General features: G+C 47.1%; 2 protein-coding genes and 1 long non-coding RNA gene across 12 annotated transcripts in view; all 3 read left to right on the top strand.

The window, feature by feature from the left end:
* The window catches only part of DNPEP (aspartyl aminopeptidase), a 26,726-nt gene extending 2,901 nt beyond the window's left edge, over positions 1-23,825 (top strand). Inside the window, exons 1-15 of one of the 8 annotated variants that reach the window (XM_031651124.1) lie at positions 8,566-8,765; positions 9,359-9,452; positions 9,542-9,630; positions 9,745-9,858; positions 10,106-10,231; positions 10,414-10,544; positions 10,805-10,880; positions 10,968-11,075; positions 12,061-12,138; positions 13,725-13,808; positions 14,981-15,141; positions 15,533-15,572; positions 15,682-15,783; positions 22,998-23,165; positions 23,677-23,825. In XM_031651124.1, coding sequence (XP_031506984.1) covers positions 8,730-8,765; positions 9,359-9,452; positions 9,542-9,630; positions 9,745-9,858; positions 10,106-10,231; positions 10,414-10,544; positions 10,805-10,880; positions 10,968-11,075; positions 12,061-12,138; positions 13,725-13,808; positions 14,981-15,141; positions 15,533-15,572; positions 15,682-15,783; positions 22,998-23,165; positions 23,677-23,727 — 1,458 coding nt within the window. In that variant the 5' untranslated portion in view covers positions 8,566-8,729 and the 3' untranslated portion in view covers positions 23,728-23,825. The other 7 variants (XM_031651128.1, XM_031651126.1, XM_031651129.1 and 4 more) reach the window with 7 other exon arrangements.
* A 20,182-nt stretch (positions 23,826-44,007) lies between these two features.
* Positions 44,008-48,059, top strand: LOC103876545. 2 transcript variants are annotated; one of them, XR_635813.3, is made up of 3 exons: positions 44,008-47,328; positions 47,535-47,604; positions 47,865-48,059. It is a non-coding gene; the product is annotated as an uncharacterized LOC103876545 (long non-coding RNA). The 2 variants fall into 2 exon arrangements; XR_635812.3 differs by lacking the exon at positions 44,008-47,328 and having other exon boundaries at positions 47,336-47,604.
* Positions 48,060-61,009: 12,950 nt separating this feature from the next.
* On the top strand, positions 61,010-66,472 carry RESP18 (regulated endocrine specific protein 18). Of its 2 annotated transcripts, XM_009183134.4 has the most exons (6): positions 61,010-61,261; positions 62,927-63,031; positions 64,040-64,167; positions 64,563-64,652; positions 64,807-66,233; positions 66,316-66,472. In XM_009183134.4, the coding sequence occupies exons 1-5, from the start codon at positions 61,156-61,158 to the stop codon at positions 64,900-64,902; spliced, it is 525 nt and encodes a 174-aa protein (XP_009181398.1). In that variant the 5' UTR covers positions 61,010-61,155; the 3' UTR covers positions 64,903-66,233; positions 66,316-66,472. The 2 variants fall into 2 exon arrangements, with proteins under 2 accessions (XP_009181398.1, XP_017802497.1); XM_017947008.2 differs by lacking the exons at positions 64,807-66,233; positions 66,316-66,472 and having other exon boundaries at positions 61,056-61,261; positions 64,040-64,441; positions 64,563-64,624.
* The last annotated feature ends 3,880 nt before the right edge of the window (positions 66,473-70,352 follow it).

The raw sequence follows: 70,352 nt of genomic DNA, 5'->3' as shown, positions 1-70,352 counted from the left end.
CAGTTTTACAGTATTCCATAAAGCATGCAGAGTTAGTAACCAGCACTTTCCTATACCTCTTTGTTTTCATCACTAACAGGAGCAGTTGGTTTTCCTTTGAGGGCCATTCTAAAAACCTTTTTATTTGGAAATAATTTTACCTTCCCAAGAGGTTGCAGAAATTGTACACAGAGGTCTGTGTGCCCGCCACTCAGTTTGCCCAGATGGTTACATCTTAGATAAGCACAGCACAGTATTACACTCAGGAAAGTGACATAGGTAAAATGCGTGTGCATAGGGTTCAATGCCATTTTTTTCCAGGTTTGCCAGATTTAGCAAATGAAAATACAGGAAACTCAGTTAAATTTTGTTTTTAGTATAAGCATATCCTACGCAATATTTGAGACATACTTATACTGAAAAGATTATTCCTTTTTTTTTTTTTTTTGAGACGGAGTCTCACTCTGTTGCCCAAGCTAGAGTGTAGTGGCGCGATCTCAGCTCATTTCAACCTCCACCTCCCAGGTTCATGTGATTCTCCTGCCTCAGCCTCCCAAGTAGCTGGGATCATAGGTGCCCACTACCATACCAGGCTAATTTTTGTGTTTTTAGTAGAGATGGGGTTTTACCATGTTGGTCAGGCTGGTCTCGAACTCCTGACCTCAAGTGATCAACCTGCCTTGGCCTCCCAAAGTGCTGGGATTACAGGCATAAGCCACCACACCTGACCCTTGTTTTTCTTAAGTTCAAATAAATTGGGCATTCTGTATTTCATTTGGCAACCCTAATTTTATCACGGGTAGAGTCATAACCACCACTATAATCAAGACATATAACTATCCATCACCATTAAGATGTTCCTGAGCTACCCCTTCATAGTCACACACATCCCTCCCCAGCCCTGAGCAATCACTAATCTGTTCTCCATCTCTATAATTTTGTCATTTTTTTCACTCAGCGTAAGGCACCTGAGATCCAGCCATGGTATTGCATTTAGCAACCACTTGTTCCTTTCTATTGCTGAGTATTATCCCATGAGGGTCCTTTTTCACAAAGAACAATTATTTTTCAAAATTTCTTTAATTCAGTAAGTGTTTATTGTATATCCACTACCTGCCAGGCACCGAGGATTGCAGCAGCAAAGTAAAATTGATTACACGTCACAGGCCAGCAGGTTACTTCCAGTTGACAGAGACTTCTTCCTGTGGATTCTAAGATAGGAGATGACACTGGCGCTAGGAGGGGAGGACTGGCCTCCCTGAGCACTTCCCTCTGGAGATGCTAGGGAAGGCTTTGTGAAGGAGCTCGGGAGGCAGGGTTTGCTGATGGATCTGACATGGGGTGCAAGAGAAAGAGATGCACCAAGGCTAACACCAAGAGTTATGACCTGAAATTGGAAGGACAGAGTTGCCATTTACTGAATGTATGGCAGACACATCTGACAGCAATAACCGAAGCACATCCTGAAAATGACCCTGAATGGCAGATATACTTGATATGTGTTTGGAGTTCTGAGCTGAGAAATCCTGGAGTGGGCAGCCTAGAGATCCTCATCTATGAGGAACCTCTGAGCCCCCTTCCCATCCTGTGGAACAAGGGGATCGAAGCCCTTTATTTTGGGTTAAATGAAGGTTGCCAGGTGGAGGTTGTTATGGAGCGGGTGTTGAGTGAAAATGCATGCTTTCTGCAGGTGACAGCGGTTCTACTGTCCCGCTCACCACCACTGGACCATCTTATATGTAAGTTCTCCTCAATAGACCCCATGTCAGCCAGGCCCAGTGGCTCACCCCTGTGATCCCAGCACTTTGAGAGGCTGAGGCGGGCAGATTGCTTGAGGTCAGGAGTTCGAGACCAGCCTGGCCAACATAGCGAAACCCCGTCTCTACTAAAAATATAAAAATTAGCTGGGCGTGGTTGTGCATGTCTGTAATCCTGAGGAGGCTGAGGCAGGAGAATCGCTTGAACTCAGGAGGTGGAGGTTGCAGTGAGCTAAGATCGCACCACTGCACTCCAGCCTGGGCGACAGAGTGAGACTCCCTCTCAAAAAAAAATCTTGTCTTGTTTGCTGGCTCTGGGTCTCTTCTTTGGCCTCTTGAACCTGGGGCCTTCCCTATTGGAGTGGACAGGGGTTCAGCACAACACTGAGATGGGAAGAATGTGGATGGAATAGGTTTGGGGAACAAGGAGTTCAGATTAAGACATATTACACTGGAGATTCCTATTAGGCACACACATGGAAACTGTGCAAAAACAATTGGATATATGAGAATATATATAGTTCAGAAGAGATATATGGGCTAGGGATATGTAAATTTGACAATTGTCAGGGTATAGATGCTATTTAAAGTCATGAGATTGGAGATTAGCAAGGGAGTGAGGGTAGAGAGAATTCTAAGCACTGAGCCCTGAGGCCTTCCATTTAAAGATGGGAGATGAGGCCAGGCACAGTGGCTCATGCCTGTAATCCCAGCAATTTGGGAGCCCCAGGTAAGAGTATCACTTGAGGTCGGAGTTGGAGACCAGCCTGGCCAACATAGTGAGACCTCATCTCTATTTTAAAAACATGAAAATAATAAAATAATAATAACATTAGCGATGGAAGATGAGGAGGAGCCAGAAGAGACCCAAAGGAGTGGTGGTGAGGGTAGTAAGTGTCTAGGAGGCCAAGTGAAGAGAGTGCTCCCAGGAGAGCAAGCAGCTATGTCAAATAGGACCCATGGGTCAAGGACAATGAGGACTGAAAATTGACCATTGGGTTCAGCATTGTGGAGGTTGTTTTTGACCTTGACAAGAAAAGTTGTAGTGGGATGATGGTGGTAAAACCTCATTCTAGAGGGTTTACAAGAGAAAGAGAGAAGAGGAATCGGGAAAAAGTCAGTCTAGATAGCTCTTTTTAAAAGAGATTTACATAAAGAGGAGAAGGAAAATGAGGCCACTGCTGGAGGGAGACTGGGGGTTAAGAGAGGATTATTTTTTCATGGGAGAAATTATAGCACATGTATATGTTAATCAGCTTGACCCACCAGAACTGTGGAGATTGATAATGCAGGAGAAAGGGAAGAACTGTTGACATGGTGCCCTTACGTAAGCAAGACGGGTGGAATCTTGTGCACAAGTGGAGAGGGTGGCCTTGGATAGGAGCACAGATGGTTCACCCACAGAAATGAGGACAGCAGAATATGGAGCTCAGATCCTGGTAGGAGCCTAGGCGTTGCAGCTTAAAACTTGCGGAAATTCTCTTTTGAAGGCTTCTATTTTCACAGTAAAATGGGAACAATGGTCCTCAGCTGAGGGTGGGGATGGAGGAGGACACTGGATGAAACTGTCCTCCAGGAGAGCAAAGCAGCAAATGGTCCAGGAGATGCAATAGGACCTCTGGGCAGTACAAAGAACACACTTAGGTTAGTGATTGAGTTTAAAGCAAGCCTGTCTGGCTGGGTACAGTGGCTCACACCTGTAATCCCAGCACTTTGGGAGGCCAAGGCAGATAGATCACTTGAGGTCAGGAGTTCAAGACCAGCCTGGCCAACATGGTGAAACCCCATCTCAACTAAAAATACAGAAATCAGCCTGGCTTGGTGGCTCATGCTTGTGAGCTGCTTGAGATGCTGAGGCAGAAGAATCGCTTGAATCCAGGAGGCAGAGGTTGCGCTGAGCTGAGATCATGCCACTGCACTCCAGCCTGGGCAACAGAGTGATACTCTTTCTCAAAAAATAAAAAATAAAAATAAAAAAATTTTTTTTAAAAAAAGGGCAAGCTTGTCCAACCCACCGCCCATGGACCGCATGCAGCCCAGGACAGCTTTCAATACAGCCCAACACGTATTTGTAAACTTTCTTAAAACATTATGAGATATTTTTGAAATGTTTTCAGCTCATCAGTTATTGTTAATGCTATTATTAGACCAATTAGCTATTGTTTGCGGCCAGTTCAAGACCAGCCTGGCCAACACAGTGAAACCCTGTCTCTACTAAAAATACAAAAAATTAGCCAGGCATGGTGATGCGTGCTTGTAATCCCAGCTACTCAGGAGGCTGAAGCAAGAGAATCACTGGAACCCAGGAGATGGAGGTTGCAGTAAGCCAAAATGGCGCCACTGCACTCCAACCTAGGCAACAGAGTGAGACCCCATCTTAAAAAAAAAAAAAAAAATTAACTGGGTGTGGTGGCGGGTGCCTATAATCCCAGCTACTTGGGAGGCTGAGGCAGGAGAATCACTTGAACCCAGGAGGCAGAGATTGCAGTGAGCTGAGATGGCACCACTGCACTCTAGCTTGGGCGACAGAGTGAGTCTCCATCTCAAAAAAAAGAAAAAAAGACAAGACAAGACATATGTATCCTATCAACTCACAATGAAGTGTATGTAATGACTGCTATGTTCACACAAAAGTATTTGCACTTTAATATGTGTTAAACCAAAAAGATGAATGAATAATGGTAGCATTGTAAACATCAGCTAAGATCTGCCGGGGAAGATTTTCTCAGAAGGCCAAGGGCAAGAATGATTCTCAGAAACTTTTTATTTCTTGATCTCTAGTCATCCCATGACTTTCCCACCTGAACTCCAAATCCATTACCATTCCCTTACCCAGAGGTGACCATTATCCTTCCAAACCTGTTTCTATCCATTTACATATGTATTTATATAACGTCTAGAAATATAAATTTAGCTCATTGTGTGAGTTTTATCTAAATGTCCTCACCTTACATTCTAGAAATTGCTTTTTTTTTTTCACTCAACAGTATATTTGGAATTCTTTTCTGTAACAGTTCCTAAAGATTGACCTCCTTTTTTGAAATTTTTATTAACTGCTACACAGCACTTTAAAATACTGTGTCTCAAGCATTCAAATCATCTAGGAATCTTGTTAACATGCAGATGCTGCTTCAATAACTCTGGGGTAAGCCCTGAGGTTCTGCATTTCTAAAAAGCTCCCAGATGTTATCGATGTTGCTGGTCAACAGATCACACATTTAGTAGCAAAGATGTACAGTATGAGTGGAGTAGTGTGCTGGGGCCAACTTGGACAAGCTCATGAGAACTGATTGTCAAATTTCCAGGAATTTGGTGAGTTTGTTGTTAAACACAGCAATCATTAAAAAAAAAACTAAATTATATACACTTACAATTAAATACATTATATTACAGATAATAAAAACCAAAAATCCATCACTTTTCCAAACATTTTACTGCCTTCTTAAATCTATGCTGTTGATGTTACCGTCTATCTATTGTGTCTGCATGGTGGAAATCTATATAATGGCATGCTTCTGCACAGCTCTTCCCAACTCCATTCAGTGACATCATCTCGACAGCTTGAAATCGGCCAAGGGGAACATTTACACCATAGAAATGTGGGTATAAAGGTCTTCTGGGGTGAGCAGGTCTATGCAAACCTACCCCCAAAGTTCAGGGAAGCTGAAAAGTCGAAGAAAGAGGCTGACATATCCAGTCTCTCAGAAAGAAACATTTCATAGGGACTTATGAATAGAGGCCATACTTTCAGAGATGAAATGGTAGATTACCCTGCAAACCCAGGGCTCCATAGGGAAAGAGTGTGTTGAATAATTGAAGTTGATCCCTCAGGCAAAGTCATGAATGCTATGTGAATCTGCCTAATGGCAGGATTTATGGTAATAGTAGATAAAGTAGAAAACTTAGAGTCATTCCTGGAACAGAGGTTGTTGAAAAGTCAACATGGCCGGGCGCGGTGGCTCAAGCCTGTAATCCCAGCACTTTGGGAGGCCGAGACGGGCGGATCATGAGGTCAGGAGATCGAGACCATCCTGGCTAACCCAGTGAAACCCCGTCTCTACTAAAAAATACAAAAAATTAGCCGGGCGAGGTGGCGGGCGCCTGTAGTCCCAGCTACTTGGGAGGCTGAGGCAGGAGAATGGTGTGAACCTGGGAGGCGGACGTTGAGAGAGGCGAGAACCCGGCCCTATTCCCCCCGCCGGGGCAAAGAGAGACACCCTCTCTCAAAAAAAAAAAAAAAAAAAAGAAAAGTCAACATAGCAGATTAGCTTCCCAGATGGAGTTGCTTTAGCCTCCAGAAAACGCTTGCATTACCCCAAGCCTTCTCCAACACTTGATATTACCCATCTTTTCCATTTTTGTTAATCTGCTAAATAAAAAGAAAGGTATCTCATTTTTATTTATTTTTTGAGATGGAGTCTTGCACTTGTCGCCTGGGCTGGAGTGCAATGGCATGATGTTGGCTCACTGCAACCTCCGCCTACAGTCTCCGCCTACAGACAGAGACAGTCTTGCTCTGTCGCCCAGGCTAGAGTGCAACTGCGCAATCTCTGCTCACTGCAAGCTTTGCCTTCCGGGTTCACACCATTCTCCTGCCTCAGCCTCCCGAGTAGCTGGGATTGTAGGCGCCCACCACCACACCCGGCTAATTTTTTTTTTTTTGTATCTTTAGTAGAAACGGGGTTTCACCATGTTAGCCAGGATGGTCTCGATCTCCTGACCTCGTGATCCGCCCGTCTCGGCCTCCCAAAGTGCTGGGGTTACAGGCGTGAACCGCCGCGCCTGGCTCACTTTCTAAGTTATGCATTTTGGTGATGTTTGAATCTATTACACAAGCATGTACTCTTTTCTGTGACCAGAAAGAACATTAAAAGTGGTTCCTTATTCAGGTTGTCTCCTTCCCTTATACATTGTAGCCTTATTTCAGCCCTTTCACTGTCCTCCTTGAATGTGTCCCCTCCCCAGGAGGTGGAGGACAAGAACGTTCTCTCCATGTCCTGCTCAGCATTGAGCTTAATACATAATGGTATGTATGTATGTATGTATGTATGTATGTATGTATGTATGTAGAGACAGAGTCTCACGCTGTCGCCCAGGCTGGAGTGCAGTGGCACGATCTTGGCTCACTGCAACCTCCGCCTCCCGGGTTCAAGCGATTCTCTTGCCTCTGCCTCCCGGGTAGCCGCTGGGATTACAGGCACGCGCCACCACGCCCGTCTAATTTTTGTATTTTTAGTATAGACAGGGTTTCACCATGCTGGCCAGACTGCTCACGAACTCCTGACCTCAAGTGATCTACCCACCTCGGCCTCCCAAAGTGCTGGGATTATAGGCGTGAGCCACTGCACCAGACCCATAACGGTATTTCAACAAACGGTTAGGGAATGCCATGAATTTCAGCCAGCATCTAGTGCGTGAATTCTTGAAAACTCCCCTGCCATATCTACTAGTTTGAAGTGAGGGCTGCAGGACCTTTCCAGCCTCTCCCTATCCCACCCTGTCACTCCCGACCCCACGTATATAGACGGCAGGTTGCTCCATAAACCTGTGATGTCTGGAATTTTGATTGGACCCCTAGTAGCTGGGCCCTGTTTGGGATCTAGAGGCCACCAAGAGTCCTGATCAGTTCCTGCATCTAGGAAGGTGCATAGGGTTTAAAACTGCTACTCACTACTCCTGACATGGGAATACTGGAAATGCCAGTAATATGGAATTTTTTTTTCTGTTGTTTTAACAAATGGAAAGGGCACAGACATCAGAGTCAAATTCACCCAAACAGATTCACCCAAACAGCTATGTGATCTTGGGCAAGTCAAATTCTGTGTCCCTTGTGGACCTCCCATGTAACATAATACTTATCAAAGTGTATAGAAAAAGGTCCAGAAAAGATCTGAGAGAAGCCTGTAGGGTTGTTCAAAGCCTCTGCAATCAAACTGATGGAGGTCAAACCCCACCTGTGCCGTTTATTACTCGATGGATCACTCGTCTCCGTATCTCAGCTTTCCTTATCCATGCATAAACTGGGGACAGTAAGAGTACATAGTTGATGGGCCAGTTGTAAAGATTAAACGAGGTAACAAGCCAAGCTTTATCATAAAGCTAAAGCTCACCGTGAGCTCCCCATGGACATTAGCCTTATTGCTTTGTCACAAGGGCGGCTGTGGCGAGAGACAGCACTTTGTACCGTACCCTTTGGACCCGGTGAGCTGGAAGGGGCGAGTTTTTTATTGGCCTCGCTGCACGGGGCACGGGGAAGGGGGCCGTCCGCGGCTGTCCTAGCACCTCCGCGGCGGCAGAGGGCCCTGGCGGCAGCGGGCCCTGGCGGCAGCTGCGGGTCGCGCGGCAAAAAGGATCTGAACCGGAAACAACAAGGCAAAGGCAAATTAAAACTGGAAGCCGCAACAGAAGGATGGGGCAAACAAGACAGACAACAAAGGCAGACGGACAAGCAATGATAAAGGAGCAGAGCAATGCGCCTGTAAAGGGCGCAAAGTGGAAATGCGACCTCCAACAGGGCAGGAAAGCAAGGGAGAGGCGAAGGGCAGAGACGGGCACAGCCAGACAAAGACAGGTAAAGACGGGGAACAGAACGAAATTGGTGCAGAATTCGCGAAGACCAAAAGCAGTGAGGCAGGAACAAAAGCAGGAGGCAGTGCAATAGCGAAACCGAGGGCGGACGAGGAAGCTTGACTAGGGGCACGGCGGGCCGTGCTGCCTGGCGAGGGGCGGGGCGGACGGGGCGGCCAAGCTAGGGGCGGAGCAAGGGCGGGTGCAAGGCAGGTGGTGGGGGCCCAGTTAGGGGCGGAGCGCATAGGGTAAGCCCGCCGAGGGGCGGGGCGGCCCGGCCTGGGGCGGGGCGGGGCTGGGCGGCCGGGGAAGCCTGATGATGGCCTGCGCGTGCGGCTCGGCCTGAAGGGGCACGCGGAGGACTTGCAGGGCTGGTGAGGGGCGGGGCAGGCGGCGCGGTGGGGGCGGGCCGAGCCCGGGGGCCGGATGAGCGGACACGGCCCGACGCGCGGAGCCATGCAAGTAGGTGGCTCCCGACGGCCCCGCTTGAATTTCGATCCCAAACCGGGTCCGGCGCCCTCCCGGGCCCCAGCTTAGCGCGGTGCTGCAGTGGGGCCGCCCGACCCAAAGCGAAACCGAAAGCCTCGCGGAGGGTGACCTGACGACGTTCCTGGGACTGGAAGGGGGAGTCCTGCGAGAGACTAGGTGGATGGGGAGGAGTCAGGGTGTTCCTTGGAGTACAGGGCTTTGGCTCCGGGCTGGAGACGTGCACGTGATGCAGGCCGCCTCAGAGTATAGGGCCCGCTTGGGATCCCGGAGTTTGGGAGCAGAACAGGATTTCCTAGCTGGGCAGGAACATGGGGGTGGGTCTTAGGGAGTCGGGCTAAAGTTCGGATTAAGGGGCGGGCCCGGGTCGTGATCCTGGGCCGGCGGGCTGAAGGTTTCAACGGAGAGTTTCAGCCCTGGGTTTGGGTCTGTCGGTGGGGACGGGCGTAAGCAGAGGTTTGTGCCTTGGAGTGGTCACTTCTGGGGGTGGGGATGGGAGAATCCTCGGAACCTGGGTGAAAGGTCAGGGGTCCCAGACCTCGTAAAAGTCTGAGCGCACCCTCCCCTAGGTGGCCATGAACGGTAAGGCCCGCCAAGAGGCGGTGCAGACTGCGGCCAAGGAACTCCTCAAGTTCGTGAACCGGAGTCCCTCTCCTTTCCACGGTAAGTGGTGGCCAGGGCAAGGGAGAAGGGTGGAGGCTGATGTGTCCCTCACCAGCCTCCATCGCTGTGAGAGGGTGCTTTTCCCACAGCTGTGGCTGAATGCCGCAACCGCCTTCTCCAGGCTGGCTTCAGTGAACTCAAGGAGACTGAGAAATGGAATATTAAGCCGGAGAGCAAGGTACTGGGGGTGGGGTGGGGATGGAAAGGCGGGTCCCTAGGCTGGGTCTCAAAGCCCTGTGTGCCAGATGGCTAATGCAACTCACACCCCTGTCTTTCCTCCCCTTCTCCTCAGTACTTCATGACTAGGAACTCCTCTACCATCATAGCTTTTGCTGTAGGGGGCCAGTATGTTCCTGGCAATGGCTTCAGCCTCATCGGGGCCCACACGGACAGCCCCTGCCTCCGGGTAAGGAAATGGGACGGTGTTGGGGTGGGAGGAGATGTCAGGGGGAGTACAGGGCAAAAGAGAACCAGGAGGTACAAACTGGAGCCTCTATCCCCTGGAGTAAGGGAGAATGTAAACTTTTTGGCCTCTTCCTCCACACTTTGAGTCTTTCATGTGACACTAATATCCGCTGTCTGTGTAGCTGAAGTCTCATCTCCACATCTCGTCATGAAGCCTTCTCTGATTTCTTCCCCATCTTTACACTCAGGTGAAACGTCGGTCTCGCCGCAGCCAGGTGGGCTTCCAGCAAGTCGGTGTGGAGACCTATGGTGGCGGGATCTGGAGCACCTGGTTTGACCGTGACCTGACTCTGGCTGGACGCGTCATTGTCAAGGTGGGAACCGAGGTTGGGAATGGCAGAGCCTCCTCGGAAGACTGACTGCCACACTCCTCAGGGTACCCGTGGGGAAGAGGGGTGGAGGCAATCTGGTCAGAGGACCATCCTGCTTAGTCTGAGTGAAGACTGACCACTGGGGTAGGAGGCACCCTGGGCTGACTTGGTCTGGCTGGCCACAGTGCCCTACCTCAGGTCGGCTGGAGCAGCGGCTGGTGCATGTGGAACGGCCTATTCTTCGCATCCCACACCTGGCCATCCATCTGCAGCAAAACGTCAACGAGAACTTTGGGCCTAACACAGAGATGCACCTGTGAGACTGGGGTGGGGCTGCGGTGGCTGGGAGGGGTGGAGAATGATATCAGGTGATTATTACCTAATGGTAGCCACAGTCACATTTTACTCTTGGGACCCAGTTAATTTCTAAGGGTCCTCACAGCCTTGCCATTTGGGGAGTGGGCTGGGAATTGAAGGGCAGGGGCAGTTGCCCATCAGGAGGCACCTGAACTTACCAGATGCCCCACTCTGCTGTGCCCTCCTCACAATCCCCCCCCAACCCACGTCTCCCCACAGAGTCCCCATTCTTGCCACAGCCATCCAGGAGGAGCTGGAGAAGGGGACTCCTGAGCCAGGGCCTCTCAGTGCTGCGGTAAGAGTCCCCTGATCATGGGGAGTCCCCTGAGAAGAGGGGAGGAGAGGAGGAATGGACTCTTCCCAGCGTCTTTCTGCTCTGCAGGAGGAGCGGCACCATTCGGTCCTCATGTCTCTGCTCTGTGCCCATCTGGAGCTGAGCCCCAAGGACATAGTGGAGATGGAGCTCTGCCTTGCAGACACCCAGCCTGCGGTGAGGACTGGCTGTAGGAACCTGTGGGTGGAGGGCCTCCAGGATCCCAGCCACCCGTAGCCAGTCTTGCTGAAGCACCCTTCACCTCCACCAAGCCCTCAGTGACTCTCATCCCCATTCTTCCCAGTAGACACATCCCTCACTGTTTCTAGGTGGTGATTCTCAAAAAGACAAGTTCTCCACCCCAGACCTGCCTGCTAGGACTGTCTTGGAATTGGCCCTTTTTACAGATTCCACAGGAGTTTCTTCTATAGGTGGGCCCTGTCTGCTTTGACCCACACTGACACTGAACTGCTTAGGGAAAGAGGTCTGGATGTGGCCATCTGTTCTCTGTCTCGCTGTTGCTGATGGTCAGAGATTGCTAAATCTTTGGATGCTCTGTACTGCTTGAACATGTACTGAGTTTCTGTTTCTGTTTTTTGACTGGTTTCCTCTGTTTACTTCTTTGGGCTTTTTGGTAACAATTCAGCCCTTCCTCTTCTTGACCCACAGAAAGAGGTCAAGAGCTATTGGCCTCCACCCTTCTGTTCCTCAGCGCCAGCCCAGCCCCCTTCTCCAGTCTCTGCTCAGTCCTGCCCAGCAAGGAATCCCAACACTTTGGGAGGCCGAGGCGGGAGGAATCACATAAGGTCAGGAGTTCAAGACTAGCCTGACCGACATGGTGAAACCCCGTCTCTAATAAAAATACAAAAATGAGCTGGGCCTGGTGGTGCGTGCCTGTAATCCCAGCTACTCAGGAGGCTGAGGCACGAGAATCCTTGGAACCCAGGAGGCAGAAGTTGCAGTGAGCTGAGATCAAGCCATTGCACTTCAGACTGGGCAACAAGAGCGAACCTTCATCTCAAAAAAAAGAAAAAAGAAAATAGTGCACTAAGCCCGGGGTCAGGGAGAGGTTGCGCAAGAAACCAAGGAGGCCCTTGGGAGCAAAAGAAAGGTGAGTGAGGGTGGAGGGTTGAAGGTCGGGCTGACTGTCTTATCTCTCTAGGTCTTGGGTGGTGCCTATGATGAGTTCATCTTTGCTCCTCGGCTGGACAATCTGCACAGTTGCTTCTGTGCCCTGCAGGTGAGGAGCTGGGGCACCCTAGGCAGTACATACCACCAGCAGAGATGGCATGTTTGGGGTCGGAAGAGCTGCCTAAAGCCCCAGCAGGTTGTGAGAGAGGGCCATTGTCTACCTGCTCAGTCTGCTGGTGCTGGATGGACCAGGAGGGGGCCCTAAATGCTGCAGCCTCAGCATCACTACCTTTGGACCCTGTCCTTGCACTGTCAGGGGGTTGAGGCAAGAGGAAGGCTGACAAGTTGATTAGAGCACCACGGTGTCTTATCCTAGCCTTGCTCCTGCTGCTTCTCCTGAAGTTAACCTCTGCCTCAGGGAAAGGCCTTATCATCCCACAAGGCAGTATCATCCACCTCCTTCTGCTTCCTACTCCACCCCTCAGGCTTAAGCCCCAGCCTTCTCCCTGTTTCTTGGGATCTCAGTCAGGTAGCCTGTCTTCCTAGTCACCTTGCTATTCCCCACCTTCTCTCCACCCTAGTCAATTCCCTTTCTTTCTCTGCTATTGCCCTTGATCTCCCTCTGCCTTTTTCTGCCTTTCCTTCCCTGTAATCCTGTGGCTGGAGATAGGCTTTGAGCTGTAACTGAGACCAGAGCCGGACCTGGGACCTGCATCCATTTCTGCAGGCAGCCAGCCAGTCATGTCACCTTGATGGAGTCTGTCACCTCTTTGAACGTTAGTCTTTTCCCTGAGGCCAATCAGTTTATGTGATCTGTGTAGCCTTTTGACTTTCCAGGACTCTCAGCTCTTCCTCTCTTCTTCCTCCACATCTTCCTACTGGCTTTTGCATGGGAAGGTAGAGAACACCCAAAGGATGGTGCCTCCTGTCCCAGTTGAAAAGGTTTCTACCTAGCTATTGATTTGGCAACAAAAGGAAGAAAAGGAAGGAGTGAGGGGGGAGGGAGGGAAGGAAGGAAGGAAGGAGGAAGGAAGGAAGGAAGGAAGAAGGAAGGAAGGAAGGAAGGAAGAAGTAAGGAAGGAAAGAAGGAAGGAAGGAAGTCGGTCTCTACCACACCCTAAAGGTTTCTACCTATGTAGCTATTGATTTGGCAAAAAAAAAAAAAAAAAAAAAAAAAGGAAAAGGAAAGAAAAGAAGGCTGGGCACGGTGGCTCACGCCTGTAATCCCAGCACTTTGGGAGGCCGAGACGAGCGGATCACGAGGTCAGGAGATTGAGACCATCCTGGCTAACACGGTGAAACCCCATCTCTACTAAAAATACAAAAAAAAAATTAGCCTGGTGTGGTGGTGGGCGCATATAGTCCCAGCTACTCGGGAGGCTGAGGCAGGAGAATGGCGTGAACCCTGGAGGCGGGGCTTGCAGTGAGCCGAGATCGCACCATCGCACTCCAGCCTGGGCGACAGAGCAAGACTCTGTCTCAACAAAAAAAAAGAAAGAAAAGAAAGGTCCCTACCACACCCTCTGCCAGGCAGGGCCCTAATTGATAAAAGCCATGGCCACGGAAGGCAGACAGGGGAACATGTACACCCAAGGTGCTGGTGGACGGGGAAGTGTGCACACCCAAAGTGCTGGTGGGCTGAGTTCCAGCAGAAGGAAGTTGGAGATGATGCTCTCATTTCCTTCCCTGAACCAGGCCTTGATAGATTCCTGTGCAGGCCCTGGCTCCCTGGCCACGGAGCCTCATGTGCGCATGATCACACTGTATGACAACGAAGAGGTACGTGGAGGGTTCTGGGGAGGGTCCCCTCTGCAGAGTCTTCCACAGCCAACTTGTGCCAGGCATCCACCATGAGCCAGGGCTCTTCTGGGGGCCCCAAAGACAGGGGAGATGCCACCTGGGCCTTCTTAGCACTTGGTGTCTCCTCTGACTCAACATACATCTGCTTATTCGAGGGTGACCGTCTTTCCTGTATCTCTCTTTGTGCCACATGGTGAGCTTCTTCCTTTAGGACAGGGACCCTACCCAGTCCATCCTCGTAGCCCCAGGGCTCAGCACAGAGTAGGTCCTCATGATGCCTGTGTGTGTGAGGCTACAGTCTCAGCTGCATAAGAGCTGGAACAGATAGTGCTCTCTCATGTAACAACCCAGGTCAGACTTAACAGTTTAGTAGGGGTCCCTGCCATCCTGAACACATGACTTCCATTTCAGGATTCAGGGTGGCCGTTCCAGCTCTGGCCATCATGTCTGCCCTGAGTTAGTAGGAAAGGCAATTTGAATTTGGCAAAAAAAAAAAAAAAAGAAAAGAAAAGAAGGCTGGGCGTGGCTCACGCCTGTAATCCTAGCACTTTGGGAGACTGAGACAGGCAGATCACGAGGTCAGGAGATCGAGACCATCCTGGCTAACACGGTGAAACCCCGTCTCTACTAAAAATACAAAAGGGGCAGTAGACACCCCCTGGCTTTAAGGGTGTAATCCAGAAATGACATTCATCACTGCTTACATTCCACAGAACTTAGCTGCAGGGGAGCCTGGGAATGTCATCTCTAGCTAGGTAGTTAAGTGCTCAACTACAACTTGGGTGTTCTGTTATAAAAGATATCATGGACAGTTAGCAGTCTCTGTCATATGCATAAAAGAAAATTAACCAGTGTGGTGGGGCACCTCTGCTGAGGGTCACAGGATGACCCTGTCATCCTGTGATGTGAGGGTCACAGGAGGAGGAAGGGGAGTAGTGCAGGAAACCCATCAGTACTGTTAAGACTGCAAGTTAGTTTGGCCTCAGCCCACTGTCCAGTGTTCAGTGATGACCCCAGGTTAGGGGTGTTGCTAAGAACACCCAGTGACTCAGTGGGGTTTTGGGCTAGTTGGGCAGTGGATCCCTCCCACTGGCTTCCAAGATCAGGCCCCTGAGCCCAGATTCCCAGAGTCAGGACTCTGCTGTCGCCAGGTGGGGTCTGAGAGTGCACAGGGAGCACAGTCACTGCTGACAGAGCTGGTGCTGCGGCGGATCTCAGCCTCGTGCCAGCACCCGACGGCCTTTGAGGAAGCCATACCCAAGTCCTTCATGATCAGCGCAGACATGGCCCATGCTGTGCATCCCAACTACCTGTGAGTCTCTAGTGCCAGTCACAGTCTTCACATAACTGGGGACCCAAGCGTAGCCTGCCTCAAGGCTCTGCCCTGGCCCCAGCCTCTTCCTTTCTCCTTTCTTCATTCTGCTGGGAGGTTCAGGGGCACTTCCTTTTCACTACTCCGAGACCAACTCGATCAAAGTCATGCAATGCCTAACCCAGGTGTGTGGAATAGCCTTTGTCTACAAACTTGTTTCCATCTATTACTAGAGGCTGCCCGGAACCCTGTGTATGGAATGACTCTAAAGTCCCACTGGGCTGGGCGGGAAAGAGTGGTGATCTATTAGTGATGTCTGCCATGGGAGGGTGGTGAGTGTTGACAGGCCTCCTCCTGTTTGCTATGCCTGGCCCTTACCTGTCTCTTACAGGGACAAGCATGAGGAGAACCACCGGCCCTTATTCCACAAGGTGAGATGTGCCATTTCTCCCTGGGGACTTGGAGGCCTGGCTGTTCTGGGACCCCACTCATTCCCTTTGGGCCTGTCATTACCTCTGCCTCACCCTTGACTCTCCCCAGGGCCCCGTGATCAAGGTGAACAGCAAGCAACGCTATGCCTCAAACGCAGTGTCAGAGGCCCTGATCCGAGAGGTGGCCAACAAAGTCAAGGTCCCCCTGCAGGTGAGGGCGGGCCCTGCCTGGGAAGGTGTGATGGAGGGAGCTTGGTGGGGACACAAACAGATGAGTCCCCCATGAACGGGGAACCTGGTAGATGGCCTTCAGTGGAGGGGGTCCCAGTAGAGTGAGAAAAGTAGGGATTTTGGATATAGCTGGATTCCATGCTGGCTCTGCTGCGGTGCTAGCTGTGTGACCTTGGACTAGTCTCCTAGCCTTTCTAAGTCTCAGTTTCCACATCTGTAGAATAGTGATAGTGATGCCTACTTTGCTGGATTTCTATGAAGACTGAAGGTACAGTGTGCTCCTGGCACACGGTAGGCCTGTCTTTCCCTGCAGCACCCCCACTTTCCTGTGTCTCGTACACACCCTAGGGGCTTCCACAGGGAAAGTTCAGGGCTGGGGAGTATGGAACCCCAGCTGCTCATTTTCTCTCTTGCCTGAGAAATCAGCCATCTAGTCCTTTCTCCTCAGTGTGTTTGTGTGTGTTTGTGTACATATATATGTTGTATACATATATGTATGTAACAGTATTGTATATACACATATATACACACATATACTGTCATGCATCGCTTAACAATAGGGATATGTTCTAGGAAATGGCATCATTAGGCAATTTGGTTGTTGTGTGAGCATCATGGAGTGTACATACACAAACCTAGACGGACAGCCTGCTGTGCACCCAGGCTGTGTGGTGTAGCCCATTGCTCCTAGGCTGCAAACCTGTATGGCTTCTTACTATGCTGAAAACTGTAGGTAATTGTAACAAAATGGTAAGTATATCTAAACATAGAAAAGGTACAGGAGGCCAGGCACGTTGGCTCACACCTGTAATCCCAGCACTTTGGGAGGCTAAGACAGGCAGATCACTTGAGGTCAGGAGTTCAAAACCACCCTGGCCAACATGGTGAAACCCCATCCTACCAAAAAATACAAAAATTAGCCAGGCGTGGTGGTGCATGCCTGTAGTCCCAGCTACTTGGGAGGCTTTCCCTACTTGGGAAGGATCTCTTGAGCCCGGGAGGTGGAGGTTGCAGTGAGCTGAGATCTTGCCATTGCACACCAGCCTGGGTGACAGAGTGAGACCCTGTCTCCAAAAAACAAAAAGCAAAAAAAAAAAGAGAAAGAAAAAGAAAAGGTACAGCAAGCATATGTTATAAAAGATTAAAAATGGTCTACCTGTATAGGGCACTTATGAATGGAGCTTACGGCACTCGAAGTTGCCCTGAGTGGTGAGTGAATGTGAAGGCCTAGGACAGTACTGTACACTAGTGCAGATTTTATCAATGCTGGACACTTAGGCTTCACTACATTTATTTTGAAAATTGTATTTCTTCAACAATAAATTAGCTTACTGTAATTTATTTATTTATTTATTTATTTATTTTTGAAATGGAGTCTTGCTTTGTCACCCAGGCTGGAGTGCAGTGGCACGATCTCGGCTCACTGCAACCTCCATCTCCCTGGTTCAAGCAATTCTCCTGCCTCAGCCTCCTGAGTAGCTGGGATTACAGGCACCCACCACCACGCCCAGCTAATTTTTGTATTTTTAGTAGAGATGGGGTTTCACCCTGTTGGTCGGGCTGGTCTCGAACTCCTGACCTTGTGATCTGCCTGCCTTGGCCTCCGAAAGTGTTGGGAGTACAGGCGTGAGCTACTGTGCCTGGCCAACTTTTTTGCTTTATAAACTTCCATTTTTTAAATTTTTAACTCCTTTGTAATAACACTTGGCTTAAAACACAAGCACATAGTACAGCTATTCAAAATAATTTTTGTATCCTTATTCTATAAGCTTTTTTCTATTTTAAAAATTTTTAGTTATTTTTAAAATTTTTAAACTTTTTGGTTAAAAACCAAGACAGAAACATACACATTAGCCTAGGCCTATACAGGATCAGGATTATCAATGTCCCTGTCTTCCACCTCAACATCTTGTCCCACTGGAAGGTCTTCAGGGATATTGACATTCAGGGAGCTGCTATCTGCTATGATAACAATGCCTTCTTCTGGCAAAGCTCCTTCTGGCACAACTCCTAAAGAACCTGCCTGAGGCTGTTTTACAGTTAACTTTTTTTTTTCCCCCAATAAGTAGGAGTACATTCTAAAATAACAATAGACCGGGCATTGTGGCTTACGCCTGTAATCCTAGCACTTTGGGAGGCCGAGGCGGGCGGATCACTTGAAGTCAGGAGTTCAAAACCAGTTGGCCAACATGGTGAAACCCTGTCTCTACTGAAAATACAAAAATTAGCTGGGTGCAGTGGTGCACACCTGTAATCCCAGCTTCTCAGGAGGCTGGGACAGGAGAATCGCTTGAACCTGGGAGGCAGAGGTTGCAGGGAGCCAAGATGGCGCCATTGCACTCCAGCCTGGGCAACGAGTGAAACGCCGTCTCAAAATAAATAAATAACAATAAAAAGCATAATATAATAAACACATAAACCATAACATAGTCATTTATTATCATTCTTAGGTATTGCATACTGTACATAATTGCATGTGTTATGCTTTTATATGACTGGCAGCACGGTAGATTTATGTACACCGGCGTCATCACAGACAAGTGAGTCATGCATTGTGCCACAACATTGCAACAGCTGTGATGTCACTAGGCGACAGGAATTTTTTAGCTCCATTATAATCTTATGAGACCACTGTCATGTAGTCTATCCTTGACTGAAATGTCACTATGTAGTGCATGACTGTCTATTTCTATATCTATCTACCTGTCTATATCAGGGACTCGGGCATGGGTGGTCCAGTGACAATCATAGCAGGCAAGTTCTGGCATAGTCAGGCGTAGAACCGCGGCATCCTGACTCCCAGCCCAGGGCTCTTTCTGCTGTACAGTGCTAGCTCTTCCTTTCAGAAAGCTGAATTGTTCTGCCCCAGAAAGCCTTCTCTGATATTGGATATTGGAGCTGAGACCTAACCACTGAGAAACAAGCAGCTATGGAAGGGTCCCAGCCAGAAGGCACAAGTAGGCCCCAAGGGGACCAGGAATGAGCTCTCTATTAGGAGGAGAGAAAGGCAGGATGGTAGAGCCAGGATGAGAGCAGGAGGGGGTCAGGGAAGAGGTCCAGCTCAGTGATCATGCAGGAATACCTAGGCCATGGAAGGGCATTTCAATTTTATTCTAAGGCAGTGAGAAGACATTGGGAGATTTTTCTTTAATAACTTACGGCAGAAGTAGGACACATGTATTTTAGAAAATTAGAAAATACAGATAGAGATGAGAAAGTAAAACACTAATCTGCAGAAATTTGGTGTAGTCTTCCAGATTTTTTTCTATGCATGAACTTCATATACAGTTTTTAAAAATGATATTATATTGGATATATTTTTGTTGCCTCTTTTCACTCAGTCATCTTCACCTTTCTATTTCAGTTTTTTTTTAATTTTTTTTTAAAATTAGAAACGGTCTTGCTTTGTCTCCCAGGATGGAGTGCAGTGGCATGATCATAGCTCACTGCACCCTCAAACTCCTGAGCTCAGGAGATCTTCCTGCCTCAACCTCCCAAGTAGCTGGTACTGCAGATGCATGCCACCATGCTGGCTAATTTTCTATTTTTAGTTAAAATGGGGTTCTTGCTATGTTGCCCAGGCTGGTCTTGAACCCCTGGCTTCAAGCAATCCTCCCATCTTGGCCTCCCAAACTGCTGGGATTACAGGCATGATCTACCAGTCTCAATCCCATTTCAGGAAATTGTTGTTTCAGTAAACTTGTACCTCATCTAATGCACAGATAACTTTCCATTTTCCCCAGTTATCCTCAAAATATTTTTTTTACAGTTATTTGACCCACCCTAGTATCCAACTCAGGACCATGCGTTATATTTGGCTAATATGTTGCTTAAATGTCTTCTAACGTAGCACAGTTCCTTCCACCCCTTTTTACATTGGCTTATTCAAGAAACTTCTGGATATGTCTCCTTGTTGCCCCATGGTGTCTTTCGCTTGTCTGTAAGCCCTGTATTTCCTATCAACTGGAATTTCTAAAGACTTGATGCATTCAAGTTAAACTTTTTTTTTTTTTTTGACAGAGTGAGAGTCTCACTCTGTTGCCCAGGCTGGAGTCTAATGGCGTGATCTCGGCTCATTGCAACCTCCACCTCCCCAGTTCAAGCGATCCTTCTGTCTCAGCCTCCAAAGTAGCTGGGATTACACGTGTGCACCATGATGCCCAGCTAATTTTTGTATTTTTAGTAGAGACAGGGTTTCACCATGTTGGCCAGACTGGTCTTGAACTCCTGACCTCAAGTGATCCATCCACCTCAGCCTCCGAAAGTACTAGGATTACAGGCGTAAGCCACTGTGCCCAGCCTCAAGTTAAACATTTTTGGCTAGAAGACATGGCTGGGGTATTCATATGGCATCACACACATGATATCTGGGTGGGCCACCCTTAGCCTTGCAAAGATTGACCACTGGACCAGTGAGGGCCTCTTACCCCTTCATTATATGGTGGTTTTCCCACTATTGACCTGACAGTGACCCATATAAGTGATGAGTTCCCTATTAACCAGACACCTAATGATTTTAACACAGTAATCCTTGCCTAAATCAGTAATTTCATTAGAATTTACCGAAAAATGCCCGCTTCCCCTGAATTCTTTTTTTTTTTTTTTTTTTTTTGTGAGACGGAGTCTCGCTCTGCCGCCCAGGCTGGAGTGCAATGGCCGGATCTCAGCTCACTACAAGCTCCGCCTCCCGGGTTCACGCCATTCTCCTGCCTCAGCCTCCCGAGTAGTTGGGACTACAGGCGCCCGCCACCGCGCCCGGCTATTTTTTTGTATTTTTTTTTTTTAGTAGAGACGGGGTTTCACCGTGTTAGCCAGGATGGTCTCGATCTTCTGACCTCGTGATCCGCCCGTCTCGGCCTCCCAAAGTGCTGGGATTACAGGCTTGAGCCACCGCGCCCGGCCCTGAATTCTTTCAGTCTTCCATTCTTCTGTGAAGTGGAACTTCTTCCCTCCAATCAACTAGGGTTCTTTGGTTATCATGGAATATCATTCCTATTGGAAAGCAGGATAAATGCTAATTCTTTCTGTTATCCACTTTTCAAGGTGAAATGTCATCTCAAATAGTGACAAAGAAGGATTTTTCCTTTTCCTTTTTCCTTTTTTTTTTTTAAGACAGGGTCTCGCTCTGTCGCCCAGGCTCTGCTCACTGCAACCTCCTCCCCCCAGGTTCAAGAGATTCTCATGCCTCAGCCACCCGAGTAGCTGGGATTACAGGCATGCACCACCATGCCTGGTTATTTCTTGTATTTTTTTTTTTTTTTCCTTTTTTCTTTGAGTTGGAATCTTGCTCTGTCGCCCAGGCTGAAGTGCAGTGGCGTGATCTTGGCTCGCTTCAAGCTCCGCCTCCTGGGTTCACACCATTCTCCTGCCCTCAGCCTCCCGAGTAGCTGGGACTACAGGCGCCCACCACCACGCCCGGCTAATTTTTTTATATTTTTAGTAGAGATGGGGTTTCACCGTGTTAGCCAGGATGGTCTCGATCTCCTGGCCTCGTGATCCGCCCGTCTGGGCCTCCCAAAGTGCTAGGATTACAGGCGTGAGCCGCCATGCCTGGCTGTTTCTTGTATTTTTTTTTTCTTTTTCCTTTGAGTTAGAATCTTGCTCTGTCGCCCAGGCTGAAGTGCAGTGGTGTGATCTCGGCTCACTTCAAGCTCCGCCTGCTGGGTTCACGCCATTCTCCTGCCCTCAGCCTCCTGAGTAGCTGGGACTACAGGTGCCCACCACCAGGCCCGGCTAATTTTTTTGTATTTTTAGTAGAGACGGGGTTTCACCCTGTTAGCCAGGATGGTGTTGATCTCCTGACCTCGTGATCCGCCCACCTCGGCCTCCCAAAATGCTGGGATTATAGGCGTGAGCCACCGCACCCGGCCTGTTTCTCGTATTTTTAATAGAGACAGGGTTTCACCATGTTGGCCAGGCTGGTCTCGAACTCCTGGCATTATGTGATCTGCCCGCGTTGGCCTCCCAAAGTGCTGGGATTACAGGTGTGAGCCAGCACACCTGGCCTGCTTTTCCCTTTCTGACTATCGTAGATCATGGAATTTCATTTATTCAGTGTCCACTATAATTATTATATTTGATGTGTGAATTGTCATGGCTTTGACCAATGGGAGCCCCTTCAGCATAACCCCTGTGGCCTTTGACTCTTGGAAGTCTCCTTGCTCTTTGGAACAACAAAAATTGCAGGCGTGTCTTGTTCATTTCACCCCCCAGACTCAGTAGCTTTTGATGAGCAATGGTATTAGAGACCATGGTCTGGCACTGCAAGTGTTCATTGTTCTTTGGGGAGGGGATGGTACTTTGGGAACATTTCCATGGACACAGCAAGAAAAAAGTACATATTTTAAAAATCATGAAGCCAGGTGCAGTAGCTCAGGCCTATAATCCCAGCACTTGGAGAGGCCGAGATGGATGGATCAGTTGAGGTCAGGAGTTCGAGAACAGCCTGGCCAATATGGTGAAACCCCATCTCTGCTAAAAACACAATAATTAGCTGGGCGTGGTGGTGGGTGCCTGTAATCCCAGCTGCTCGGGAGGCTGAGGCAGGAGAATCACTTGAACCCAGGAGGCAGAGGTTGCAGTGAGCTGAGGTCGTGCCACTGCACTCCAGCCTGGGCATCGCAGGGAGACTACATCTCAAAATAAATAAAATAAAATAAAAATGTTTAAATAAAAATCATGAGTTAATACTGTAATTCTTATTCATAAAATTATTCTTGGTTAGTTAAATAGTTATTACCAATTTGATTTTGTAATTCTGTTTCCTCTTACACTGAAAACCTTGATATCTAGCATCGTATTTTCATTTTCTTATTGACTCTTTTACCATAATATAAAGAAAATCATTTCAAAATGTCAGTAGCAATATTTTTAAAGACATTAATATCACTGAGTGTTCTTTTTCTCTGGGTGTGGATATTAAGCAAGAGGGTGACAAGGATGGATACTTTTTAAAATCCCCCTTCCTGCTGTGTGGAGAATGGATTGGAACTAGGGTGGTGGTGATGGAGAGCGAATGGGACCAATTCAGAATATATTGTCCTTTGGGGTCTGCCATTTAGCATTGGCTTTGATTTTTGCTCTGAATGGACCGTCTCCCAAGCCCCTTCCCGCCCTGCAGTTCTAAGATGGCGTCCTCCTTGGCTCTGATAAGCACACACTGCATATTGTTCATGAGTCTCCTTCTCCCCCTAGGATCTCATGGTCCGGAATGACTCCCCTTGTGGAACCACCATTGGACCTATCTTGGCTTCTCGGCTGGGGCTGCGGGTGCTAGATTTAGGCAGCCCCCAACTGGCCATGCACTCTATCCGGGAGATGGCCTGCACTACAGGAGTCCTCCAGACCCTCACCCTCTTCAAGGTAACCCACCCCAGACCCTCTCAATGGCAGCTGGGCTCTTCCCCTCTAGTGCCTGGATTGGTTGCTGGGACAGCATTGCCATCACAAAGTGACTGGCCTGAGTAGTGGGGGCTGGTTGTCTCACTGAGGCCATGTAGGAAAACAAGGGTCCTGGCCAACCACAATGGCTCATGCTGTAATGTCAACACTTTGGAAGGTGGGATGATTGCTTAGGCCAGGAGTTTGAGACCCGCCTGAGCAACATGGCAAGACCATGTCTCTACAAAAGAGAAAAAAGAGATAAAACAACGGTACATATTCTTCTCAAGGCTCAGGGGCCCTGACCCAAAGAAATGGAAAATGAAGGGATGGGAAGAGGGGATCAGGGCTGAGAAGACTGGGGTGGCTGTCAAGAACAGATGAAACCTCGGTGCTTCTCCTGCTGGAACATAATGTTGGTGTGAGGTGGGTGGTAGGACATCTCCATCTGGTCACTCACTAATTTCAAATTCCATGTTGCCTCCCATTATAGGGCTTCTTTGAGCTGTTCCCTTCTCTGAGTCATAATCTCTTAGTGGATTGAGCCCTCTTGGAAAGACTTCCCTGCTATCCCTTTGCGCCTGAGAGGGGAAGTTCTTAGCTGAGCTGAAGCTGGATTATTAAAGTGGATTTTCACTCAGACTCTCCGTGCTGTGCTTATTTGGAGACTAGAGGAGTGGGAGTTGAACCTGGCTTGAACCTTTGGAACCAGAACAGTTGGGGAGCAGGTGGAGGAGGCCACACTCCTGGGAGATGATGGTTTTAAATCTGATTTTAAATCTCTTCTCTGTCTCAAGTCCCTACCTGAAGTGGGTGAAGGGTGGGCTGGATCCTTAAGCGGAAGGTCTCTTCTCCCACCCCTAGTCCTCCTCCTAGGAAGTGGCCTCAACGGTCTTTCCTCCTTCCATCCCCAGAATAGGTGTCCCGCTCTGCCCTCAGATATCCTGTTCAGCATTGGGCCCCCTTCAGAGCTGCTCTGGGCAGCCAGAGCTGTTTCCCACCTTCCCCAGTCCCTCCCCAACCCCTCTCAGGAGCTGCAAAGAGAAGGGCACAGTCTATACCTTATCACCCTTCATCATCCACTTCTCAGCAGTCCCTGGTATTACTTGGTTGTGAACATATTATCAGGAAAAAAGATTATCACTGAAAAAATTGGAAAAGTCAGTCTGGCTGGGTGCCATGACTCACACCTGTATTCCCAGCACTTTGGGAGGCCAAGGCAGGTGGATCGCTTGAGGTCAGAGTTCAAGACCAGCCTTGCCAACATGGTGAAAAAATACAAAAAAATTAGCCAGGCATGGTGGCGCACACTTGTAATCTCAGCTTCTCGGGAGGCTGAGGCAGGAGGATAGCTTGAACCCAGGTTGCAGTGAGCTGAGATGGTGCCACTGCACTCCAGCCTGGGCAACAGAGCAAGACTCTGTCTCAAAGAAAAAAGGCCAGGCACGATGGCTCCCGCCTGTAATCCCAGCACTTTAGGAGGCTGAGGCGGGTGGATCACCTGAGGTCAGGAGTTCCAGACCAGCCTGACCAACATGGAGAAACCCTATCTCTACTAAAAATACAAAATTAGCCGGGCGTGGTCGCACATGCTGTAATATCAGCTACTTGGGAGGCTGAGGCAGGAGAATCACTTGAACCCAGGAGGCGGAGGTTGCAGTGAGGCAAGATTGTGCCATTGCACTGTAACCTGGGCAACGAGAGTGAAACTGTCTTTAAAAAAAAAAAAAAAGAGAAGAAAAAGTCAAAGTCCGTTTATAAACCAATCTCCTTCCTTCCACTAAAATAATTGTACAAACTGGTGTCCTTCCAATCTTTCTGATATCTATATAAAAGTTTATGTCTATATAAATATTCCACTTCAGCTTTCTAAAAATATAGAGATATTTCTATATCAATACATATAAATTTAATTTAGCAATGGCAAAAAGTTAGAATTCATCTAAAGATTTCTCAGTAAAGGCAAGGCCAAATACACTATGAAATGTCTGTTATAGGTAGCTATTGAGAAAAAGGTAAATTGTATATTGTATGTACTAACATGAAGAGATTACAAAGACATTGTTGAGTAGAAAAGGCAGGTTGCAGAACTGGACATAGGATAAGGAATTTGTGCAAAACCCATGTACCTTCAAAATATTATTATATGGCCAGGCATGGTGGCTTATGCCTGTAATGCTAGCACTTTGGGAGGCTGAGGTGGGCAGATCACTTGAGATCAGGAGTTCAAAACCAGCCTGGCCAATATGGTGAAAACCTGTCTCTACTAAAAATACAAAAAAATTAGCCATGCGTGGTGGCGGGTGCCTGTAATCCCAGCTACTTGAGAGGCTGAGGCAGGAGAATAGCTTGAGCCGGGGAGGCGGAGGTTGCAGTGAGCCAAGATCGTGCCACTGTACTCCAGTCTGGGCAATAGAGCAAGACTGTCTCAAAAAAAATTAATATATATTTTTATGTGTGTATAAATATGCATGTAGATGTATACATGCATAGAAAAAGCCTGGAAAAATGCACATCAAACTTTTACAGTGATTTTCTGGATTGGGAGTGACAAAAGAGCCTTACCCTTTTTGTAATGGTTTCCTTTTGTATAACAGAATGTACCATGTATTACTTACATAAAAAATTTTACCTTAGCACTATATTTACTCTTACAATTGGCGTACGGTATTTTATTGTATAGATGGTCATTATTCAGTCTGTTAATAATGGTCATTTAATTTTTTTCTCCAGTTGACAAGTCTAAACAACGCTGAGATAAATATACATATATTATTGTACATTTGCCTAAGTTTTTCCCATGGGATAAATTCTAGAAAATGCCAGCTGAACTATAGTGACAGCAGACCAGTGGTTGCTCGAATGTCAAGGATTAAGAGAGAGTTTGGTTGCAAAAGGGATTAAGAGAGAGTTTGGTTGGGAAGCTGAGGTGTGCGGATCATGAGGAAAGGAGTTCGAGACCAGCCTGGCTAACATGGTGAAACCCCATCTCTACTAAAAATACAAAAATTAGCCGGTTGTGGTGGTGGGCACCTGTAATCCCAGCTACTCGGGAGGCTGAGGCAGGAGAATCGCTTGAACCTGGGAGGTGAAAGTTGCAGTGAGCCGAGATCACACCACTGCACTCCAGCCTGGGCAACACAGCAAGACTCCATCTCGGAAAAAAAAAAAAAAAAAGTTATACCAAGTATGCCTGGCTTTTCTGAACCCCCAGCCCCGCAACCCCCTATTCTACCTCCTCCGCCTCTTCTCCCACTAATGCTCCAACCAACCCCTCTTTTCCTCCTCCTTGGCCTACTCAACATGAAGACGATGAAGATGAAGACTTTATGATGAGCCATTTCCACTTCCACTTCATGAATAGTAAATATATTCTCTCTCCTCCGCTTTTTTTTTTTTTTTTAAAGACAGTGTCTTGCTCTGTTGCCCAGGCTGGAGTGCAGTAGCAAGATCTTGGCTCAGTGCAACCTTCACTTCCCAGGCTCAAGCGATCCTCCCACTTCAGCCTCCTGAACCCAGCTATTTTTTAAATGTTTTGTAGAGACGGATTCTCACTACATTTCCCAGGATGGTCTTGAACTCCTGTCCTAAGCATTCCTCCTGCCTCAGCATCCCAAAGTGCTGGGATTACAGGCATAACATTTTCTTTTCTCTAGCTTATTTTATTGTAAGAATACAGTGTATAATACATAGAACATACATCATATGTGATAATCTACTGTTTATGTTATCAGTAAAGCTTCCAGTCAACAGTAATTAAGTTTACGGAGAGTTAAAAGTTATACATGAAGGCTGGGCGCAGTGGCTTACGCCTGTAATCCCAGCACTTTGGGAGGCCGAGGTGGGCGGATCACTTGAGGTCTGGAGTTCAAGACCAGCCATACCAACACAGAGGAACCCTGTCTCTACTAAAAATACAAAATTAGCCGGGCATGGTGGCACATGCCTGTAATCCCAGCTACTCGGGAGGCTGAGGCAGGAGAATCACTTGAACCGGGGAGGCAGAGGTTGTGGTAAGCCGAGATCACGCCATTGCACTGCAGCCTGGGCAACAAGAGCGAAACTCCATCTCAAAAAAAAAAAATTATTGGGGTATAATTTCAATATAATAAATTATACAGTTAAAGTGTAAAATTCTATGCATTTTGACAGATATACCATATACACCTGGGACACCACCACCACAATCAAGATATAAAACCTTTCCATCATCCTCTTGTACCCCTTTGCAATCAATCTCTCTCTCCACTCCTGACATCCAAGTAACCATTGATCTCTTTTCTGTCGCTATAGATTAGTTTACCCTTTCTAGAATTTTCTTTTATTTTCTTCTTCTTTTTTTTTTTTTTTTTTTGGAGATGAAGTCTCATTCTGTCACCCAGGCTGGAGTGCAGTGACACCATCTCGGCTCACTGCAACCTCTGCCTCCCGGGTTCAAGCCATTCTCCTGCCTCAGCCTCCTGAGTAGTGGGGATTACAGGTGCCCGCCACCGCACCCAGCTAATATTTTTTTTTTTTAGTAGAGGCAGGGTTTCATCATGTTTGCCAGGCTGGTCTCAAACTCCTGACCTCAGGTGATGTGCCCGCCTCAGCCTCTCAAAGTGCTGGGATTATAGGCGTGAGCCACCACGCCCAGCCCCTTTTTTCTTCTCTTCCTCTTTCTCCTTTTTTTTTTCCTCCTCCGCCTTCTTTCTCTTGTATTTGTCCATTCTCCTCTTTTCCTTAACTTAGTCTATTCTGTGTATTCTTATTCTATTCTAAGTACCAGGATTCTTATTTGTTTGTTAATGCTAAGTGTGGTGGTGGTAAACCCTGCATGCTGTAGTATGACAGTTACTAGACTTTCACTGAGAGGTGGCTGTCCTTTGTAGGCCAGTTCACAGTAGGGTTCACAGTAGGGAATGCTACCAGAGAACTGAGCTCCCTGGTGTTAATGGTGATAGTAGGACTTCAGAGTAACAGTGGGCAGGTGGCAACACTTTACCGTCATAGTTTGTGGTGTTTTCTGTCTCCTAATTATGCTGTAAGCATGGATTGTGTGTGTGTTTTGTTTGTTTGTTTGTTTGTTTTGAGACAGTGTCTTTGTCTGTTGCCCAGGCTGGAGTGCAGTGGTGCAGTCTTGGCTCACCGCAGCCTCAACTTCCCAGGCTCAAGTGATCCTCCCGCCTCAGTGCCCCTGAATAGCTGGGACTACAGGCATGCACCCCCACACCCAGCTAATTTTTTTAGTTTTTAGTAGAGACACGGCCTCACTATGTTGCCCAGGCTGGTCTTGAACTCCTGGACTCAACCAATGCCCCCACCTTGGCCTGGTATTACAGGTGTGAGCCACCATGCCCAGCAATTATGTGTATTCTTCCCCTTCTTTCTCTCTTTATTGACAAAATGATTTTAGGAGAGTATCTAGAAAGGCTGGACTTATGCAGCTGCCGTTATCCTATTGGGACTGCAAATGTTACTTGTTAATGCAGTAAAATGTTGAAGGGTTTTGTAGAAGACATTGTTGGCAACTTACCTGTATCCATCACTTTTACCTTTTCGGTGTACACAGTACCGTTTTCAGCTGCCAGCATCTGCGCTTCTTGCCCGAGGGCTTTCCCAAGGGCTTTCTTTTGCTGCTTGACTACAGTTTTCCACTCCCATGGCAGTTGGAAGTGCTGGGGAATTCAAGCTCCATCCCAGAGCAGCTCTAACCAATAACTGGCAAGACTTTGTGTCTGAATACCGCAGCTCCCTCCCACCTGGGGTGAGAGAACTCTGAGGCGTGTAGTTTACACTGGCTCCCAGAGGTCCCCCAGCAGAATTTCGCTCCAGAGTTAAGCCTGATAACACATGCCTCTATTGGCCACCTCCCCTTCCTTGTCTCACTTCCCCACTCCCTAACCAACGTGTTCCTTCACCTCCCAATAAATTCCTTGTACACAGATCCTTGTTTCAGGGTCTGCTTCTGGGATAACTGAAACTAAGTTAGAAATCTTCTGAGATTTTTGGATAAGGATGTCTGCTATTCTATTATGATTCAGCATTGTACTCCAGGTCTTTAGCTATGTACTAAAACAAGAAAAGGAATAAAAGAAAGGTGGAAAGGGAGAAAAAAAACTTTCTTTTTGTATTATTTGTTATGTAGAAAATCCAGAAGTTACACTATTTGAATTAATAAGAAAGTTATTTATTTATTTATTTATTGAGACCGAGACTCACTCTGTCTCCCAGGCTGGAGTACAGTGGTGTGATCTTGGCTCACTTCAACCTCTGCCTCCAGGGTTCAAGCAATTCTCCCGCCTCAGTCTCTCAAGTAGCTGGGAATACAGGCATGCACCACCATGCCCGGCTAATTTTTGTATTTTTAGTAGAGACAGGGTTTCACCATGCTGGCCATGATGGTCTTGATCTCCTGACCTCGTGATCGGCCCACCTCGGCCTCCCAAAGTGCTGGGATTAAAGGCGTGAGCCACTGTACCCGGTTGTAATAAGACAGTTTATCAATACAGCCGACTGAAAATCAAAATACAAATATCAATTTTATTTCTACATACCAACAAAAAATGGGTAGAAAATGAAATTTTTAAAAAAGGTTTACTTCTACAAAGCATAAAAATCAAGTACCTGTCAATAAATATAAAGTTATGCAAGATCTCTACAGAGAAAATCTGTGTGTGTGTGTGTGTGTGTGTGTGTGTTGTGTGTTTTGAGACAGAGTCTTGCTCTGTCACCCAGGCTGGAGTGCAATGGTGTGATCTTGGCTCACTGCAACCCTCGCCTCCCGGGTTCAAGCGATTCTCCCGCCTCAGCCTCCCAAATAGCTGGGATTACAGGCATGTGCCACCATGCCCAGCTAATTTTGTATTTTTAGTACAAATGGGATTTCACCATGTTGGTCAGGCTGGTCTTGAACTCCTGACCTCAGGTGATCTGCCCGCCTCAGCCTCCAAAAGTGCTGGGATCACAGGTGTGAGCCACCACACCCAACCTCTACAGAGACAGTTTAATGAAAGAAGGTCCAAACGATTTGGAAGACATCTCTTATACATGATGTGAAACTCAATATTGTAAAAATATGTTATCCGCCAAACTGATATATAGATTCAGTGCAATTCTAATAAAAACGTCAACAGTTTCTTTCCTCCTCCTTGCTTTTCTTCTTTTTGTGTGGGAGTTGACAAGCTGATACTTTTTTATAGCCAAGATTTAAGCTGGGTGTAGTGGTGCGTGCCTGTAGTCCTGTCTACTTGGGAGGCTGAGCTGGAATGATTGCTTGATCAGGAGTTAGAGATCAGTCTGAGCAACATAGTGAGACCCAATATCTTAAAAAAAATTTTTTTTAAGATTTGAAGAAGACAACTGCCTTATTAGTTGTCAAAGCTTATTATGAAAGCTATAGTAATTAAGAAAGTATATTCTTGGTTCAAGAATAAAAACTGACCAATAGAACAGAGTAGAGACAAATGAATATTTGATACTTGATTTATGACAAAAGTGGCAATTTTGTTTTGTTTTGTTTTGTTTTTGTTTTTGAGATGGAGTTTCGCTCATTGCCCGGGCTGGAGTGCAGTGGCACAATCTTGGCTCACTGCAAGCTCTGCCTCCTGCGTTCAAGTGATTCTCCTGCCTCAGCCTCCTGAGTAGCTGGGACTACAGGCATGTGCCACCACGCCAGCTAATTTTTGCATTTTTAGTAGAGATGGGGTTTCGCCATGTTGGCTAGGCTGGTTGTGTACCATGATAAAGTGGACATCCCAAGAATGCAGGTTTACTTCAACATATGAAAATTAATTAATGTGGCCGGGCGCGGTGGCTCACGCCTGTAATCCCAGCACTTTGGGAGGCCGAGGCGGGCGGATCACAAGGTCAGGAGATCGAGACCACGGTGAAACCCCGTCTCTACTAAAAATACAAAAAATTAGCCGGGCGCGGTGGCGGGCGCCTGTAGTCCCAGCTACTCAGGAGGCTGAGGCAGGAGAATGGCGTAAACCCGGGAGGCGGAGCTTGCAGTGAGCCGAGATCGCGCCACTGCACTCCAGCCTGGGCGGCAGAGCGAGACTCCGTCTCAAAAAAAAAAAAAAAGAAAATTAATTAATGTAATACATTATATTATAAAGAACAAAACCCACATTATCTCTATTGATGCAGAAAAAGCATTTAGTACAATCCCAAACCCTTTCATAATAAAAATACTCGACACTCAGAAATAGAAAAGAGCTTGCTCAACCTGATAAAGGCATCTATGAAAAACCCACAGCTGGCTGGGCACAGTGGCTCACGCCTGTAATCCCAGCACTTTGGGAGGCCGAGGCGGGCAGATCACCTGAGGTCAGGAGCTGGAGACCAGCCTGGCCAACATGGTGAAACCCCATCTCTACTAAAAATACAAAAATTAGCTGGGTATGGTGGCACGTGCCTGTGATTCCAGCTACTAGGGAGGCTGAGGCAGGAGAATCGCTTGAACCCAGGAGGTGGAGGTTGCAGTGAGCTGAGATCGCACCACTGCACTCCAGCCTGACTGACAGAGCAAGACTGTGTCTCAAAACATACAACACACACACACACACACACACTTGTTGACAAATCAGGTAAGTGTACAAAATGGCCGGGCACGGTGGCTCACACCTGTAATCCCAGCACTTTGACATGCCGAAGTGGACAGATCCATCCCTTGAGTCCAGGAGTTCGAGACCAGCTTAGGCAACATGGCCAAACCCTGTCTATACAAAAATTCTCTGGCCATGGTGGCATGCTCCTGAAGTTTGAGCTACTTGGGAGACTGAGGTGGTAAGGATAGCTCGAGCCTGGGAGGCTGAGGCTGCAATGAGCCATAATCACACCATTGTACTCCAGCCTGGGTAACAAAGCTAAACCCTGTTTAAAAAAAAAAAAATCACAGAAGCAAAAAACCTAAAAAGTTAAATATATGGTTCTTCTCTGTCTTTTTAAAAATAAACTGCTGTGCTTGATATGCATCAAGCAATTTATTTTTATTGTATATTTTATTCTTCATTTGGATTTATAGTTTTATAGCCTTAAACATCTAGCTGATATAACACTGTTTGACCGGTGAACCCAGGTAGAGTAAAACTGTATGTCTGCATTCTATCTAATGCTGACAACTCCGAAGACATTTCTGTTTTTATTTTATCAACAATCTTTTTTTTTTAACAGAGCCTGGCTCTGTCTCCCAGACTGGAGTGCAATGGAATGGAGCCATCTCGGCTTACTGCAACCTCCGCCTCCTGAGTGCAAGCGATTCTCCTGCCTCAGCCTCCTGAGTAGCTGGGATTACAGGCGTGTACCACCACGCCCACCTAATTTTTGTATTTTTAGTAGAGATGGAGTTTCACCATGTTGGTCAGGCTGGTCTTGAACTCCTGACCTTGTGATCAACCTGCCTCAGCCTCCCAAAGTGCTAAGATTACAGGCGTGAGCCACTGTGCCTGGATTTTTTTTTTTTTTAATATATATAAACAAGGTCTCACTCTGCTGTCCAGACTGGATTGCAGTGGTGTGAACACAGCTCACTGCAGCCTTGAACTTCTGAGCTCAAGTGATTCTCCCACCTCAGCCTCCCTAGTAGCTGGGATTACAGGCGCCCGCCACCATGCTGGTTTAATTTTTTGTATTTTTAATAGAAACAGAGTTTCACCATGTTGGCCAGGCTCATCTTGAACTCCTGACCTCAAGTGATCCACCCACCTCGGCCTCCCAAAGTACTGGGATTACAGGCGTGAGCCCCTAAGCCCAGCCTAATTTTTTAACTTTCTGTAAAGACCAAGTCTCAGTATATTGTCCAAGCTGGTTTCAAACTCCTGGGCTCAAGCAATGCTCCTGCCTCAGCCTCCCAAAACACCGGGATTAGGGGTGTGAGCCACTGCACCCAGCCTGCCAACAATCTTAAAACTAATTTTATTTACCCAAGAGACTTAGTAAGGCCCTTGTGTTCAGATTCCTCTCTGTGTCCCCATCTTTGGAGGAAGGATACTTTTCACATGGCCCCCTTCAGGGGAGAAGGATCAGGGAGGTCAGAGAGATTGTCCTGCACATGCTGTTTCTCAGATCCCTCCAGCTTGAAATATTCAACATGCCAGTGTGCCATGTTTTCAGGTGGCGTGTCCTGAACCCTGTCATTGGATAGTATAAATGGCTATTCACTCTAATAATCTGTTGAGCTGTATCTTTACATTCTGTCTACTCCTGTTCATGTGTATTACCTTTCATAATCAAAAGGTAAAAATACTTTTTTATAAAAGAAAAAAGCATAAAAGCTTCTAAACACAAAAGTTGGTGTCAGAAATATTCTAAATGGAAAGAGGAAAAGAGTGGCTTCTAAAATGACTGGATTATCAGAAGTAAAGAAATGCCCCGCTTCTTGCCCAATAAACCACAGAAGCTCCCAGAGTGGCCTTGAGCAGAGAAGAGATGAGAGAGACCATCAGCTGGGCTCTCCAGGGAAATCCACTTGTTTTCCCCAGGCCAGCCCCAAAGGGGCGCTAGTCTACACTGAACTCTGAACTTCCAGGCAATAGAGACAGCCCTTTCTCTGCTGCTTTATTTGACAGGTTAGGAAAGACTGAAATGTTCAAATAAAAATGAACAACAGCAGAAAGCCTCAACAAAGGAAAGCCAGATGCAGAGGATCATGGATCCACATACCCTAAATGCAAGGGAGAGCCTGCTCTCTGGGCTCCAGAGCCTTCCACGCATGGGCTACCCCAGGAATAAGAGGGACTCCTCCCTGGGTCTCCCCACTCCTGACTCCAGGCTTGCCTCCCACAGCAGGTGACACTACTAAGCTTGTATGCATGTGCCAGCACACATTTATATTTACAAGTGCAATATGTACATGGTAATGCATACACATATTCTCAAACCTACACACATACACCTCACACACAGACATAAACATATATATACCTACACACACATAAACACACACATGCAGACTTACACATAGACATTTATATGGAAACACATACACATAAGCATACATACACACACACAACACAGGTGCACATGCACATACAATGTGCATACATATACAGCCACAGGCATAGACACACATATACACCTGGATACATATACAAACCCATCACACACACACATACATATGCTCATTCACATACTACAAATACGTACAAAAAGGCATACACAAACACATATGCACACATGCACAACACATACAAACACAGACCCATGCATGTAGGCATAATATATACATGCATGCATACTCGTGTGCACAAAAAACACACACATGTGCAATACACAGACACATATACATAAATGCAAGCATACACATATGCAAACAATACATAGATACATGTCACACAAACATATTGCTATTTATTTACCCATATATACATCTGCAAAAACATACAAACACATATACACACAAACACACACAGCTTTACGTACACACCCACAAACACACACCCCACATACCCACAGGCACGTACTGCTCGTGACAGCCATGCTACAAGATGATCTCCAGTGATCCTTACCTCCTAGAATTCATGCTTTTGTGTAGTCCCTCCCACAGTGTATCAGGGTTGGTCTCTGTGGCCGGTATAATATAGCAGAAATGAAGTTTTTAAAACTTCCAAAGCTAGGTTTTAAAAACACTGTGGCTCTTGCCCAGTTCACTCTTTCTCTCTCAGGTCACTCACTCCAGAGGAAGGCAGCTGCTGTGTCAGGAGGCACTCAAGCAGCCATATGGACAGGCTGATGTGGTAGGGAACTGAGACCTCTTGCCAACAGCCAGCATCGTCTTGCCAGGAGGGTGAGTGAGTCATCTTGAAAGTACATCCTCTAGCCCCATGCAAGCCTTCAGAAGCTACAGCCAACCCCGCGTAACATCTTCACTGCAGCTTCAAGAGAGACCCTGAACCAAAAGTACCCAGCTAAGCCTCTCTCACATTCCCAGTCCACAGAAACTGTGAGAGAGATGTTTGTAGTTTAAGCCACTAAGCTTTGGGGTAATTTGTCATGTAGCAATAAGCCATAGATATTCTTTGCTAAAACTGGAGTTTTAAAAAAAGTAATAGATAATGAATACAAGTACACTACACGTACACATATACACATTGACACACACATCCCATCTACATACACAAATACATCTCCCCCACATACAAACCTACATACGCACACACAAACACACATGCATATAGTACACATTGATTCATACAAACACATGCACGCACATATTCTAAATGGAAAGAGGAAAAGAGTGGCTTCTTCTACATGTACACACATACAAACACATGTACACATGAGCAAGTCCTGAGAACCCACTTCTAGAGTCTTCAGGCTCATCACCATCTAGATGCCCACCTGAGGCTCCCGCAGAGCTCTGACCCCTGACCCATCTCTGAGGAGCTGCCTCTTCTCTCTTTTTTTTTTTTTTTTTTTTTTTTGAGATGGAGTTTTGCTCTGTCACCCAGACTGGAATGCAGCAGTGCAGTCTCAGCTCACTGCAACCTCTGCCTCCTGGGTTCGAGCAATTCTTCTGCCTCAGCCTCCGCAGTAGCTGGGACTACAGGCACACGCCACCATGCCCGGCTAATTTTTGTACTTTTACTAGAGACAGAGTTTCACCATGTTGGCCAGGCTGGTCTTAAACTCCTGACCTCGTGATCTACCCGCCTCGACCTCCCAAAGTGCTGGGATTACAGGTGTGAGCCACCGTGCCCGCCCTGAGGAGTTGCCCCTTCTCTAGGAGATTCCCACCAGAGGTGATCCTGTCCTTGAGGGAAGACCTTGTTTCCCGACAAAGGGTGGTGGCCTGGCTCTTGCAGACCTCAACGCAATGATAGCACCATCCCCACTGGCTATCCAAGAAGAGGCACAGGCACGGGCGGCCTGTGCCTCACTGTCTCCCAGCCAAGATGACCTACAGACAGGCAACTCCTCAGCGGCCTCCAGTACCGAGCCCAGTTGTGATGAGGTTGACTCAGGCCTCACCCTCTCCCTATCAAGATGGGCAGCCTTTGTTCCCTGGGGTCAGCTGGGCTGTCTCACGCCTTCCCCCTGGTGAGCTGTAAGGCAGGTCTCCTGGATTCTGCTCCTGATTCTCTACCAGACCAGGCCTCTCTGACCTTCTAGGTTTCAAAGTCTTTCACCTTGAAACCTTGGGGCATGGGCCAAGATCTACAAATCCCAGGGAGGCTGAAGCTGAAAGGAACTAGAATTCGACTCACAATGCATTTGTGCAACACGAGGCTGCTTCATATCCGTCAACTCATTTCATTTTCACAGTCATCCTCATGAGCTGCCCATCTGATAAGAGCACTGAGGCAGAGGTGTTTCATCTGTGCCTCAGGACCCAAAGTCTGTTTCCTTTTTGAGCATCCAGGCTGAGCTAGGTCCTGAGCCAGACACGGAGGGTGTGACAGCAAATGAAACAGACATGTCTTCTGTCCTCTTGAAATTTACATTCCAGTGGGGAGATGCAAATAAACAAGCAAACAAAGGAAGAAGTCCATTGGGCGTGGTGGCTCATACCTATAATCCTAGAACTTTGGGAGGCCAAGGCAGGTGGATCACCTGAGGTCAAGAGTTCAAGACCAGCCTGGCCAACATGGTGAAACCTCTTCTCTACTAAAACTACAAAAATTAGCCAGATGTAGTGGCAGGCGCCTATAATCCCAGCTACTTGGGAGGCTGAGGCAGGAGAATTGCTTGAACCCAAGAGGCAAAGGTTGCAGTGAGCCGAGATCGCCATTGTGCTCCAACCTGGGCAACAGAGCAAAAACTCCATCTCAAAACAAACAAAATAACAACAACAACAAAAAAAAAAACACGAAGAAGTCATGAACAGTGGTAAGTGTCATCAAGGTAATGAAGTGACGATCATTCCTAGGGACCAGAAACTACTTGAGGAGGGGGGATTTATACTAAAACAAAGAGATTAACAATGGAGGGTGGGGAAAAGCAGAAATGGCCTTTGAGAAGGACTCAGGTGTTCAAAGAATGGAAAGGAGGCTGGGAACAGAGAGAGCAAGACGAGAGAAGGAAATGAGGCTGGAGAGGAAGGCAAGGCTAAATCATGCTGGGGCTCATAGGCCGTGGTCGGGAATTTAGTGTTTATTCAAAAGTGTAAAGGAGGTGATCCATTGGACAGTGTTAAGCAGGGGAGTAACATGCTTTAATTTATATTTTAGAAAGCTTCTCCTGGTGCTTAAGAGATTATAGGGAGGCAAGAGTGGAACAACAAATATTCAGCAAGAATGATTGAGCACCTACAGAACACCAGACACAATCCCAGGCTCCTAGAACATACCCCAAGTCATTAGTTACTCCATGCAACTAGATGAGATGCAATTTCAGTAACAGGTGCAAGATGATGGCCGGCTGGGGATGGTGGCGCATGCCTGTAATCCCAGCACTTTGTAAGACAGGAGGTTCACTTGAACCCAGGAGTTTGAAACCAGCCTAGGCAACATAGCGCGATCTTGTCTCTAATAAACATTTAAAAAATAAAAAAAGAAAGATGATGGTGGTTTGAACAAGGGCAAAGGCATTGGGTCTGGGAAAAGATGTAAACTGTAGGAGAAAATTTTTGCAGGGAGAAACCTGAACAATGCGTAGGAGGTGCCACTGACAGAGAAGTAGCATCAAAAAGAACAGTAACAGCCAACACTAATTGAATGCTTATGATGTATCTTTATGATGTGCCGGTCCCATCATATTTCTAAATCCTTCAAAGTGCTAAATTTATTAATCCTTCTAAGAATACTGTAAGCTAAATGTTACTGTCAAACTCATTTTACAGATGAGGGAACTGGGGCACAGAGGAAGCAAAAAACTGCCTGCAGGTACTTGGATTTGGCTCCAGCACACTGTCTTTTTTGCGGAGAGAGGGGTAGGAAGAGAGAGACAGGGTCTTGCTCTGTCGCCCGGGCTGGAGTACAGGATCACGGCTCACTGACGCCTTGACCTCCCCGACTCACATGAGCCTCCCACCTCAGCCTCCCAAGTAGCTGGGACCACAGGTGCATGCCACCATACCCGGCTAATTTTTAAATTTTTTTAGAGACGGAGTCTCACTATGCTGCCCAGGCTGATCTCAAACTCCTGGGCTCAATCGATCCTCCCACCTCAGCCTCCCGAAGTACTGGAATTACAGGCGTGAGCCACCGCACCCGGTCCCAGCACACTATTTTAACAAGTAAGGGACACTGCTTCTCAAGAAGGATACCTAGTGCCATTTGCCAATATTCAATTCTGGATTTTATCAAACCCCCACCCCCATCGTTAATCCCTGGTGATAAGAAGTGGGAGTGAGGGGCAGGCAATATGGTGTGCGTGTGTGTGTAGCGGGGTAGAGGGTTGGGATTCTAGATATAGGTCGATCACATTCAAGCAACACCCTACTCTTAAAAGCAGGACTCCGACGTCAAGACAGGGGAGACCAAGATAGGGACGCCAAGACAGGAAAGGGTTTGGGGACCTTGCCGCAGCCAGCCCGCGATTGGCCGCGCACACAGCTCAGAAGCCGGGAAAGTGTGAGGGATGGGAAGAGAAAGCCAGAGGGCGTCTTGGAGGCAGGGTCTTAAACGTCGGAAGATGGAGTGGAAACTAGAAGAACTAGGAGGACTCCAATTAGGAGTTGGGCAGGAGGGAGTGCCCAAGGGACCGAGATCCGGGTCATGCGAGACGCGCCGAGGGGTCAGGGCAAGGTACCCAGCGCTGGGGGGATTGGCATCTCCGGCAGAAGGAGCCCGGACCGCGGACATCCAGTCTCCACCGACGGAAGAGCCCACTCCCGGGCCGGGGCCTCCCCTCTACCTAGGGAGGCGTCTGGGGGAGGACGCAGCAGAGGATTGGAAGGAATCCTAGGCTTCTCCGCACCCCCTACCCCCCACACCCCACACCCGATGGCCACGGGTTCCTCCACCTGGTGCTCGAGCTTGGCCACCAACGCGGAGGGCTTCCCGCGGCTTCCTGCGGCGCGGTGTGTGGGCAGGGTGCCTGGTGGGCAGAGGGTCACGCCTGTGAGGATGCCTGGGTGCTCTCACTTCCCCCGCTCCGCCCTCGCCTTTGGGAGCCACCTCCCAAACCAAACCCGGCTGCTGCATCGGCCCAGGGTGTCAGCGCTGATGACAGCAGGGGCGGCGCCCAAAGTCGCCCTTTACTTGTCAGTCCTGGGACTGCTGCCTCAGTCCTGAAGTCCCTCCCCACGTGTAGGGAGCTGGGGCCTCTCTCTATATGTTTTTATCTTCTCTCTCTTTCTCTGGAGTTTATTTTTATAATTAGCTTCTACTTATGCCAAGAAACACCGGTTTTTCCATTTACAGTAGCAAAGTTGCCCTTTAAAACAATTTCACTTGGTTGGGCACGGTGGCTCACAGCTGTAATCCCAGCAGTTTGGGAGACCAAGGCGGGTGGATCACTTGAGGTCAGGAGTTCGAGACCAGCCTGGCCAACACGGTGAAATCCCACCTCTACTAAAAATACAAAAATTAGTTGGGCTTAGTGGTGCATACCTGTAATCCCAGTTGCTCGAGAGACTGAGGAACGAGAATTGCTTGAACCCGGGAAGCGGAGGTTGCAGTGAGCCGAGATTGCACCACTACACTCCAGCCTGGGTGACAGAGTAAGACCCTGTCTCTAAATAAATAAATAAATTTAAAATAATTTCACTTAAATTAAAAGCATGAATCATCAACTTGAAGAGTAAGCCAGTAATAGCACAATGGTACAAAGATAAGTCAAAAATCATGTTGGTGGTCCTCAAATAACTAAAGTTTGGGGAAAGCTGTGCTTCCATTTCGTTAAAGTTATTAGTGTTTTTTTGTTGTTGTTGTTTGTCTGTTTGTTTGAGACAGAGTTTCGGTCTTGTTACCCAGGCTGGAGCACAATGGCGCCATCTCGGCTCACTGCAACCTCCACTTCCTGGGTTCAAGCGATTCTCCTGCCTCAGCTTCCCGACTAGCTAGGATTACAGGCATGCACCACCATACCCGGCTAATTTTGTATTTTTAGTAAGAGACGGGGTTTCTCCATGTTGGTCAGGCTTGTCTCAAACTCCCAACCTTTGGTGATCTGCCCCCCTCGGCCTCCCAAAGTGCTGGGATTACAGGCATGAGCCACTGCGGCCGGCCAGTTATTAGTGATTTTTAAATAACAACGTTATTGACATATAATTCACCCATTTAAAATGGCTTTTAGTATATTCACAGAGTTGCACGACCATCACCACAATCGATTTTGTAACATTTTCATTACCCCTAAAAGAAAACTGTGACCATTAGCAGCCACTTCCCATTCCCTCCTCCAACCACCCTCTTCAGCCCTAGGCAACCACCAATGTACTTCCTCTATGGGTTTCCCTGTTTTGCACATTTCTTATAAATGGAGTCATACAACATGTGGCCTTTTGTGACTAGCTTCTTGCATTTAGCATAATATTTCCAGGGCTCTTTCATGTTGTAGCGTGTATCAGCACTTCTTTTCCTGTAATTGATGAAGAGTATTCCCATTGTATCTTATTTCTCCATTCATCAATTGATGAACATATGAGTTGTTTCCACTTTGTAGCTATTATGAATAATATAGCTATGAAATTCATGTACAGGTTTCTGTGTGGATATCTGTTTTCATTTCTCTTAAGCATATATCTAGAAGTGAAATTGCTGGGTCATATGGTCACTCTATTATTTAACTTTTTTTTTTTCTTGAGATGGAGTCTGGCTCTGTTGCTCAGGCTGGAGTGCAATCGTGCGATCTCAGCTCACTGCAACCACCGCCTCTCAGATTCAAGTGATTCTCCTGCCTCAGCCTCCCGAGTAGCTAGGACTAGAGGTGTGCACCACCACGCCCAGCTAATTTTCGTATTTTTAGTAGAGACACAGCTTCACCATGTTGGCCAGGCTGGTCTCGAACTCCTGACCTCAGATGATCCACCCGCCTCAGCCTCCCAAAGTGTTGGGGCTGGGGCTACAAGCATGAGCCACTGTGCCCAGCCTGTTTAACATTTTGAGAAACTGCCAGACTATTTCCACAGCATCTGGACCACTTTACATTCCCAGCAGCAGTGTAGAAACATTCCAATTTCTGGCCCAGCACGGTAGCTCATGCCTGTAATCCCAGCACTTTGGGAGGCCAAGGCAGGGGGATCACCTGAGGTCAGGAGTTCAAGACCAGCCTGGCCAAGATGGAGAAACCGTGTCTCTGCTAAAAAAAAAAAGAAAAAAAAAGAAAAAAAAATTAGCCGAGTATGGTGGTGCATGCCTGTAATCCCAGCTACTTGGGAGGCTGAGGTAGGAGAATCGCTTGAACCCAGGAGGTAGAGGTTGCAGTGAGCTGAGATCGCGGCATGACTCTCCAGTCTGGGCAACAAGAGTGAAACTCCGTCAGAAAGGAAGAAAGGAAGGAAGGAAGGAAGGAAGGAAGGAAGGAAGGAAGGAAGGAAGGAAGGAAGGAAGGAAGGAAGGAAGGGAGGGAGGGAGGGAGGGAGGGAGGGAGGGAGGGGGGAAGAGGGAGGGAGGAAGAGGGAGGGAAAGAAAGAAGGAAGGGAAGGAAGGGAAGGGGAAGGAAGGAAGAAAAGGAAGGGAAGTGGAAGGAAGGAAGGAAGGGGTGGAAATATTCTAATATCTTACACAAAGTGAAAGAATGGATTGGAAGAAACTTATTAGAAGAAAGCGGAGATGGAGATGGAATGGCTGGCTGCGTGGCGCGATCTCGGCTCACTCCTGGGTTCTAGTGATCTCACCCACTTCCTGGGTTCTAGTGATTCTCCTGCCTCAGCCTCCTGAGTAGCTGGGATTACAGGCACACAACACTATGCCTGGCTAATTTTTGTGTTTTTAGTAGAGATGGCATTTCACCATGTTGGCCAGGCTGGTCTCAAACTCCTGACCTCAAGTGACCCACCTGCCTCGGCCTCCCAAAGTGCTAGGATTAAAGGCATAAGTCACCACGCCCAGCCTCATTGTGGTTTTGATCTGCCTTTCCCTGATGGCTCATGGAGTTCAGCATCTTTTCATGTGCTTATTGGCCAGTTGTTTATCCTTTTTGAGAATGTCTGTTCAGATTTTAAATTGGGTTATTTGTCTTTTTAGTGGGGCCCTCGCCTTTTTTGGCATCATTGTTAGGATCTGCTTGTGAACTGGAGGATAAGAAAAATTAGGATGGGAAAACCTGACTTCTCTTCCACCTGACCCCATCTACCTGGATGGAGATGATCTGTATCCAGGAGGAGGGTCTGTATCATAGAAAGGTCATGCCCCCATAGTGAGTTGGGTATACCGTGGCTTCCAGGAAAAGGATCTGGACTCGCCAGCCCTAACTGTCTGAAGCTAGGTTCCATACTGTAGTCTTCCAAGGGTTCCAGAACTCCTCCCAGGAAGCAGCTGAACTTCCCCCATTATCTAGCCTGCCCACCTGTCTGTGCATTCAGTTTTTGTAGCCATCTGAGACTCTGTTCAACTCTCCCTCCACAGGCTGCCTCTTTGCCTGAAGACTCTGTTCTTACCTGGAAGTCTGTACAAAGAGTGTGTAGACCCAGAATATGAAGAGGGTGGCCAGGGAGGGAGACAGGATAGATAGCTGGGAAGTGGGGACCGGCAGAGGAATGGAGACGTGGGGATATGGGAGTGACAATGGAGAGGATGCTGCCTTTTGAAGGCTTTTGGCCCAGTTACCTACTCATTTCATTCTTGTTCCCTTAGAGGGGCAGACCCAGGTGGGAGTACTGCAGGCCACGCCCCTCCAAGACAGCATCCACGTGGCCTTCCGATATTAGCAAGGTGTACTCTGGCAGCCGGTGCCTCAAGGTGAGACCTGGGAGGGCTGAAGGAGAGGGACTGGGTTTGGTCAAATACAGGGGTACATATGGATAGAGGGAATCTCCAGCTTGACATTAAAACCTCCTCCCTTAACTTCCCTGCCTGAAACTTTCGCATCATACCATCTCTGGGGCCTTACCTGACCAGTCTGTGCTAGAGATGGGCAAGACAGAGTCATGGTGCAACCTAAGCCAGGGACTCGTTCCCACATGGACTCTAGAGGAACACAGCAGAGGCCACTGGAAGTCCCCAGAAGAGGCCAGCATCCATCTCCCTGGGCCTGGCTCACCACCCCTGGTACTGTCTGATGGCTCCAGAGCTAGGAATCTTGCAGTCCTCAGCCAGAACCAGCCCCCGCTCCCACCCCCACACACATACTTCAGACTCTGAATTAAGGAGGTGGGCAGTTCAGAGACTATGACAAGTGGAAGACATGAAAGGCCAGAGTGGAGGGTGGAAGGATATTTTTCCTGGGGAAAAGTATCTGATGCTTTCTGAAAGCAGAGTGTGTGACTTCAGGCTTCAGAAGGGAGATCCGCTTTGAGTTCAGATTACTACTAATAATCATAGTGTATAATGTGTAATGTCCTAAGGTTCTAGATTTTTTTTTTTTTTTTTTTTTTTTTTGAGACAGGGTCTCACTCTGTCACCCAGGCTGGAACATAGTGGCACAATCTTGGCTCACTGCAACTTCCGCCTCCCGGGTTCAAGCGATTCTCATACCTCAGTCTCCCAAGCAGCTACGACTACAGGCATGCACCATCACGCCGGGATAACTTTTGTATTTTTAGTAGAGACGGGGTTTCATCATGTTGGCCAGGCTGGTCTCGATCTCCTGACCTCAAGCAATCTGCTCACCTCAGCCTCCCAAAGTGCTGGGATTACAGGCATAAGCCACCATGCCTGGCCTGGAAGCACACTTTGTATCTTTAACCTTATTTGATTCTCACAGCAGCATCATTTAAAAATTCCTATTTGTCCCTTTCTAACAGGTGTAGCTAAAAAAAAAAAAAAAAAAAAAAAAAAATTAAAAGTGAAAATAAAATACAGTTCCTATTTGATCACTTATTGCTTGCCAAACAATAAGCTAGGAAATGTGTGTGCACTATCTCCTTTCATTCTCTCAGTCCTATGAAGTTCATCACTTCATGAGCGAGAAATAAGCTCAGCAAGTTTGTTTCTCATGGCCACAGAGCTAGCAAGAGCAAGGGTTTAAGCCACGGCGGTGGGCAGAAGGCAAACTCCTGTACCCCAGTCAGCCTCCAGACCCCCCTCCACTGGCCCTCTACATTGTGGTACCTGTGCATTTTGGAGAAAGGAAAAATTCTAATCACACTTTTGTTTCTGGGATGGGCCAATCAGAGTGCCCCAAGTGTCAACTCACCCCATCCTTTCACTCTGCAGGACTGTTCTGGAAGGATGACATCACTCAAGGTGTGAGGACCCAGCAGACAGAGGACATGCCCCAGAGGCCTGTCTGAGATGTGTTGGGCCTATGGTTGGTCCGCGCTGCACCTGCCGGTAGACAGAGGAGCTGGGAAGGGCATGAGTATCAGGGCTGCAAGCAGGAGCCATCAGGAGCTCAGGGAATGGAACAATAAGAGCTCCCATCTGATTTCCACCAGAAGGAATCCACAATCCATTAGTGATGTCTGCACGGGGAAGGGGCTGGAAAGTACAGTTCCCATTTGTTATCCCTGCTTAATCTTTGTTTTCTAGGGGCAAGCACAAGGAGACTCTTTTTTCCTAAGGTGAGGTTCCCTCAGAGATTTTGAAATCCTTCACTTGGGCCCCTTCTCTTTTCCTCTGGGCCTGTTCACCATTTTCTCCTCACTCTTGGCTCCTGGCTTCCCTCCCATCGGAGCCCCATGACCAGAGTGAGCAGGGAGCAATGCTTTAACTCTGAAGGGTTTCAGAGGTCCTGAACCAAGAGGTGACCAGCCACACCAAGGCCCCGCTGCAGGTAAGGGCCTGGCGTTGTTCAGGAAGCCTGAGCCCAGCAAGGCCTATTTCAAGAGGGAGGCAGAGTGATGGAGGGGATCGACATTGGCAGCATGAGGACTGACAGGGCTTCACTAAGGCAGAGCCTCATGGAGAATCTTCTGGAAGCATGGGCCTGATGGATGGGAAGGAACACAGCTTTCCACACAGACAGACCCAGGCCAGTCCTGGCACTGCTGCTTCCCAGTCATGACCTTACTGAAGCTCTACAAGCCCTCCTTCCACATCAGTGGAGTGGTCATAACGGCCACCCTCCCTGGCTGCTGTGAGGATTAAAGGCAATATGATAAAGGCCAGTCAGCAGTTCTTGATGGAAGGAAAATTCTTCATTTCCCCACTGGAGGGCGCCCCACTTTCTCTGTCTCTCAGAGTCTCCTTTTCATAGATTGCTGCAACTCAGGAAGCAGGGACTGGGGCTTCCTAGGGCTTGGTCCTATACCATCAATCATGGGCACAGAAATTGAAGGGTCTACAGAAATCTGCTTCAGAGGTTTTTCAATGTTTTTTAAAAACATATAGGCTCTCTGTGGGCTGGTCGTGGTGGTTTATATGCCTGTAATCCCAGCACATTGGGAGGATCACTTAGGGCCGGGAGTTCGAGACCAGCCTGGGTAATATAACAAGATCCCCGTCTCTACAAAAATTTAAGTGTGGTGGCACATGCCTGTATTCATAGCTACGCAAGAGGCTGAGGCAAGATTACCTTGAACTTGAGTTCAAGTTTATAGTGAGCTGTGATTGCACCACTGTACCCCAGCCTGGGTGACAAAGTGAGAACCTGTCTCAAAAAACAGAAAACACAACCCCCCCACCAACAAAAACATATGGGCTCTCTGTTTTTCTGAGAATTCCAAGTGTGCCATGACCCCAATCCCAACCTCACCCATTCTTACATATACATACACTGTATACACATATATGTGCATGTGTATGTACGCATGTGGGGGGCACTTCTCTCCCTGAGTGAGAGAGGAGGGCCCAGAGCCCCTCACATCAGCCCCTCAACCCCCTTGTTCATCTCTGTGGTGTTGACTAAGTCACCTGGGCAAGGCTCTCAGACATTTCCTTGAGACCTCTGAGCCCTTTGGAGCTCAAACGGAAAACTACCTATCTTGTGCTTCCAGCCGTCTTTACAGATGAGAAGATCAGGTTCAGGCTGGGCAAGTGTGGAGCCAGGACTAGCCCCCATATCCTGACTCCACACCTTCCCCCTGCACAGCCCCTACCCTTCCTCTCAGCGACCCCCATAGAGGTTGGGTTGTTTCACACACCTTAGGCTAAGAAGGGCCTCAGGAGGTCACATTTAAACTTAGACCTAAATGACAAGGAGGCAGCCAGGGGGAGATCTGGAGGAAAAGTCCCCAAGGCAAAGAGACTTTCAGATACATCTGCTGTTAGATGAGATTCCGGGGCTTGTTGGGGGAACAGACACAGGCCTGTGACAGCAGATGAGCTTGGAAAATAGTCCCAGGACTACTTGGGGCTTGTAGTCCATAGACAGGGGGTTGGGTGTTATTCAAAGTGTAGTGGGAAGGCATTGGAGGATTTTAAAGGAAGAGAGTAGGACAATATGATAAGCATTTTATAAAGACACACTGATGCTGTTGGAAAATGGATTTTGAAATGGACAAGAGTGGAAACAGCTAGACCTGTTCGGTACAACCAGGTTGTCCAGGTGGGATCCTAGGTACCTGGAACTAAGATCGTGGCAGTGGATCTGGAAAACTTCTAGATGGGTTCCATTAGGGCAACTTGTACCTCAGAGGTGCTTCAGCCCCTCAGCCCTTCAAGGAAACTGGTGGTCCCCGCCCCCCATCACCATGGCAGCTGGGCTCCTTTGCTTGGATTGGCTGCTGAGCCACATCATTAGTCCTGTGACTGACCCCATGATGGGGACTGGTTGCCATGGTTCTGTCAAGTATGCAAACAAGGAGCTGCTATGCCTCAGGCTCAGGGAACCTGAGAAATCCCTAATGTGTCTCATGGAAAATCCCAGGAAGAAGATGGGATTAGAGATGAGGAACAAGGGAAGGGTCTTGAGACTGTTATTGAGATTGGTTCTGCACTTGGTGGGGGAGGGGAGCGGGGGGAGTGGCAACCACTGCCTGGGTGCATTAACTGAAAATCCGTTGTTTCTTCCCATTTTAGGATGTCTTTAAGCCATTCCCTACTCTGAGTCACAACCTCGTAGCTGATTAAGGCCACATGGGAAGCTTCCCATTCCTCACACTTTACCTGATGCTCTCGGGAAGGACAATTTCAGGCTGAACCAAATCTGGATTATGAAAGTCAATTTTCAAAAAAACTCAGCAGACTTGTCTGAAGACAGGATGGGTGGGCTGGGGGACCAAGCCAGAGCCTTCCAGGTGAGAGCTGGGAGAGGTGGGAGCCAAATGCAGGGAAGCCTGGGGAGTGGGCGCAGAGAGCCAGCCCCTGGTTGTCTGAAGGCCTCATTTCAGATGCCTTTTTCCTTCCATGGGTCATTTCTAAAGCAGGTGAAAGGCAGGGTGGCAAGGCAGCCATCCCCACACAGCCTTGAGATGCGTCTTACTGGTCTTCCTTCCCCTGACAGAAGGAAATCTCCCCCTCCAAACTCCTGGTCAAGCCGTTCTGGGACCCTGCTCTGCCTTCAGAGGTCCAAGGTACCCTTTCAGCATTAGGGTTCCCTACACAGCAGTCATACAAGCCCCACCCCAAGAATCCACAAACAATTCCACAGCCAAATGCTATGCACATTTCACTTTTGGTACCTATGGTCAATTTTCCCCTGGGAAAGGGGAGTCCAGCCACCAATGTTCAACCCAACCAAGCTCCAGCGGGTCCTATGCCTCGAGAGTTTTATGTTTCTCAAAGCACCTGCACACTCAGCTCATTTACTTTGTTTTGTTTTGTTAATTTTCAGTGTTCTTTGGGTAGTCAGCTCATTCAATCCTCATAAGTGGGAGCACAGGGGAAAATATCAAGCCCCTCCACCATGGAATGCAGAGAAATTACAAGAGAGTCCTTTGGTATATAGGCTCAATGATGCCACCAATATATGTCCTCTCCCCTGTCGCTTTGCTTGTAAGGACATCGATAAATATAATGCTCAACTAGTCATATTTATTTATACCTATTTTTATTAGCTAGATTGACCCTTGCCACACACTTTACTTTTCCCCATCAAACATTTTACTTTCTTTTATTCAACCCACATTTGTAAAGATTTGTGCTTCACTGTGCCTGGCCTCTGCGATACATGCTTCCTGCCTCAAGGCAATTGAAGGCTAGGCAGGAAGCATGGGCTAAGACATACATACAACGTACTTGTGCAATAGATATTGAACACCTGTGCAGCAGACCAGGCAGGTGCCCTGCCTCATATCCAATGGCCCATCTCTGAGGTTACCTGCAGCAGCAAGTGGACAACGTCGATGTGCTGACAGCTTCCCACCTCGAACCTTGGAAACACTCTGATTCTTGTCTTGTCGGTTTTCTGGAATGCCAGGAGAACTTGCATACCTGTGCACCAGAGAGCCCTGAAGTGCCTGGGACTTAACACCCTCAGGGGCAATCATCAACACGTTAAAAGCTGAGTTAGTTGGGCATGGTGGCTCACGCCTGTAATCCCAGCACTTTGGGAGGCCGAGGCAGGTGGATCACCTGAGGTCAGGAGTTGAAGACCAGCCAGGCCAACATCTCTAAAAATATAAAAATAATCTGGGCGTGGTGCCGGGAGCCTGTAATCCCAGCTACTTGGGAGGCTGAGGCACGAGAATCCCTTGAAACCGGGAGGCAGAGGATGCAGTGAGCCAAGATTGTACCACTGCACTCCAGCCTGGGCAACAAAGCAAGACTCTGTCTCAAAAAAAAAAAAAGAAAAGAAAAGAAAAGAAAAAGGCTGAGTTAGTGGGTAAATATTCCAATGTATCCTCCCCTTGGTGAGATAAATTTGAGACAACTTCCACAGGGATCCTCAGGAGTCCCCAGCAGGGTCGATTTCCAATTGCCCACAGCAACAACCTGCTCACCAACATTCTGTTTATTGGCTTTTCTCTTTCCTTCTCTCACTTTCCTCTTCCTTCACTTGTGCTTTCAGGGATGACCTGCCACCTAGACCACCTGCACCCAATTTTCGTTTCAAGTTTCCTTTTGGGTGAATCCAAACTAAGATGATCTATTATGTTTTGGGCTCAGTCCTAGGCACTAGGGATACAGTGGTGAACAAGACAAAGTCCTTGCTTCCATGAGCTTGGAGCTATTTAATGACCCTATAACCCACAGGAAAAAGTCCAGGTTTCTTATATGGTCCATATGGCCCTCAGTCTTCTGCCAGCCTCTCTTGTCTCATTTAAAGGCATTCTCCTTTCTGCCTGTGTGGGTGCTTCAGCAATTCAGCCCCTCCTTGTGTTTCTCAAATTGGGCCTTGCTAGTTTACACAGCTCAGTCCTTATACCCACAGTACTCTCTACCTCTAAGTACCCACCAACACACCTCATCCATCTTATCCTAAAAATATGAGCTTAATATCCCCTTCTCTACTGTGCCTTCTCTGACCTTCCAATTTTTTCATCACCCTCTTCTCCATGCAAACTCAGTGTTTGACTTTATACCTTGTAAGTAGGTATACCTTGCTTTTCCTTGGGGTCACTGTATATGACTGACTCATCTCTGTGTCATAAGTACCCAGCATAGTACCTAGGTACAGCACAGGTACTCAACACATATTTATTGAGTAGAGTTAAATAAATATAGTGGAGAAAAAGAGCTATGGCTGGAAGACTGTACTGCTCCATCCATGAAATTGGTGTTGAATTCTGTCCTTAAAAATGGACCTCTCCACTCTGACAGTCTGTGACCCTTGATTGTACATGCAGCTGGGTGATATGGAAAGGCCCCAACAAGGAAGAAACTTTTTGAGCTGGCCCTGGAGCTCTGGGGTGGATTTCAGTAGGAGGTGATAAAGTATGGACAATAGCACAGAAGATGAAGAAGTTGGAAAGCAGGAAGATTAGTGGGTGAACGAGTAATTCTGGAACAGTTGGAGGTAAGTCTGGAAAAGTAGGTTTAGGCTTGATGACGGAAGGCCAGGCTTTATAATTTAGGTCTCTTTTTTTTTTTCTTTTTTTTTTGAGACGGAGTCTTGCTCTGTCGCCCAGGGTGGAGTGCAGTGGCCGGATCTCAGCTCACTGCAAGCTCCGCCTCCCGGGTTTACGCCATTCTCCTGCCTCAGCCTCCCAAGTAGCTGGGACTACAGGCGCCCGCCACCACGCCCGGCTAGTTTTTTGTATTTTTTAGTAGATAGGTCTTATTTTTAAGAGGCCATGGGGAACACTGATATTTTGTAGTCAAAGAAACAACATATTTGAAGGATGAATGCAGGAGGTGAGAGAGGGGGGAAATATATGAGAAGGAGATAGTCAATTAGAACAGTGATACGATGACGTACATGTGCTCTAAGGGCCTGAAATTGGGCAGAGATGGAGCAAATGGAAAGGAGACACCTTTGAGAGTTGTGCTGAAGAGTGAGTTGAGAGGCCTTGGCAACTATGTGGGTTTCAGTGAAGTGATAAAGAGAGAAGCCACCTAAATTTAGAGAATTATTGCCTGGGAAAATAATCATGCTACTTAAGAAAAAGGGGTGACTGGGGCCAGGCGCGGTGGCTCAAGCCTGTAATCCTAGCACTTTGGGAGGCCCAGATGGGTGGATCACGAGGTCAGGAGATCGAGACCATCCTGGCTAACACGGTGAAACCCCGTCTCTACCAAAAAATACAAAAATCTAGCCAGGCGAGGTGGCGGGTGCCTACTCGGGAGGCTGAGTCAGGAGAATGGTGTAAACCCAGGAGGCGGAGCTTGCAGTGAGCTGAGATCCAGCCACTGCACTCCAGCCCCGGCGACAGAGCGAGACTCCGTCTCAAAAAAAAAAAAAAAAAAAGAAAAGAAAAGAAAAAGGGGTGACTGGAGAAGGAAGGATTTGAGAGAGAAATTTGCTTTACTCCTAAGAATTAAAGCCAGAGGCTGGCACGGTGGCTCACGCCAGTAATCCCAGTGACTCAGGAAGCCAAAGTAGAAGGATTGCCTGAGGCCAGGCATTCAAGACCAGCCTAGACAATATAGTAAGATCCCCATATATACAAAAGAATTTCTAAATAGCCAGGTGTGATAGCCCCTGCCTGTAGTCCCAGCTACTTGGGAGACTGAAGTGGGAGAATCCCTCAAGGTCAGGAGTTCGAGATTATAGTGAGCTATGATCATGCTACTGTACTCCAGCCTGGGTGACAGAGCAGGACCCTATCTCTAGGGGAAAAAAGAAGAAAGAAGGAAGGAAAGAAAGAAAGAATGAGAAAGAGGAAAGAAAGAAAGAAAAAGAAAGAGAAAGAAAGAAAGAAAGAAAGAAAGAAAGAAAGAAAGAAAGAAAGAAAGAAAGAAAGAAAGAGAAAGAAAGAAAGAAAGTTAAGAAAGAAGAAAGAAAGAGAAAGAAAGAAAGAAAGAAAGAAAGAAAGAAAGAAAGAAAGAAAGGAAGGAAGGAAGGAAGAAAGAAAAAGAAAGAGAGAGAGAGAGAGGGAGGGAGGGAGGGAGGGAAGGGAAGGGAGAAAGGAGAAAGGAAGGGGAGGGGAGGGAAGGGGGCAGGGGGAGGGAGAGAGGGGCAAGCCAGAGGCCTATTCGGGATCATCACTCTAGAAATTCGTCTTTTGGCCAGGTGCAGTGGCTCACGCCTGTAATCCCAGCACTTTAGGAGGCCAAGGCAGGTAGATCACCGGAAGTCAGGAGTTTGAGACCAGCCTGACCAACACAGTGAAACCCCGTCTCTACTAAACATACAAAAATTAGCCGGGCATGGTGGCGGGCACCTGTAATCCCAGCTACTCGGGAGGCTGAGGCAGGAGAATTGCTTGAACCTGGGAGGCGGAGGTTGCAGTGAGCCGAGATCGCGCCACTGCACTCCAGCCTGGGTGACAGAGCAAGACTCCGTCTCAAACAAAAAAAAAAAAAAAAGAAGGAAGAAATTCTCTCCTCTCTTTTCTCTATCATTTTCTCCTCATTTCTAGACAGCTCCCATACACATACAAACATCCTGGAATAGCTCCAATATTAAAAACAGAAGAACAACAGAAAACATGATTTCTGCTCCTGGCAATGGTAGACTTGATCATTTATAACAATCTTGCTGAAGACACCTTGTCTTAGTTTGTGTTTAGCCCCCAACTTCCCCTAAGAATTCAGGAATTGGGCTTAAATGCAGGTAGCTTATTTTTGGCTATGATCCTAAAGAACAGGCGTTGGTCGGGGAAGTGAGAAATTAAAACTGGAAAGTAGGGAAAATCAATTTAAGAGTGTGTAATTGAACTACTTACCACTGTGGACAATTAGGGTTCAAGCTCACCAGGGACTCTTGAGGAGCCAAGGAGAATATGCCTGTGATTTGTTTGCCTAAGACTGAGGGGAAGGCAGTGCTTATTGACCAGCTTCAGTCCCTGATTAGTCAAGAATAGCCCAAGTCAAGGAAATCTGTATATAGAGGAGGTTTGTTCATGCATTAGGATGTCTGAGTAGATTCTTGCAGGCACCCCGCACTGCAGGGACAGATAAGTGTTAGGGCAGAAAGCTAGGCATTGACTGCACAGCCGAGACAAGTTGCTCTCAGGCTGCATCTGCTCCCATCTGGCTTCCACAACAATGGTTAGAGTAAAGAGGTGGGCTGGGAGGATGTGAGGTGGAGCACGAGCCGTGTCTAATATACAACTAAAAATTTTGGATGAGATCTAAAGCGTACCTTCTTAATGCACCAAGGAACTATCAAGATAATGAGAAAATAATGGGGCCAGACAGCATCCAGCAGGGGACAGAATCCAGAGGGATAAGAAAGCTTGCTAACTGGGTAAAAGCAGCTGAGAGGCTGAGCCAGCCTTGTGGGACTAGAGAATCAAATGTGGAAATTCACAGCCTGTGAAGAGTAAGGTCTCCGGTTTAAAACAAACAAAAAACAACAAGAACAAAAAGCTCCTTCATTTTCCCTTAGGACTGCAGAGTTACACCCGAGAAGGGCGAAACAGAGGTACACTAGCTCTTGTTCATAAAGCAGTCAAGCTTCAACTCATCCGAGGAATCCTAAAATTAGATTAAGGTGATTTTAGATTGCTAGTGCAGGTAGGTCTCAAATTATTTCTGCTTTTTTTTTTTTTTTTTTTTTTTTTTTGCTTTGCTATGTTTTTGGTCAAACGGTGTGTCCAGCACACAATCAAAGATAAACAGTCACACGAGGAAATGAGACAATTTGAGTGAGAAGCAGTAAAAATAATAGAAAACAAAAATAGTACCACAGTGTTGCCAGATACAGATGAAAAATCACGGCTTACTCTGCTCATGGCAATAAAGGACAAATTTGAAAATATTGTCAGAACTGAAAACCATCAGAAATTTCAAAACAAATTTGGAAAAGAACCAAAGAAAAATTCTAGAATTTAAAAATTCTAGTCCTGGCACGGTGGCTCACGGCTGTAATCCCAGCACTTTGGGAGGCCGAGGCAGGCAGATCACCTGAGGTCAGGAGTTCAAGACCAGCCTGGCCAACATGGTGAAACCCTGTCTCTACTAAAAATACAAAAAAATTAGCTGGGCATGGTGGCAGACGCCTGTAATCCCAGCTACTTGGGAGGCTGAGGCAGAAGAATGGTTTGAACCCAAGAGGCAAAGGTTGTGGTGAGCTGAGAACGCACCATTGCGCTCCAGCCTGGACGACAAGAGTGAAACTCCAACTCAAAAAAAAAAAAAAAAAAAAAGAAAAGAAAGAAAAAGAATTCTAGGTTGTCCATTCAGTATAGTATCTTTTGGGTGCCATTATTGCTATTGGCATAACTGTAACTTGTGTCTTAAAAGTAATCTTCTGGCCGGGCGCAGTGGCTTACGCCTGTAATCCCAGCACTTTGAGAGGCCCAGGTGGGCGGATCATGAGGTCAGGAGATCGAGACCAGCCTGGCTAACACGGTGAAACCTCGTCTCCACTAAAAATATAAAAAATTAGCCAGGCATTGTGGCAGGCGCCGGTAGTCCCAGCTACTCGGGGGAGGCTGAGGCAGGAGAATGGCATGAACTCAGGAGGTGGAGCTTGCAGTGAGCCGAGATCGCGCTACTGCACTCCAGGCTGGGTGACACAGTGAGACTCTGTCTCAAAAAAAAAAAAAAAAACTTATATTACCCCAGTTAAAAAATTCATGGGATAGGATTAATAACAGATTAAAACAGTGGAATAGATAATTCATTCATAAACTGGAGTACAAATAAGAAGAAAATACTGAATAAAGGCTGTTGAAAATACAAAAGTGAGGGTAAGAACTATACAGGAACTGGGAGCAGTGGCTCAGGCCTGAAATCCCAGCACTTTGGGAGGCCGAGGTAGATGGGTCACTGTAGTCCAGGAGTTCAAGACCAGCCTGGGCAACATGGCAAAACCCTGCCTCTATAAAAAATACAAAAATTAGCCAGGTATGGTGGCACATGCCTGTAATCCCAGCTACTCAGGAGGCTGAAGTGAGAGGATCACTTGAGCCCAGGAGGTTGAGGCTGTGAGCTGTGACTGTGCCACTGCCCTCTAGCCTGGATGACACAGAGCAAGACTCTGTATCAAAAACAAACAAACAAACAAACAAACAAACTGTATAGGATAGAGCAATAATGTTTAACACGCACTTCACTGAAGACTGAAAAGGAGAGGTGAGACAAAATGGGGAGATACAATACTTAGCGTTAATGGCTTAGAGTTTTACAAAAACATATGTAAGCCTTCAATGTAAAAATTCCCGGCCAGGTGCGGTGCCTCAGGCCTGTAATCCCAGCACTTTGGGAGACCGAGGTGGGCGGATCACCTGAGGTCAGGAGTTCGAAACCAATCTGACCAACATGGCGAAACCCGTCCTACTAAAAATACAAAAATTAGTCGGGCATTATGCCGGTCACCTGTAATCCCAGCTACTGGGGCAGGAGAATCTCTTGAACCCGGGAGCCAGAGGTTGCAGTGAGCTGAGATTGCGCCACTCTACTGTCTCAAAAAAAAGAGAAATCCCAAAGAAACATATGCAGGATTAAAAAAAAAAAAGAAAGAAAGAAATCCAGAATGTGTACTCTGCTGTTGTTGAGTGGAGTGTTCTGTAAATGTCAGTTAGAATCAACTGGTTTGTGGTGTGATTAAGTTCTTGTAAGCCTACTGCTTTTGTGTCTACTAGTTCTCTTGACTACTGAGAGAGAAATGTTGAAGTCTCCAAATATAATTATGGATTTGGGACAGGTGAGATGGCTCGTGCCTGTAATCCCAGCACTTTGGGAGGCCGAGGTAGGTGGATCATCTGAGGTCAAGAGTTCAAGGCCAGCCTGGCCAACGTGGCGAAAACCCGTCTCTACTGAAAATGGAAAAATTAGCTGGGCATGGTGGCAGTCACCTGTAATCCCAGCTACTCAGGAGGCTGAGGCATGAAAATCACTTGAACCTTGGAGGTAGAGGTTGCAGTGAGCCGAGATCATGCCACCGTACTCCAGCTTGAGTGACAGAGAGACTCTGTCTCGAATAATAATAATAATCATTATTATTATTATTACTGATTTGTCTATTTCTCCTTTTAGGATTGTTCATTTTTGCATCATGTATTTTGAGGCTCTGGTGTTAGGTACATACACATCAAGAGTTCTATGTCTTCTTGATGACCTGACCCTTTTATCATTATGTAATGTTCCTCTTTACCCTGGTATTTTTCTTTGTGCTGAAGTCAATTAATCTAATATTAATATAGCCACTCCAGTTTTTATTTGATTCATCATACTTTTTCTCATTTGTTTACTTTTAACCTATCTACATAGTTATATTTAAAGTGTGTTTCTTGTAGATAACATGTTGTTGGGTTATTTTTTAAAGTCATTCTGGTCATTTCTGTCTTTTAATCTATATGTTTAGACAATGTACAATTATTGGTATCTTTGGATTTACATCTACCATTTTATTGTTTCTTGTTTCCTCTTTTTTCATTGTGTTGTTCCTTTCCTCCCCATTCCTTCCTTACATTATTGGAACACTTTTAAATATTCTATTTTACTGTATCTGTTGTAATTTTTTACTATATTTCTTTGTTTAATTTTTTCAGTGGATGCTTTGGGGATTACAGTATACATACTTAATTTTTCCAAGTCTACTTTTAATCACTATTTTACCATTTTAAGTGTAATATAGAAATCTTACCAGGATACAGATCTCTTTACCTTCCCCATTTATGCTGTAGTTGTCTATTAGAATCAATTACATTTACATACATTGAAAATTCTATCAATGTTATAATTTTTGCTTTTTTATTTTTGACAGGGTGCCCAGGCTGGAGTGCAGTAGTGTGATCATAGCTCACTGCAATCTCTATCTCCTGAACTCAAGTGATCTTCGTGCCTCAGCATTCTGGGTAGCTAAGACTACAGGCATACTGTCCCATCAGACCCAGCCAGACCCAGTGAATTTTTTTTTTTTTTTTTGAGGGAGCAGTTCACGCTGTCACCCACATTGGAGTACAATGGCACGATCTCAGCTCACTGCAACCTCCACCACCCGGGCTCAAGGAATCCTCCTGCCTCAGCCTCCCAAGTAGCTGGGACTACAGGCACACACCACCACACCCAGCTAATTTTTGTATTTTTTTGTAGAGAGAGGGTTTCGCCATGTTTCCAGGCTGGAATTTTTTTAATTTTTAGCAGAGATGACGTCTTGCTATGTCACCCAGGCTAGTCTCTAACTCCTGAGCTCAAGTGATTCTCCTACTTCAGCCTCTCAAAGTACTGGGATTACAGGTGTGAGCCACTGTGCCCAACCTTATTTGATTGATTGATTGATTGATTGATTGATTGAGACAGGGTCTCACTCTGTTGCCTAGGCTGGAATGCAGTAGTGCAATCATGGCTCACTGCAGCCCTGACTCCCCGGGCTCAGATAATCCTCCTTCCTCAGCCTCCTGAGTAAGTAGGACTATGGGTGTGTGCCACCATGGTTGGCTAATTTTTTTTTTTTTTTTTTTTTTTTTTTTGGAGAGTCAGGGTTTTGCCATGTTGCCCAGGCTGGAATTTTTGCTTTTAACCAAATATATTTTAAATAACTCACAAGAGGAAGAATAGCCTATGACATTTATTCAGACACTTGTCATTTCTATTCTTCTTCATTCCTGATGTTTCTACTAGCAATTAATTATCTTAGTTTTTCTTCATCTGAGAATATCCTTATTTCACCTTCATTCTTAAAGTATATTTTTACTGGATATAGAATCCTTAGTTGACAGCTCATTTCCCTCACAACTTTAAAGATGTTATTTCACTTCCTTCTGGCCCCCATGGTTTATAATGAAAAATTCGGTTTTCTGAATCCCATTGCTCTTTAGTCGTGTGTTGTTTAAGATTTTTTCTTTGTTTCAGTTTTTAGAATTTTGATTATAATGTGTCAGAGTATATAGAATTCTTTGAGTTTATTCTATTTGGCATTCATTAAGCTTCTTGAATCTTTAGGTTTATGTCTTTTGACACATTTGGGAATTTTTCAGCCATTATTTCTTCAGATTTTTTGTGTGTACTACACTTTCTCCTCTCAATCTGGAATTCCAATGACATTGATTTTGGACTTTTGATATTGTCCCACAGCTCTCTGAAATTCTGTTAACTTTTTTTTCCCAGTGTTTTTTCTCTCTCTTGTTCTGATTGGATTATTTCTGTTGACCCATCTTCAAGTTGACTGACTCTTCTGTAATTTCTATCCTGCTTGGAGCTCATCCAGTGAGTTTTTATTTTGGTTATTATATTTTTTCATTTCTCAAATGGCACATTGGAAGAACAAACAGAACAACCAGTGACAGGAGATGGGACTAGAGAAATAAGCCCAAAACTGCCTAGACAGAGCTTTGTAGGCAACAGTAGAGCATCTAGATCTTATGCAAAGTACAGAGGAAAAATCACTGGGGATTTTAAGGAACGGAATAGAATGATGTGATATACAATTTTAAAAGGCTATTTGAGAATGTATTGATGGGGAAAGAGTGGAATCAATAGATCAGCTAGGAAGTGTTGTCTTGGTCCAAGAAGGACTGTGGTGACCTGGACGAGGCAATCACAGTGGAGCTGAGCACCTCCATCTGGCCCTGCACTACCCCCACAGGCAGCCTGAACCTCAGGGGGCTCTAGATCCTTATGCTTCCAAGGAAATTGCTTCTAGACTCCTGTCACCATGGCAGCTACACTTCTCCTACCTGGATTGGTCGCTGGAGTGGCATCATCAGCACTAAATGACTGATCCTCACAATAAGAACTGGTTGCCATGGTGCTACTAATTATGCAAACAAGAATCTGCCTTTCTTTTGCAGGCTCAGGGTCCTTGACTAGCTCTGTACCTAAGGAAAAAATCAGGGAGGGAGGGAAGATCGTGACACTGGAGCCAAGGGGAAGCTAGCTGTCAGGTGGTTGCTGAGTCACCGTTCTTAAAGACTTGCCCAAGTCAAGACTGCTACTAGAGGCTCTTATATAGTGGGGTGAGGGGAACTTATATGGTGGAGGAGGAGCCCCTAGCACATATACACACAAATTCCAAATCTCATTTTCCTCCCATTTTAGAGCTTCTTTGAACTGTTTCCTTCTCTGAGCAAAACTTTGTCACAGATTGGGAGGCCTTCCTCCTCTCCCAGCCCCATCACCCTGCAGAGAGGCAGTTCTAGGACAACTTGCTACTGGATTTTTTTAAAGTGGGTTTTCATGAAAATTCTTTAAGTGGGCTTGTCTGGAGGTAAGACAGTGGGCCCCAGGCCGGGCGCGGTGGCTCAAGCCTGTAATCCCAGCACTTTGGGAGGCCGAGACAGGCGGATCACAAAGTCAGGAGATCGAGACCATCCTGGCTAACCCAGTGAAACCCCGTCTCTACTAAAAAATACAAAAAACTAGCCGGGCGACTTGGCGGGCGCCTGTAGTCCCAGCTACTCGGGAGGCTGAGGCAGGAGAATGGCGTAAACCTGGGAGGCGGAGCTTGCAGTGAGCTGAGATCTGGCCACTGCACTCCAGCCTGGGCGACAGAGCAAGACTCCATCTCAAAAATAAATAAATAAATAAATAATAAAATAAAATAAAATAAAATCTTAAAATACTGAGAGGAGCACACTCACCTTTGTTCAGCCCACCCAAAGACCAATATTTCCCTTTTTCCAGGAGCATTATACTTCACAAAGCAGGTTCACATTCATTTGTTCTTAGGCTTCAAATTATTGCTGTAAATTTATTTTAAAATAATATGTCCAGTACATAATCAGTGATAACCAGATAAACCTCTAGCTTCTGGCGTGACAAGACAGAAACTTGTGTCAGACCCTCCTACTAACATTGAATATATACTCTAGGCAAAATAATAAAGATAACTGTATGAAAGCATGGAGACTGATCAAGAGTTAGAAACCTACAGGGAGTATCATCCTCAAAAAAAGGAAGTCCACCAAGTGACTTCTACATGTATAGGCTTTTTCTCTGAAGATACTTCAGAGTTCACTGCAGTACACAGGGAAACAGCTCTGTCAGCAAGTGGCAGTCTTACTAACTGAGGAAGCAGCTTTTGGAGTATAGAGATGCCAGAGCAGCTGAAATTGAGGAAGAAATTTAGAAAATGAGTAAATTACAGAGAGAGGAACTCAAAATCTGCATACCAACTCCCCTCAAATCCTTAGCTATCTTCTAAATGGCACTTGTGCAGGGTGAGATTTCAAGGAACCTAGTGAGAAAGTCAAATATCTGGACAGAGATTTTGGCAGCTGTCACAGTGTTAGGGTGACCGAGTTTGGAGTTCAGGACCCATAAAATAGAGAGTTTTGGTAAATGACTTTGGGTTTCGTTGAAATCTAAAAGGCCCACACCTTAGCCATAAGCACCATATCCCAGGACTAAGAGATATGGCCTAGAATTGAGAACAGGATGAAGTAATCCTTCCCTAACCAGACTGCCACAGGATCAAGACTTTTTGCCAAAAATTTAATTGCCTGCCAGAACAAACTCAAACTATTACCCTTTAAAGATAATAATATAGTTCTGTGTATTGTATTGTAAAATCCTTTGTAATGTATCAATCCCAAATGTTCAGTATACAAACTCTTAGGTTTAAATAATCCACTATCTTGACCTCCCAAAGTGCTGGGATTGCAAGCATAAGCCACCAAGCCCAGTTTAACAAATGTTTTAAGCTTAATGAAAAAAAAATTTTTTAATGCCAGTCTAGGAGTTAGAAAGCTCAAAAACTAGCTTATAAGTACACAAGAGTGAAAGCAAGAGGTCAGTTAGCTAGTTAGTTATTAAAACAGCTCAATTTAAAAGAGTGCAGTGTCCAAGGCCTTGCATGGTGGCTCATGCCAGTAATGCCAACACTGTGGGAGGCCACGGTGGGAGGATTGCTTGGGCCTAGGAGTTTGAGACCAGCCTGGGAAACATGGAAAAACTCTGTCTCTATAAATAAATAAATTAATTAATTAATTGGCTGGGCATGGTAGTGCACACTTATAGTCCCAGCTACTCTGGACGTTGAGGTGAGAGGATCGTTTGAGCCTGAGGTTGAGCAGAGGTCGAGAGGAGGTTGTGGTGATCTGAAATTGCAAGACTCTGTCTCAAAAAAAAACAAAACGTATAGTGTACAGTGGTTTGGACCAGGGCGATGGCAGTGGATGTGGAGTAAAGCGAATGGATATGCCATATATATATATATATTGCAGGTCGAACCTATATGATTTCTAAAGGTTTTTAAATGGGTCAGAGTAAAGACAGTATCAAAGATAATAAAATAAACTAAATTCCTTGAGTGCCTACTGTTTCATCGCTGTTCATATTTAATTCTCACAACAAACCTGAGTAGGTACAATTAGCACCCGTATCTTACACGCCATCCGTTTCTCCAACCTTAGGACTGGGAGTACAGGCGGTGGTTCTTGGGACCCAGCTAATGTCCAAAAGGAGCCGGGTCAGGAATTCCAAGAGGTGAGGGTGGGGAGGCGGTAGGGGAAGGAGCTAGGGAGGCGACCGCAGGGGCAGGGCCCGCTCGCTATTGGCTGAACTGCCGAGGAGGGTTAAACAGATTCCGCGTCGCAGACTGGTGGGAAGCTTCAGCCCCGCTCAGCCCCTCGGCCACGGCCGCTGCCTTCACTGAGACTCGGCCGGGGAGTGAGCACGCCGAGCCTGGGAGGATGCAGCACCCACTGTGGCCTGGGGGCTCCGAGGGGCTCCGGCTGCTTGTCTGCTTCCTGCTGCTGAACAGCTGCCCAGGGGGCTGCAGCGACATTAGTGCCCACGGTCAGGAGGAATCCTGGGGGGTGCGGGCAGGGCCCGGAAAGCGATCCTGAGAAGTGGGGGTCTGAAGGGGACCTCCAGGCTAGGAAATTTGGAAGTAAAAGAATGTGCTTAAGGACGTGAGAAGAGAAAAAGGCAGAGAGCATCTCGCGGAAAGAGGCGTAGGCGTGGGATAGGCTGGGCGTATGGGGTCTGGACCCACCAGAAGGGCGTTCAGGGGAAAATTGGGGATTTGGAAAAGAGGTCGGAAAAACAAATGGACAGAGAGAGGTAAAACTGGCCTATGTGGCCACAGGAGAAGCAAGAAAGGCCAGAAAAGAGATGACCAGGGCTGCGGGTATCGGGGTCTTGGCTCCAGGGAGAAGGCTGGGCGGGGAGACGAGCTAGGGCTTCCTCGTGCTGTGATCCGATTTCCAATAAGGGGACCGCTAGGCTGAGGGAAAGCAGGATGGAGGGGGTATGGGACCGTCCTTCTCCCCGTCCCCTGCACCAACCCGGGTAGACACCGCGCTGACTCACGCGCCCGACTGCGCAAACTCGAGAATTCCTGGCAGAGTGCATGGGGAAGAGAGCGCAAACTCCTAGTCTGTCGCCCCTTCTCACTGCCTGATTTTTGGGCTTAGAGGCCAATGCAGCGGATTCAGGAACAACTGTGAGGGGAGGCCTGGTGGCAATGAGAGGATGAGGGCCGTGGGGAAGGACCGCCAAGCCTTGCGGAGATGCCTCACCCACATTCCGCCCAGCGCCGCCGCCACGCCGACTTCCCCACCTTTCAGCCCCACGGACAGCGCCAGGCGCGCTCGGGGCCCAGGCCGAGCCCGTGCGGGTCACCACTCCGTCCCACCAGTCTGGTAACGCTGCCTCAGAGAACCAGCTCCCCTTCCCGAAACTCTTTTCCTTCTCCTCAGGGTGTTGGGGGTTCCACTCTTTCCTTAAGAAGGCTTTCTCATCCCCAAATGTCTCTACTTAAAACTTTCTTGTCACGCTCACCCCCCAGGAAATTATTAGACATCCACTTGATTGGGTAGGAAAATTCCCTTTTTTAAAGACCTGTCCAGAACGGCTCATGGTAACTACACTATAGCAAAAAACAGACTGTCCTCCAGCCCCATCTCACTTATCTGGAAGAAGGAAGGTGTGCATAGCATTAGGGGTTCTCTTCCCCAACCCCTGTCCTTCCCCCATGCACAACTGGGCAAACTGTGGGTTTCAGGAAAAGGATGCAGACCCTCAAACCCTAAACAAATCAATACTTTTTCTTTCTAATGATTCCAGGCCTTCTCCCTAACACTTCCAGGCTTCAATGACTTCCCTAAGATGAAGCTCACCTGTTTCCCCAAACCCCACCTACCCACCTGATTACCTTTCCCGTGTGCTTAGCTTTCTGAGCCTCTGCTCACCTGAACTTCTACCTTTGCCTGTAAGTTTGGTTCTAATCTGTAAGTTAGTACCAAGAGTGAACAAGGCCCAGGGGCTGAAGAATATGGCAAGTGGTGATGGAGGAAGGGAAAAATTAAAGAAGGAAGACTTGAAGCAGGCAAAGGTGCTGGTAGGGGGAACAGAGGTCAGGGGTCCAGGAGCAACAGTACAAGGAACCTGCTTCTCTTCAACTGAGATGTGGAAGGCTTCTGGCCAGGTTCCTTGCTGACACCACTATTTTGCCCTTAGATGGTCAGGACCAAGTAGGAGTAGGGCAGCTTTGGCCCCTCCAAGGATTTGCCACCCCAGTCTTCCAGCATTTACAGGTTGTGTTCCAGCAGATTTTGCCCCAAGGTAAGTAAAAGCTGGAGAACAGAAGTTGGGACCTGGTTAGATATGGGGAGGAGGGAAGAGGGGCTATCTGACCTGAGGACAGGCTTTCTGTTCCCCAAATATCTCTACTTAAAACTTTCTTGTCACATTTACCCCCATGGGGATGAGACAGGAGTAGGGGTGGGATCTGGATGGGTGGACTATTTGCACTAGAACACCCTGGAAGAGCCCAGTAGAGGCTTCTAGGGAAAAAAACACCTGAAAAAGGCCAGCATCCAACTCCTTGAGACTAGTCTCCCCTCAACCCCGGTACTAAATGAGCTTTCCCAAAGCCAGGACTCCTCAAGTTCTCAGCCAGGAAAACACTCACCCACTTCAGCCTCTGAGTAGGAAATTGTATGACCAACAGATGGAAAGAATGAAAGGGAGTGGAGAGTCCATTGGCAACATGTGGCTGACCCTGTTTTAGAGCAGAGTTTCATGAATGTTGGGGAGGAGAGAGTCAGATAGGAAATCTTCCTTGAGTTCATATTACCACTGCTAATGCCTAATATGTGCATAGTGCCTTAGAGCAGTAGTTCTCAAAGTGCACCCCTGGACTGGCAACATCAACCTCACCAGGAAACTTGTTAGAAATGTGAATTTTTGAACTTCAACACAGACCTACTGCATCAGAAGCCCTAGGGATGGGAAACAGCAGTCTGTATTTTAACAGACCTTGCAGGAGAGTCTCATGCACACGCTAAAGTTTGATAATCACTGCCTTGGCATTTTCTAAGCACTCTTTACATTCCTAACCTCATTTAATCCTCACAGTAGCATCAAATGAACCAGCAAAGAGACTGTCATCATAATCCTAATTTGAATATTATATGCTAGGCACTATGCTAAGCAACTTTAATACATCATCTTGTTTAATTCTTTCTGTAAAATGTAATCTGATGTGTACTTGAGGGAAAGGTTGATCTGATCCCTGGAGTGGATCTGAGTGTCCCAGGTGTCAACTCACCACATCTTTTCATCCTGCAGGTCTGTTCTGGAAGGATGATATCACCCAGGATGCCATGATCCAAAAGATGGAGCACACCAGCAGACTGCATCCCCAAGATCCATGCCTGAAGGATGGCAAGGCAGTTTTCCCCACTAAAACCGCTGGGGTGAGGTGCGTGAGACCTGTGGTCATTCCAAGCATTCTGGCAGACGGAACAGGGAAGGAATGTGTGCTAAAGCTGCGGGTAGAAGTTTCCAGGAGCACTGTGAGGAGAATAATTCAGAGGTCCTGTTTGGAATCAGCAGAGAACAATTTCATGATCCATTAGTGATATCTGCAAAGGGAGGGAAGGTGGGTGTAGCAAGCCTAGGTCCAGTGTGTCATTCCCTGTCTCTTCTACAAGCAAGCAAGAGGAGAAACTTTGACTCCTATTCCCCACGGTGAGTCTCATGTGTCTTCTCAAGAATTGTGAATCCCTGACTTTGTATCCAATTGCTTTTCCTGTGGGACCCTCTCACCCTTTTCTGCCTCCTTCTCAACTCCTGGTTTCCCTCCTCACAGAGCCCCCTGGCCAAGGTGAACAGGGATCAGTGCTTTACCTCCAAAGTGGTTTCTAAGGTCCTGAAACAAGAGGTGGCCAACCCTGTCAAGGTAAGGGGCTCACTTTTTCTTGGGAGGTTGGACCTGTTTAAATGAGGGAGGCAGATAGGAAGAAGAGAATGGGCACTGGGGTGAGGGCAGACAGCTGAAGGAAAGATTTTTCCATTCCTAATCAAAGGTACCCCTAATTTCCTGTATCTCTCAGACTTCCTATAGGCGTTCATATGGGGGGCTGGACATGATGCAGGCGCTGGGAGCCTCTAAGGAAGAAATTATCTATAAGATCATGCATAGGCATTGAGTTTAAAATAGCATTGAGAGTTTAAGATAGGCATTGAAACTGCAGAGTTTTCAAAATTAAAGGTCTTCCTTTTTGCCATATACGCCTTTGTATACAGCAAGTGATAGCAACACTCCCTTGATGAATGGGAGATGCAGCTCAGAGACCCTCACATTCAGCCTCCCCATTGCTCTACTCTATGGCCTGGGCAAGTCACCCGGGCAAGGCTCTGAGACATCTCCTTGGGATCTTTGAACTCTTCAGAATCCAGAATGGAAACCGCCCATCTAGTACTACCATCCATCTTTATAGATGAGAAATTGAGGCCCAGGCCATGGGATGTACTCAAGGCCACACCATGGGTTTGTGGCAGAGCTAAGACTGGACCCAGGTCTCCTGATTTCCAGCTCTTTCCCCTGCACAGTCCCTGCCCTTCCTCTCAAGAACTGCAGTGGGATTGGGTCATTCCAAACATCAGACTCCTCCACATTGAAAAAAGAGGGTTTTTTTGGTTTTTTTTTTTTTTTTTTTGGTTTTTTTTTTTTTTTGGACTAAGACCTAAATTATAAGAAGGTGGCAACCAGAGGAAGATGTAAAGGAAGGGCATCTTAGGCAGATAGGCAGAGAGCACTGCGACTACAAATGTCCTGAGACACCCATACCATGGCATGTTAAAGAATGGACAGAAAAGTCAGTGGCAGAAGATGAGTGTGGAGAATTAGACCCAGGACTGACCACACAGGGGCTCACAGATCATAGCAAAAGGTTTGGATTTTATTCTAAGTGCAGTGGTAATTTAACTGGGAAATTTTAAGGAAAGGAATATCACAATGTGATATGATTTTAAAAGGCCTCCCTGGTGATGTTGAGGAATGAACTGTAAGGAGAGCAAGAGTGAAAACTGAGAGATCTGTAAGGAGAGGCTCATCCTGGTCCAGGGAGACCGAGGTGGCTTGGATTTGGGTGGTGGCAGTGAAGCAGGGCACCCCCGGCTGGTTGCACCCTCCATCTAAAGGCAACCTGCACCACAGGGGGTTCCAGCTCCTCATACTCTCCAAGGAAACGGATTCCTACTTCCATATGTGGCAGCTGGGCTTCCTAAGCCTGGATTGGTTGCTAGGGCAACATAATCAGAGCTCAGTGACAGAAATGACAGAGACCTACCTGTGGGGGACTGGTTGCCCTGGTGCTCCCAGGAATAACGCAAACAAGGAGCTGCCATTCTTCTCCAGACCCGAGCTCAAGGGCAAACCATGGAGAGATGGGGCTACATGTGAGATCCAAGGGTACAGGCTCTCAGTCAGTGAGCTGTCACCATGCCGAAGGGTTACTCAAATCAGGCTGTTACTACGGTATTTGTGGAAGGAGGGCAGATGAGGGAGGAGCCATCATCTCACATCCTGACTCTAGATCCCTTGTTTCTTCTCATTTTAGGACTTCTCTGGACCATTTCCTACTGTGGGCCACAACCTTGTGACTGATTGAGACCTCATGTGGAGCCTCCCTGCCCCAGCACCCTTCCCATTGACCTTCAGAGGGGCAGTTCTTGGATGACCCAGATCTGAATCATTAAAGTAAACTCTCAAGCAAACACTGTTTGTAGGCGTGTCTTGAGGCAAGATGGGTGGGGGTTGAACTTGGCCAGAGCCTCCAAAGGGAGGGAGGTGGGATGAAAACATGGGGTGGGGATGAGGGGAGCACAACTCTTGACTGATGGAAGGCTGACTTCTGTCTTGTTTTCCTTCCACTGATAATTCTTGGAGTGGGGAAAATGTGAGTGAGACCACAGCTGGAATGGCAGCCCCCCCACCCCCAGCCACATCCCAGCCACACTGTGTGGTCTAGTTGCCCATCCTTTCACATTATGGGGAGGTGGACTCCATATTCATTTATTTTACCCCTCATGCCAGGCAGGCCTGGCCCCTGCTGTTTTTTGAGGGTCCCCATCTCCAGCATTATAGCCCCTGCCAGGCTTTCCCACCCATCCTGTCTACAAGGACCAACAGATCAGTGTTGAGGTCAGAGTGTACACACATTGGATATTCTGATCGTTCTTGCCAGTTTGCTCCTGGTAGCTTAAAATCTTAAAAGGCAGTTGGTAATCTCACCACCCATGCTCAGCCAACAACCAAACACTAGAATGTCCTATTTGCAGAGCTTTATACATCTTGAAGCACTTCCACACACATTGGAGGCTCACAGGTGTAACCAAATGGGCAGGTATCAAGGCTGGGTTTCTTGGCCAGGCACAGTGGCTTACACCTGTAATCCATCCCAGCACTTTGGGAGGCCAAGGTGGGTGGATCATTTGAGGTCAGGAGTTCGAGACCAGCCTGGCCAACATAGTGAGACCCCCCCCCCATCTCTACTAAAAATACAAAAATTAGGCTGGGCGCGGTGGCTCATGCCTGTAATCCCACACTTTGGGAGGCGAAGCAGAGGGATCACCTGAGTTCAGGAGTTCGAGACCAGTCTGGCCAACATAGTGAAATATCATCTCAACTAAAAATATAAAAATGAGCTGGGCATAGTGGTGCACACCTGTTATCCCAACTACTTGGGAGGCTGAGGCAGGAGAATCACTTGAACCCAGGAGGTGGAGGTTGCAGTGAGCTGAGATCATGCCCCTGCACTCCAGCCTGGGCAACAGAGCAAGAGTCCCTCATAAATAAATAAACAAACAAACAAACAAACAAACAAAAATTAGCCAGGCATGGTGGCACACTACTCAGGAGGCTGAGGTAGGAGAATTGCTTGAACCTGGGAAGCGGAGTTACAGTGAGCCAAGATCGCACTACTGCACTCCAGCCTGGGCGACAGAGTGAGACTCCATCTCAAACAAACGAACAACAACAACAACAACAGAAAGAAAACACTGGGTTTCTCTAACGAATTGGAACTTGGCCACACCACATCTTCCCCATTTAAACAACCCAGAGAAACTACATGACTAGTTCTTAATGATCCAGATTCTCAGTCATGCTACTGTGGTTGCCCTTTCCCTTCTTGTTGTGTTCAAGGACGTAGCTAAAGCCAACATTAGACCAGTCATACTCATTCGTACCTAGTTCTCATCAAATCAGTTAACCCCTGCCACTCATCCATCTTTCCTTCTTGCACCTTTCTTTCTCATTCATTTTCAAACATGTATGTAATCATGTGCTTCACTGTGCCTGGCCTTTATGCTGAGTCACATATTTGGTTCCTGCCCTCAAAGACCTTTAAGAGTAGTCAGGGCGGGGTGTGGTGGCTCATTCCTGTAGTCCCAGCACTTTGGGAGACTGAGGCAGGCAGATCACTTGAGTCCAATAGTTTGAGACCAGCCTGGGCAACATGGCAAAACTCCATCTTCACAAAAATTCAAAAATTAGCTGGGCGTGGTGGTGTGCAGCTGTAGTTCCAGCTACCTGGGAGGCTGAGGTGGGAGGATCACTTGAGCCCAGGAGGTCGAGGCTGCAGTGAGTCATCATTGTGCTACTGCACTCCAGTCTGGGTGACAGAGTGAGGCTCTGTCAAGAAAGAGTCAAGAAATAATCAAGAAATTAAGAGGCTCTGTCAAGAGGCTCTGTCAAGAAATAGTCAAGAAAGCAAGCCACATATAACATAGCATTATTCAGGTATCTACAGGGAGTGAATGCAGTGGACACCCCACCCCATATCTCCTGGCCTGCATCTCCATTTGCCTGCAGCTGCAGGTGAACAGTTCTTGAACCTGTCAACCTTCCCACTTCACGTTGTAGGATTCTACTTCTCATCTTGTAGGCTTTCTGGAATGCCAAGGGACTGCCCACCTGTGCCCCAGGCAGCCCTGAAGCACCTGGGATGTAATGCCCCTAGAGGCAACTCTCAACCAGTTAAGGACCAAATTTAGTGCAAAAATATCCCAGATTCCACCAGCCCTTAGTGGACTATTCTGAGGAATGTTCAATATGATTCTTCAGAGGGTCCCTAGTGAGATTCAGCCTAGTCGCCCACAGTGGTAACCTGTTCAGCAATGCACTTAATATTATTGGCTTTTCTTCCTTCTATGGCTTACTTTCCCTATCCCTCATCTGTGATTTCTGGAATCATCTCCCACACGAACTACCTACACCCAAATTCTTATTTATTTATTTATTCATTCATTCATTCATTCATTCATTTATTTTTGAGACCCAGATCTCGCTCTGTCACCCAGGCTGGAGTACAGTAGTGCAATCATACCTCACAGCAGCCTGTCTCTCAGGATTCTTCCACCTCACTTGAGCCCGAGAGACTGAGGCTGCTGTGAAAAATTGGAAGAATCCAATTCTTCCACCTCACTTGAGCCTGACTAGCTGGTACTACAGATGCTCACCACCACGTCTGGCTAATTTTTTTGGTTTTTAGTAGAGATAAGGTCTCACTATGTTCCCCAGGCTGGTCCCAAACTCCTGAGCTCAAGCGATCCTCCTGCCTTGGCCTCCCAAAGTGCTGGGATTACCAGCGTGAGTCAACATGCCCAGCCCAAGTTCTTGTCTCACTCTGCTCTTAGGTCCACACAGACCAAGCCTACTATGTGCCAGACACTCTTCTAGGCCCTGGGGATACAGTTGTGAACAAGTCAGAGTATCCACTGCCATGGATTTGGTTATAAATCATTGACTAACTGCCTGGGTATAGGGAAGAATCTAAGCAATTTATCCGGCCCACAGAGCATTCAAGTTCTTGTCTCACCAACCTCTTCAACGCTGCGGTGTTTCCCCCATTCTGCCGTCCTATGGGCGCCAGCAATTCAGCCCTATTTGCATTTCCCCAAACATGCCCAGCTGGTTTATGCTTCTGGGCCCTTGTATCAGCAGTTCCCTCTGCATATAAATGCCCCATCCCCAGCACACATTGTCAATCTTATCTGAAAAATCTAAATTATCCTCTGTGGTCCATTCTCTGACCCTCCTAACATCACCCCCATGCCCAGAGCAAAGTTGCAGAGGTTGGAAAGGAAAAACCTATAGGGGACATTAAATAATCTGATAATTCTGGGACATGGCGAATGGGTAGGAAAGATGGGAGTTTTTAGAAAGGAAAGCAGGTTCAGTTCCTATTGCAGAGGACCAGGTTATCTAATTTGGGTAGTATCTGATAGGTGATGAGGAGACACTAAATGTCTTTGAGCAAGAGAACACGATGAAAGTTGTGCTTAAGCATAGCCTCACATTTCTGTTTAAGGATGGATTAGAGAACAGGAGAAAGTGGAAACATTTTAGAAAGACTGTTGCAATGGTGGGGGTGTGCCACACAGGAACTGAATGGGAGTGAAAGAGGACATGTATGAGAGATATTTTGAAGGATGAGTTAATAAGCCTTGGTAACTGTTATGGGTTGAATTCTGTCCACCCCCAAAAAACAATCATATGTTGAAGTCCTAAATCCCAGCACCTCCAAATGTGACGTTATTTGGAAATAGGGTTGTTACAGATGTAGTTAGTTAAGATCAGGTCATTAGGACAGAC

This window comes from Papio anubis, chromosome 10, assembly GCF_008728515.1.
Source record: "Papio anubis isolate 15944 chromosome 10, Panubis1.0, whole genome shotgun sequence".
NCBI classification, from domain to species: domain Eukaryota; kingdom Metazoa; phylum Chordata; class Mammalia; order Primates; family Cercopithecidae; genus Papio; species Papio anubis.
The sequence above is the reverse complement of the archived record's forward strand: the minus strand, read 5'-3'. Positions and strand labels throughout refer to the sequence as shown.

Excerpts from the sequence above, each read along its gene's own strand:
- RESP18 (XM_009183134.4), top strand. The coding sequence starts at position 61,156 with ATGCAGCACCCACTGTGGCCTGGGGGCTCCGAGGGGCTCCGGCTGCTT. Across the intron at positions 63,032-64,039 it reads CCAGCAGATTTTGCCCCAAG|GTCTGTTCTGGAAGGATGAT; the intron begins GTAAGTAAAAGC and ends TTCATCCTGCAG. Across the intron at positions 64,653-64,806 it reads AGGTGGCCAACCCTGTCAAG|ACTTCCTATAGGCGTTCATA; the intron begins GTAAGGGGCTCA and ends TGTATCTCTCAG.